Source organism: Malaclemys terrapin, chromosome 13, assembly GCF_027887155.1.
Source record: "Malaclemys terrapin pileata isolate rMalTer1 chromosome 13, rMalTer1.hap1, whole genome shotgun sequence".
NCBI lineage: Eukaryota > Metazoa > Chordata > Testudines > Emydidae > Malaclemys > Malaclemys terrapin.
Window position 1 is genome coordinate 32,608,064 of NC_071517.1, and position 71,102 is coordinate 32,679,165.

Sequence of the window (71,102 nt, forward strand, 5' to 3'; positions counted from 1 at the left end):
ACAAGCCCTGTTTGTTTTGCAGAAACATTTTACTGTTAATAAATGCACATTTATGTTCACAATCAGCTGTTATTACACAAATTTTTGTTGCCATAGCTTGAAATTATCTATTTTTCACCATGACTGTGCTCTGAATTTGGCATAATTTTACTGTGACAAAATCCTATCCATAACCATTATTACCACCCCATGTCTCAGTTACCAATCTGTCCTTACTTCACAGGGTGCATGCAAGGATAAAATTCACGGATGATTGTCAGGCGTCCAGTGTGAGGGCTGTATAAGCCCTAAGACAGTTAAGCACAGGCCCAGTTCTGCTGGCATAAACCTCATTGACTTCAGGCAGGTGCATCCTGCAGAAGACTCAGGGTATGTCTACACTAGAAACGCTACAGTGACACAGCTGCAGCGCAGTAGTGTAGACACTAAGGATGGAAGAGGTTCTTCTGTCACTGTAGTACATCCATTTCTCCGAGAGGCACTGGCTAGGTCAGTGGAAGAATTCTTCTGTCAATATAGTGCTGTCTATGCCGGGGCTTAGGTGAGCTTAACTTGGTTTCTCAGGGTGAATTTTTCACACCCTTGAGCAACGTATGTAAGTCAACCTCACTTTCTAGTGTAGACCAGCCCTCACTGAGGAATGGGTTCCTCTCCAGGACATGAACAGGCCCTGAGTGCTAATGTATGGCTCTCTTTCGTTGGGAAGTGACTCTGTCCACAGACAGCCCACCCCAAGCTCATCCTCTCCAAGGACTAGAAGACCATGTGCCGAGGAAACACAAGGCAGAGCCTGCCTGAGATCCCCAAGAGATTTGACTCATACTTGTGTTCTGGGCTCCAAGGGGAGTCGCTACCGGGAGGTGGAGGTAGGTGATTGGGATGGCTGGGCCATAGGGGTGGCCAGGGAGACAGTGAGGGGGAATGGGGAGTTCAGTTTCAAGCAAGAGGAGGGATCTGGACAGTGGGGCTGTACTGAGGGCAGTACTGGGCTCTCAGATCCCCACACACCCCTCTGGCCTTGAATGAGAGCTCAGGGGAGATCGGGGTGCATCTGGACTATGACTGAGGGGAGGTGACATTTTACAACGCAGACACCGAGGTCAGATCTTCAACTTTCAGGCTTTGTTTGCTGGGAAAATCTTCCCTTCCTTCTGGCTCACATCTCCAGGGACCGGTATCTTGTTGAGAAGAGGGGTCAGAGCTTTCCCTGATTCCACATAACAAAAACCTGCTTACTATGCAAGGCAGTTATCCCATTGGGAGTTAGGCGCCTAAAGACCTTGGAGGAGCTAGGCCTCCATCACTTGAAATCATCTCCTGTGACATAAGTGAAAAGGATCCAGGAAGAAAACAAAAGGGCCTTGTGGTTAACAGAAGGCAAGCGGCGAGATTTGATTTCAATTCCGGGCTCGGTCACAGGCACTCTGTATATAAGAACAGCCATAGTGGGTCAGACCGAAGGTCCATCTATCCCAGCATCCTGTCTTCTAACAGTGGCCAATGCCAGGTGCTTCAGAGAGAATACCTAAATGGGAAATCACCAAGTGATCCATCCCCTGTCACCCATTCCCAGCTTCTGGCAAACACAGGCTAGGGACACTATCCCTGCCCCTTCTAACTAATAGCCATTGGTGGGACTTATCCTCCATTACCTTATCTAGTTCTTTTTTGAGCCCTGTTATAGTCTTGGCCTTTACAACATTCTCTGGCAAAGAGTTCCACAGATTGACTGTGCGTTGTGAGAAGAAATACTTCCTTTTGTTTGGTTTAATCCTGCTGCCTATTAATTTCATTTGGTGACCCCTAGTTCTTGTGTTAGGAGAAGTAAATAACACTCTTATTTACTTTCTCCACACCCATCATGATTTTACAGACCTCTATCACGTCCCCTCTTGGTCATCTCTTTTCGAAGCTGAAAAGTCCCAGTCTTATTAATCTCTCCTCATACGAAAGCGGTTCCATACCCTAATCATTTTTGTTGCCCTTTTCTGTACCTTTTCCATTTCCAATATATCTTTTTTGAGAGGGGGCGACCACATCTGCATGCAGTATTCAAGGTGTGGGTGAACCATGGATTTATAGATAGGCAATATGATATTTTCTGTCTTATTATCTATCCCTTTCCTAATGCGCAATCTTTGAGCAAGTCCCCTGGGGTAAAGTTTTCAAACATGCCTAAGACTCAGACCTCAGAGGTATTTAGGCTCCTAACTCTCTTGATTTCAATGGAAATTAGGAGCCTAAATACCTTTGAGGATCTGGGTCTAAGTGACTTAGGAGACATTGATGTTCAGCAGGACAGAAGTGTTACTGAAAATCTTACCCTTAGGCCCAAATCGGGACCTAACTCCCATTGAAATCCACAGACTGTAGGAGTCTAAATACGCTTGAAGATCTGGCCCTTAATCTCTCTCTGATACGATCTCCCATGTAAAAAGAGGGGGTCAGAATCCTTATTGTCTGTTTGGTCTATTTACACTGGGAGCTCTTCAGGGTAGAGACTTTCTCACAGTGCATGCATGCAGCTCTCAGCAGAATGGGCTCACAATCTCTGTTAGGATGCCAAGGTTCTGCTCTAATACAAAGACCATGAGACTGGCAGGCTTTTCTGCAGCTGGACGGGGGGTGGCTGCTGATCCTCCAGTCACAGGAGCTGCACCAATCTGGGGCGAGTGGAGGGTAGGGTAATTTAACAGGAAAATGGTGGGAAAACAGCAGCAGGAGCTGTGGCCATTGGGATGAAGGCAGGTTCACCTATCCTCAGCCTGCCCCACCAAGGCTGGCAGAACCAGCACCGCCATGAGAGAAGACGCTCTCCCCGCCCCAGGCATTACACAAAATAATTCTTTATTGAAGATTTGTCCAAAACCCTGAAGCCAAGAGTAGTAAAACTGAGGCCTGTTCCTGGGGAGGGCGAACCTCAGGATCTTTCTTCAGAATCCCCCTGCCCCAGAGAAGGTGAGGCCCTTTGCCTGGTATCACAGTCCTCTGGGCCCACAGAGAGTCTGCGCTCTACTGACTGTGGTGTGGGGAGGCTGCGCATGGCTGCAGGGGTTTGCCTCCCTGTCCCCATACTCTCAGTGCCTGGACAGGATTTCAGATCTGCTACTACAGTCTCCCGCCACGGTTCAGTCATTATCCCAGCCCCTCTGCTAACTGCTTTATGTCCCACTCTCAGCAGACTCCAGCTGGAAGGCAGGATCCTGCTGGGATCATCTCTGCCGACATCCCCCGTGGCTCAGCCCCCAAGTGCTGGTCAGACCCGGATCCTGGTTGGTGTGGCCCATTATTCGGCAGAGGCTGCAATGGAGGACACCGGCCCTTCTGCCTTCTCCATCTTGCAAAGGCTCAGTGCAGGGATCTCCAGCTGCTCTGTGGCAAGTGGGCACGGCACATCCGGGTGGTCCTCAGTCGGTGTCTCCTCAGCGAGGGTCGGGAGCGGGGATGGCACATCCTGGTGGCCGGGTTCTGGCATTTCCGGCGTGGGCTGGGCCGGCCCGGCAGCCACCTCGGGATGGCTCTTGCTCTTATGCGCGGTGACATTGTCCTTCTTCTCAAACTTCTTGCCGCAGATGTCGCAGGAGAACTGGTAGAAGGAATCAGCGTCATGCTTCTTCATATGCCAGTTGAGGGAGGCCTTCTGACGGCAGGTGAAGCCGCAGATCTCACACCTGTGGGTGGGGAAGGGGATCAAGAGGAGAGTGTGGAGAAAGCGAGGCAGGGAATCAGAGTGAGAGAAAGCTCAGAGAGGGATGCACAGAGGATACAGGAACACAGGAATTGCCAGACTGGATCAGATTCAAGGCCCATCTGGCCCATTATCCTGTCTCTGACAGAGCTCAGCACAAGATGCTTCAGAGAAGGTGTAAGAATCTTGCAGTGGCTAATGTGGGCTAATCTGGCCCACACGTTAGGTCTGGTCCTGGGCTCTAATGGTTAGAGAACTGGCTTAAAACCTAATCTCCCTTCCAAAATTGCTATTGTTCATTATGGTCATTCTCAATATTCTTGTTTCCACATAAATGTCCAATCCATTTTGGAAAAAAGCGACAAAGAGTCCTGTGGCACCTTATAGATTAACAGAAGTATTGGAGCATAAGCTTTTGTGGGTGAATACCTACTTCGTCAGACGCACGTGGGTGAATACCCACTTCGCTTTTTACAGATTCAGACTAACATGGCTACCCCTCTGATACAATCCCTTTTTGGAATCTCACTAAATCTTTGGCCTCAGCAACTTCCTGTGGCAATGAGTTCAACAGGCTAATTCAGTACTCCCCAAACTTTTGAGGATCGTGCCCTCCCTTAGTCCTGTCCGCGCACCGCCATGTCCTCCCTGGAGCCTGGGTTGGAGTGGTGCTGTGTCTTGAGGAGGGGGGGAAGTGGCATGGACAGCAGAAGGGGGCCAAGGCTGGGGGTGGGGCTGGGAGCAGGGCTGTGGCCAAGGGTCGAGGTTGGGGACAGGTGCGGGAGCAGACCCACAGCTGAGCTGCGGTGGAGACCAGCACCCGGGCCTGCAGCCAGGTGCGGCTCTGCTCCTGGCTTCTCTCCCAGCCTTGGCCCTGAGCTGGGAACAGAGCTGCAGCGAGGGGCTGAGGCTGGGGACTGATGCGGGACGGGGAGCAGAACTGTGTTGAGGCTGGGGATGGGGCCCGACATGTGACCTGGAGCTGGGGACATGGCTCGAGACAGGACCGAAGCAGAGCTGGGGGCAGGAGTTGGGGCTGGCCTGGGCCCCACTGTGCCATCCTGGACATTTCTCCACACCTCCCTAGGGGGGCACACCCCACACTTTGGGGACCTCTGATCTACAAGTATCTAATGGGTGTATACATCAAGGAGGTGAGGGGGAGAGGCCTCGTCTTAGGTGTCGCTAGGAAGAGGGCCCGGGCAGCCCTAGGGACTGTATCCTCCAGAACTGGATCGATGGCACCTAATCAGCCATTTCCACCTTTGGCTTCTCAGTGCTGCGATTCTTAGGGACACAGAGGAAGAGACCCCAAGTCACAGAGCGAGACAGCTGGGTTTGCTACTTACTGTATGGGTTTCTCCCCCGTGTGGATGCGTCTGTGGATGATCAAGTTGCTGCTGGTGCGGAAGGGGCGGGCGCAGTACTCACAGATGTAATCCCGTTTATCTGCAGGGGGAAGGAGAGCGAGTTACTGGCTGTACTGGCTAGCGGGATGTAGGGCAGGGCATTTTACCCAGGTGGAAGCAAAGGTAGGGACGAGAGAAGGGCAGTAGGTCCAGGGGTCGAAAAGCAAGGGGGTGGTAGAGCAGATATTGATAGTGAGTCCACAGCTGGAATGACAGTGGGACCTGCAGGTTGGGATTGAGGGGCACTGGCAGAATTATGTGATTGTGGGGCTGGAATTGAGGGGCATTTGGCAGATGATTGTGTAGGAGCCCAGGGCTGGGACTGAAGGGGAGCTGTGGGGCTGGATTGACGGGCATGGCAGAGGGCTGCGTGTGTGTGTAGGAGCCTGGGGCTGGAGGGGAGCTCTTGGGCTGGATTGAGTGGCACTGGCAGGGGATCGTGAGTGTAGGAGCCATAGACTGGGACTGAAGTCCTGCAGATCCGGATTGAGGGGCCCTCGGAGAGCTTTGTGTGTGCTGAGATGAGGGGGAGCCCAGAACTGTAGAAGGCAGGTGCTTTGAGGCTTTAGCCCCTGTGCTCAGGCACACTGACCGCTGTGCAGCTTCTCATGCTCCTTCAGATGTTTCTTGAAGTTGAAGGACTTGCCGCAGCTGGGCTCGGAGCAGGTGAAGGTCTTCTGGTGCACGTGCTGGTATTTCTTGTGGTGCTGCCGTTTGGGGGTGAGAGGGAAACAGAGGGTAGGGTGAGGTGCCGCCCAGAGACCCTGCAGGCCATCCTCCCTGGTTCATACCTAACTGAGCGCCCTACCATAGAACTGGAAGTCAGAGGGAATGCTTGATTTGGCTTTGGGGCTGGACCAGCAGCTTCAAAACAGGGAGGCTCCCTGGTGCCACTCGGCTCCCTCTGCAGGATGGCAGAGGGAAGCCATATCTCTATGGCCCATTCCGCCCCCAGCCTTTCTGTGGAGGCTGCAGCAAAGGTGGCCGACTGGATCATGTTCCAAAGTCAACTGCAATCAGTGAGAATCTCACCATGGATGTCGATCGGCTCTGGGTCAGGACCTTAGCCCTGATATAGAATCTTGTCCTGCTGGGAACTGAGGACACATGGACTCGTTTCATTGAACAGCCAGTCAGATGGGAGTGACTGGGGCATATGTGACAGCTCCCATTTGGGCCAGGGATTGAAACGGGGATGTCCAGAATTAAAAGCATGAGTAGCTACAGCTTGAACTATGTAAAACCAGTGCAGACTCGTATTCTCTGTGGATCAGGCACAGAGAGGGACCTGTAACATACATTCACCGGTAGGTCACACTGAACTGATTGTCAAGCCTGCAGCTGGGCTGATACCAGGACCATAATGGTATTAGGCCATGTATCCCAATGGGGACCAGGTGGTGCCTGGGGGCGGGTCAGGTGGTGCCTGGGAGCGAGTCAGGTGCCCATCTCCCCCCCCCCAGGTCACCGTGTCACTCACGTTCAGGTACTGGCGGTTGGAGAAGATCTTGCCGCAGCCCTCGAAGTCGCACAGGAGCATCTCGCGCTTGGTTGCCTTCCTACAGAGAGGAGGGGGTGAGGATCTCGCAGGTTATTGATGGAGCCAGGATACAGTTCAGCAGCCCCTCAGTTCTCAAACCCTCCCTCGTGGACCTTCCCTCTGTCCTCTTCTCTCCATCTCCCCACTGTGGAGCCACGAGCCGTGTCCTCTGCAGCCACCTCCCTGGATCTTTCCCTGCTCACCAGCTGCCTTCGTCACCCCTCCTCTGTGGCTTGTGACGTCTGGATAAAGCCCCCTTCATCTCCCTGCCTCACCGGCTCTCCATCTCCTTTCCAACCTCTTTTCTCCCATCTGTGCCCATCTGCTCTGGTCTCTTGGTTAGCTGTGTAAAGTATTGGGGGTGGGATGGTGGACAGATTGGACAAAGCACATCACTGGCAACGGGGAAGATGTGCAGTTGAGGGTGCTAAGGGGTGGGTCGCACGCCCTGTGGAAGACGCCTACTGATGCGTGCGGTGGGGATGCAAGAAACGCCAGGGAGTATCACTAGGTTGTGAGCATATGCAGGGACAGAGAGGGGTGGTTGCAAGGGGGAATGGACATGAGACTAAATGGCAAGAGGATTGCCCATCACTGGGGCCATTGAAAAGTATGGTAGGTAACGGGCTGTGGGAAGCAGCTCCTGGTGTGTGGCTCTGGGGCTAATGGGGCTTTTCCTCCCCTCTAAGTCCAACTGGAATGGCACTGCCACCCCCACCAAGAGGCCAATCCAGACAGAGAGGGAGATCCCGCCCCTCCCCAAGTACTCCCCTTTGCAGGAGGCACCACCGGTCGCTCAGTGGAGTGGGGAGCCCAGCGGTGGGGAGCAGGGATACAAGGGACTGGTTTGCAGCCCAGCTCTGCTACCATAAGGGCTCTAGGGCAGGGCAGCCAGCAGAGTCACGGCCAGGGTTCCAGGCCAGGTTCCTACCTGATTCTCTTGGGGCCGATCTGGGCCACATCCTTGTCGCTTGGCTGTCCCCGCTTTTTGCGGCTGCGAAGGAAGAAACACACTGATTGGGTGCTCCCGGAGAGAGGCGTGTCTCTCCTCCTCCTTTCTCCCCATGCTGTCTCCCTTTCCCCTGGCCTGTGTTTTCCTTTTCTATACACCCTTCCCCATCTCCACTACGAACATCTCCCTCATCCCCTCACTGCGAGAAGGCATAGGAGATGAAGGTTGCCTGGCCTTCTCTGGGGCAGCGATCTCCCGCTACCAGCCTCCTATAGGAAGGGCTTCTGGTTCCAGGTCTCACGTAGCTGGCAGAATCCAAGGGTACCCAATAGCCCCTACTCAGGACTCATGTATGACAGGGTTTCATTCCAAGCATCTCTGAATCCAAGAGGGTAGGATGGCTCTGGTATGCCCTGGATCTCAAGGACACAAAGCAAACCCTGGTCAAAGGAGAATTCAGGGTGGTCACCCTAAGATTGCTCTGATAACTTCCTGGACCTCTAAGTCTCACTGATACCCACATGGACATAGTGACGCTCCCCAGGCACTGGGAAGAGCTCAAGTTTGGCCGAGCACTACAAATTTCATGTCTTGAAGGTCAGGTTGATGTAGAGGCCAGTGCTCAGATTCGCAAAGATTTTTAAATGCCTAAGGCCCATTGAAATCAATGGGAGATAGGCACCTAAATATCTTTGAGGATGTTTCCCTAGACCACTAGGCTTTAGTTGTAGGCTGGGTACACCCCCTCACCTATCTTTCTGATAAAGGGTACCCCTGCCGAAAGGATATGGGACATTTTCTCCAGCTCACCCCAGGCTGCTGGAGTCACTAGGGTTCAAAAGTTAAAGCTTTACACAGTAGAACCTCAAAATTACCAAAACCTCGGGAACGGAGGTTGTATGTAACTCTGAAATGTTCGTAACTCTGAACAAAATGTTATGGTTCTTTCAAAAGTTTACAAGTGAACATTGATTTAATGCAGCTTTGAAACTTTACTATGCTGAAGAAAAATGCTGCTTTCCATTTATTTTTAACAGTTTACATTTAACACAGTACTGTACTGTATTTCCTTTTTTTGGTCTCTACTGCGGCCTGATTGAGTACTTCCGGTTCCAAATGAGGTCACTGGTCAGTTCATAACTCTGGTGTTCATAATTTTGAGGTTCTACTGTAACTATAAAAACACAAAGTCAACATCATGTCACAATATATAAATGGCTTTAAATCAAACTCTAAAATGTTCTCCGGCAGCATTTTTCGTAGTTTGCCTTTCTGTAAATTTTCATTGGATTTTTTTTTGTTGGTTTGTGTGTATGTATGATGAAATGGATGTTTATTGACATTGAACAATAAAAATCTAATCTTTTCAAGCCTAAATATACAGCAGGTGTGCTAGATACAGCTGAGCTCAATGCTTTCCTGCCCATGAGGGGCTCCAAGACTCACCAGATAGCAAGCTAGCAGAGGACAACTTGCACAATGTTACAATCATTGGGTCTCTGTTATCATACTGATAGCACATTTCCGTATAAGTAACCTGTTTGTTTGGCATACAAAAACTATTACACACCACAAGATCCTACATGTGTGTGTCTAACATGTCAAGGAAAAAGGAATTGTACAACACTTTATTTTGAAATAGCATGTGTTCATACAGTTAAGAGACTACATTGGAACAAATTTGCACAAGAGGGCAGAGTTAAGGTTACATGTGCAGCCTTTAACATTTGCCTGACTTGTGAGCACTCGTGGTCATGGATTTCCAGAGGCGATGAGCACAACCTGTTCCCCTGAATTTCAACTAGAATCTCAAGTGCTTAGTGCTTCTGAAAATTAGGCCTTAGTGGTCAGTTTTTCAAGAGGATTCAGTAACTCCCGAGCCCCTGATGAACATTTTGAACATTGGCCATAACCATGCAACCAATACCATTCTCCTAATGGCTTTTTTGGTGTCAAATTTCCCAACTTTTAATTAAAGTAAAAAGATGGACAAAACAATAAGACCGAAGGAGAAAGCATCACTCTACAATTTCAAAGCTCTGATGGTTTGTAATAGAGATGTAAACAGAAAATTTAAGACCTACAATGCAGTGTGGATGTATTTGGTAAGACACCCCCTGAATGCGATCATCCTAAGATTCCAAGGGACTACGATAATACAAATAATAATGAAATGATAATAAAACTTGACTAGGTCAGTAGAACCAAGCTGCTCTTGAATAAGTCCATAGTTTGTATGATAAAAATATAGAGCATTAAAAACCTTTAGAAAAATCCACTCTGTTCATTAAATAAGAGGGAAAATGATTTTATTTCTGTACTGTTTGACAGTTATCTTAGATACCTACTCCTCACCGCGCAAAATAACTACAGGTTGCCATCATTTATAGTGTGAATAAATACAATTATTCTATGTTACAAACATGATTAAATTGTATTATTTAACAACAATAAAAAGTCTTTAAACACACTGTATTGCAAAAAGGTATAATACAGTTAAGAAAAAAGGATGCAGTCGTAATCACATTAATCTAATATTTTTAAACATAGAGAAAGCTTGGTCACATACACCTAAGTTTCAGAGTGGTAGCCATGTTAGTCTGCATCAGCAAAAAGAATGAGGAGTACTTGTGGCACCTTAGAAACTAACAAATTTATTTGAGCATAAGCTTTCGTGGGCTACATCCCACTTCATCGGATGCATGAAGTGGAAAATACAGAAGGAAGATATATATACACAGAGAACATGAAAAAATGGGTATTGCCATACTAACTATAACAAGAGTAATCAATTAAGGTGGGCTATTATCAGCAGGAGAAAAAAAAACTTTTGTAGTGAAAATCAGGATGGCCCATTTCCAACAGTTGACAAGAAGGTGTGAGTAACAGTGTGGTGGTGGTGGGGGAAATTAGCATGGGGAAATAGTTTTTACCTTGTGTAATGACCCATCCACTCCCAGGCTTTATTCAAGCCTAATATAATAGTGTCCAGTTTGCAGATTAATTCCAATTCTGCAGTTTCTCGTTGGAGTCTGTTTTTGAAGTTTTTTTGTTGGAGTATTGCGACTTTGAAGTCTGTTATTGAGTGACCAGGTAGGTTGAAGTGTTCTCCGACTGGTTTTTGGATGTTATAATTCTTTGATTTGTGTCCATTTATTCTTTTGCGTAGAGACTGTTCGGTTTGGCCAATGTACATGGCAGAGGGGCATTGTTGGCACATGATGGCATATATCACATTGGTAGATGTGCAGGTGAACGAGCCTCTGATAGTGTGGCTGATGTGATTAGGTCCTATGATGGTGTCACCATCAGCCACACTATCAGAGGCTTGTTCACCTGCACATCTACCAATGTGATATATGCCATCATGTGCCAACAATGCCCCTCTGCCACGTACATTGGCAAAACCGAACAATCTCTACGCAAAAGAATAAATGGACACAAATCAGATGTCTGTGTATTTATATCTTCCTACTGTATTTTCCACTGCATGCATCCGATGAAGTGGGTTTTAGCCCACGAAAGCTTATGCTCAAATAAATTTGTTAGTCTCTAAGGTGCCACAAGTACTCCTCGTTCTTTATACATTGAAGTTTGATCTAATTTAAAATGTTCTGTCTGCATTATCCACCTTCCAATGTAAATCTTGCAGCCACTTCACTTTTGTTGTTGTTGGTCTGTGATGGAATGTCCTGAAAAGAAAAAGAAGTTAGAAAATAGCAAAATTCCCATTTTGGTGAAGAAAATAGATGTTAAAAATCACTGACGAGCTGCCATTTCCATTATGTAAGATGTAGGCTATGCAGCTTACTTTGCAAGTGCAAGTTGAGGCTGCTCAACACTTTGCAATACTGTATATTGCACACATGTATTGTCATCAGATTGGGATGACGGTACTTACAGAAGGAGATGAGAGTCGTCTGCGAAGGAACACACACTCCGGTATGCAATGTGCTCTTGATGCTCTTTTTCTTGCTCCTCTGATTTTTTTTTCCTGTCTCCATCTCCCTAGCTATTGGTATCATAATGGCTACAGAAAAAAAACACACATCAATGTGTAACTTATTTGATCAAAACCATTACTTCCTTTAAACCTTAAAGGGACACCATCAACAAGTTCAGTCAATCTTTAAAATTAGTGAAAAGTTCAGGTGCTCTACATTTGATTTCAGTGGGAGTCTGATATCTATCCTACTTAGTTAGGCACTTTTGAAAATCACACTACACACTTACACACCTTTGAAAACCTTGCCTTAAATAACTATTAACAGAGTGCTCTAAAATGCATAAAGTAAAGAAACTGAAGGAAACAGAAAGATTTATAGGGAAATAATCTTTTTATTTCCAGTGATTTTAGAGATTACTTGTAGGTAGAAAGTTTTCAGACACAAGCATGATTTTTGAGTAGATGGTGTCCCTCTAATGGTAAAATTAAAATGCTGCAGGGAGAGGAAGGGGGAGCGCAAATTAAATATATAATTTACCATTATTTTCTGCGGTGCTTTGATTAATGCCTCCAGAACTTGTTCTCCGCTGGTAGCAAATTGTTTCTTAGTTTCAGCAGCCCCTGTAAAACAGACATTAATAGACTTTCAGTATAGAATTGAAGTCACAAAAACAACTAGAAATGAAAAAGGCAGAAGAGCCGTGACTGTGCATGTTAATACTTACTTGGTATGTGTTTGGGTGTATATTTTGTGGCTTCTTTCTCCCATAACCCCCACAAAAAAAATATCATCCTGACGAGATAGTTGAGGATGGAAGACTGTTCACACTTAATTCAGCTAATTCCAAAGGAAATGCTTTTACACCTCCCTATATAATAAAAACATTAGAAAGTCTGGAAAGACAGAGTTAGGGTCTATAATTAATTCCCTGGTGTTGAACTGCGGCCTTACATAACAAGAGACTGAAGCATATGCTTCTTTTTAAGCATATGAGTAAGCCCATTGACTTCTATTGGACTATCCATGTGTTTAAACACAGGCATCACTATCAGCCCTTGTGAATTTACTGAGAGTCTCGTGATATTTGGTGTTTTTCGTAAAGACCCAGCTCCTGGAATCAAGTGATCACAGGACAATTTTAGCTTTTATTTAGATAAAATGTAAGTTTCTAGCCCTCATGCTCGGGGGAAAAAAAACATTGAAAATGTGTCCTGAGTGTGACCTAAAGGCTCAGAAACCAGAAGACAAATTTAAAGAACCTATAATTTATTATTAGAAAAATCCAAAACAATTAAAAAAAAAAAACCCATATCAAATACTCATGATTTTTGAGATGTGACTCATTACTTCTGTACACTTGAGATCGGCAGTACTGACTTTTAAATACCTTGGTGACTTGGAGCCTAATCATTCACTAAGGACCTGACCTAACTCCCAGTGATTTATTGTGAGTCATTCCTCTCACCTCAATGAAGGTTGCATTAGGCTCAGTCACCCAAAGCAATTTCCAACACCCACCCAATCTTAACTTGGCTTCCTTGGATCTTCAGAGATTAACTCAACTATCAACATCAGAAGCTAGCATTGAAATCGACAAATCTTCTCAGCAATGAGCAAATTTTCAGCATCATTTATCTAGAAATTCAATAACAGAGGGCTCTTCAATCTAACTAACAAAATCCAAAAGCTGGAAATTAAAGCTAGACAAATTCAGATTATTAATAAAGCGAATTTTTAACAATGAGGGTAATTAATCCTTGGAACAACTTGCCAAGAGAAGTGGTGTATTCTCCATCACTGGCAATCTTTAAATCAAGATTGGATGTTTTTCTAAAAGATCTGCTCTAGTGCACACAAGAATTAATTCAGGGAAGTCCAATGGCCAGCATTATGCAAGAGGTCAGACTAGATGATCACAACGGTCCCTTCTGGTCTTATAATCTAAGAAACAATACGCTAATGCATACATCATTTTCTGCATAAAAGTATTACAGATTCACACTAGCAGCTTCAGTGCAGAGAACCAGACACTTCACTGCTGAATATTTATCATCATTCTGTGATAAAACCCTATGAAAACTACAGCATTTGTTTACTCCTGGGGGAATTCTGAGCCACTGCGCAAGTGCAGAATTAATACCCCACGCAGATATTTCCGCCCCCCGTAGAATAATTGATTATGACTGGGAGGTGAAGGGAAACTGCAATTACACCTTTCATCCATCAGGGGCTGATGTGATGCCAGAAGAGAGGGCAACTAGCTCATGGGTCAGAGCAACTAGCCACAGAGAGGGAGGGGACAGAGGCTGCCTTTCTCACAGTGCCCTGCCAGGTGAGGAGGCACAGGATATGGAGTGGGGCATAGCGGGGCACATGGTGCTGCTGGGGGGGGGGGGGGTCACACAGACTGAGGTTCTGAAGGGATAGTTGGGGGGACAGACTGGGGTGGGAACACAGGAGCTAGTGGGGTAACACTTTGAGCCCAGGGCTGAACAAGAGTGAGGGTGCAGGGTCACATGGAGATGGAGGTGGGGGGGGGGGAGAAAGGGTGCAGGGACATATGGGGACATGTGCAGAAATGTATGGCTGAATGGGGAGTGGGGATGCAGGGACATATGGGGACAGAGGCAGATGTGCCTGACTGAATGGGAGAGGCATGGGGGGAGGTGCCTCAACAATTCCGCACCCCCCAAAAAAAACTTGTTCCATACTTCTCCCACCCACATCCAGCAACCCTACAGGTTTACTCCCAGGCTCCTTCCCAGCAGTTATTTCTCTCTCCCTCAGCTCCTACCCCTGACATCCCCAAGCCTTTGGGCTGCTTCTCAATGGTGCGGGAAATACATTTCTGTATTGTAGTTTAAATGAATTATTATCAAAGTTCTGTATTAATATTCCCGGTAAAGAATGTATTTCTCAAAAAACATTTCCTGAATCTTTTTGTTGTTGTTGTCTGTATTGTTACAGACGTACTTGCCGAGAGGTATTTGAAATAAATTACCAAAATAATTGAAACTGGCGTGATTATATTGTATTATTTTTGAAAAATAAAATATACAGAATTTTAAAATATTGTGCACAGAATCTGTAATATTTTGGCGCAAAATTCCCCCAGGATTAACTACTTACACACTGAAGCCCTATTTAGCCATTCATCTCTTCCCTGGTGAGCAGGATACTGCAGTACACTATAGCCACTTTGTACCACTTGGGCAACACAAAGAGACCATGTTCTGGCCCCACATGCCAGAGGGGAAATCCCTTTGTGCCAGTGGAACTCTCTCCAGGCAGAGATGGCTCCTGTGGAACCCTCCCTGCACTCTCTGGTGCTGTGCGGGGACCTCTCATATATCAATCCTCCATTGATGTTAGGAATCTAATGCAAGTGGTCTAAATTAGAGCCGTTGAGGAGCTTCTCTAAGTTCTGCAGAGGGCAAATGGTGCAGAATCAGGGAGCTGCTACAGGTTCTCTGACAGCTCCCCCTGCACTGAATGGAGCTATGACATGGGCAAATTTCAGCTCTACTATATTTTCTCTTTCTACCCAGACTCTAGTACGCTTGTCTCCCTTGCTGTCCCCTAGTTCCATCACTGGCTCCATTGCCATTGAAGTCAATGGAAAGAATCTCTATTAATGTCAATGGGCTTTGCTCAGGTCCTCACGTGGCGCCCATCACAGTGGCTAACCATCCTCCGTGAGCAGCACTGGCTAGGTATACAGAAGCATTCTTCCATCAACCTGGCTGCATCTAATCAGGGGCTAGGTCAGCATAGCTATGGCGCTTAGAGGTGAGACATTTTTCACACCCCTGAGTGATGTAGCCATGTCGATCTACATTTTAAGTGTAGAGCAGGCCTGAGACACCCAGTGTGGTGTGGAAGACAGCTCTGCGCTGGGAATTGGCTGCGGTTTGGTCTGGCTGCTATTGCTGGGGGCTGTAGTTACAGAGCACAGGACAGCCCCATGCACACCCTCGGGCCTCTAAGTTAGCCAGCATTCGAAAGCTCTGGGGTTGGGAAATGCAGTCACTTCTCAGATGGGCCCAGAGCCACTTGGATGATCGAGCTGAGATAGACAAACTGACCTCAACCCCTTCCTTTTCACTCTCCCACTTCTCGCCTTCCTTTCTCCTCTCCCTATTTGCTCAGGCTTCCCCTCCTCACCTAGATTGGCCCTCTGCCTGTCTTCCCCTCTCACCTGGACTGCACCGCCTTCTCCTCAGAGGGGCTGCCGTTGGCTGGACTCGTCTCAGTAGGCAGCTGCGCACCCTTCATGGGTCTCTTGCAGCTCTTGGTCTGGCTTTGCTCTCTTTTCAGCTCGGAGTCACTGGATGGACAAGGTGGACGCAAGAACTGGTTACAACCTGTGAGAGGGGGCTCTCTAATGGCAGGTGAAGCTAGACATGAGAAACAGAGGGAAAGCAACCCAATGCCACCCAGGGAGAGGCATACAGACTAAAAGCATCCCTTCCAAGCCAGTGCTAAAGGAATCAATGAATTATTCCACGTTCACGTCAAGTTAGAGCTGAGAGTTTAGTCACACAACAGTCAGGGTTAGATTTGTCAGAGCAGCTTTCCCTCTGCAGAGTATGTTTAACAAATGGGTCTCTCGTTCCCAGTATCAGGATAAAGTCGCAAGGAAGCTTGGGGAGGAAGGATGGGATTGTGGTTAAGGCACAACACTGGGTGGAAGAACACCTGGGGTCTGCTCCTAGCTCTGAAACTGACTCATTGTGTGAGTGAAATAAGGGGCCTTTGTCTATCAGATCCCACCAACTTGGCTCCACCCCCGATGCTATCACACCCAACTCTGTGTTTGTCAAGTCCTTGTTACAACTTGACTTTTCCTGTCCAGATCCTCAGCAGTCTCTAGCTCCTTCAGGGTGATGGGGAGTCAGAAGTTCCATGGCTCTAGTAGGCGTTAGTCAGCCCTCGGTCTCCTGTGTTTAGAACCTTCTTCTCCATACGCCCCTGGCTGGAGTACGCAGTGGAGCCCAGGCCAGCCCAACTCACTGGGTTCAGCTCAGGGCCCGTTTGGATCAGCCAGAACCAGTCTTTGTCAGCCCCTTGCTGCTACCTCCTGCCTTTCCCCCTCTGTAGGCTTGCCCCGCTTCTCTCTCTTCGGAGTGTTAGCCATTCACTAGCCTGCTATAGAGGGCGGCTCTCTAGCAGCTGCCTTTCTTCTCAGGAACTCTCCTAACTGAGGTACTTAATTTTTTTTATCATGCCCAGGAGCTTCCCTGCCTAATTAACTGCCTCCCAGTACCCCTGGGTGAACATTCCCCATTGTGGAGCCTGTAAGAGGTGGGCTGGGCTCCTGAGCCTTCAAAGGGCCATCTACCCTCTGACAGTGCAGTGGGCAAATCCCTTCCCCTCCTCTTACCAGTAATGAAAATAAAGTCCATACCCTGGGGAATTTACAATTTCAGGGCCGGATTCTGATCTCACTCACACAACTGAGAATTAGGAGCATATGCTCTCAGCAGTGGTGTTTATGAGCATCCCAGGGTACCACAGCTGCATGTGAAATCAGAGTGAGGCTTTAATTATGCCAGCGAAGTGTTGGCAACCACAAAGTAGGGAGGGGGTGGGAAAAGGCAGGGATCCAGGAAAAGCTATGGAGAGAGAAACTTTGTTCTGTATATGCCCTGTGGGTTCCTAGGTTAATTGTTAATGTACGGAAGGCGAAGGGACAGACGAGCAGGGCTGTGGCATTACGTAAGAAAGAACCTACACAGACTCTTTATAAAGTGCCAGACTTCGGTCCAGCCTGGCAGCCCTTCAGAGAGCAGCACAGTCAGCTCCCTCCCAGCCCAGCTCTAGCTTACCCGTCCAGCGAGGGGTGGTAATTCTCATCTCGCAGGTCGTCAGTGTAAGTGAGGTCATCTTCTTCGGTGAAGTCTTCATCCTCATCCTCTTTGGGCTCAGGCACCTCCTCTGGTTTATCCTCCAATCCTGGTGTACTGCAAGAATCAAATGTCAAGAGAGCGGGTTGGAGCCATGGCTCTGAGGGGAAGTCTCTGAGGGCTCTGTGGCTCCTGATCCCACCATCTCTCCTCACAGCCTGATGGCCATCCTGCCTACCTGTCCCTGTCAGTCACTGGCCTCTCTGCTGAAGCTGTTCACAACAGGGCTGATGCGTAATAATAGGGATGGGGCAAGACTGCCCCACTGGGAACTGGCTTGAGAACTCAGCTGTTATTTTCACACCGGAGGTTGTCAGATGGGAGTGACTCTGGGTCATCGCAGTCCTGGGGATACGGGACAGCTCCTCTCTAGTCCCAGGAGCACACGCGCAGGGGATAGGTAAGCACCAGGGACAGATGAGGAGAAGAGCCACCGTCACTCACCTCTCCGGCTCTATCCCTTCCATGCCAGCCTCTGCCTCTGTAGGGAGGGGAGCTGTAGGGAGAGAAACTAGGTGCAGTCAGTTGAAGGGTGAGATGGAACCATGAAGCTGAGATCTGCAGAGAAGGGACGGGGCAGGAAGGAGCAACTGCAATGGTGGGAGAGATGGTGCAGGGAAGGTTTGGGAGGAGAGAGGAATGCAGAGTGATAAGGCCCTGAGGAAGGGAACTAAATCCTCATTCAGGGTATAAACCAGGCCTGCACAAAATGCGGCCCGCGGGCTGCATGCGGCCCGCGTGGGCCCACTGTGCGGCCTGCAGGCAAGCGGTGGGCGGCGGTTTCCGGGTTCACCCCCTGCCCGGGGGGCCCGACCTCACAGCCCCGCGCGCCGCGCTCTGACTGCCCTGACAGTCAGAAGCGCGGCTGCTGGGTTCGCCCCCTGCTGGGGGGGGGGCGGGGGGAGGCAACCTCAGGGCAGTCAGAGCACGGCGCGCGGGGCTGAGGTCGCCTTCCCCCCCACGGCAGGGGGCGAACCCGGCAGCCGCACTTCTGACTGTCAGGGCGGTCAGAGCGCAGGGCTGAGGTCGCCTTCCCCCCCACAGCAGGGGGCGAACCCGGCAGCCGCACTTCTGACTGTCAGGGCGGTCAGAGCGGGGCGCGCGGGGCTGAGGTCACCTTCCCCCCTCCCCCCCCCGGCAGGGGGCGAACCCGGCAGCCGCGCTTCTGACTGTCAGGGCGGTCAGAGCGCGGCGCGCAGACCTGAGGTCGCCTTCCCCTCGCACAAGCGTCTCCGTCTCCCGCTCCTCCTGCCTGGCGTCCAGCGTCACTTCTGGGGCTGCTGAGGCGGGAAGCGCTGGGCACGAGGCAGAGCCGGTAAGTCCGAGCGAGGGGAGAGGCACCCGGCCTGGGCTCGAGCCGCAGCTCATGGGGGCTGGGGTCAGGGGGATGTCCAGCTCAGAGGGGCTGGGCTCGGAGCTGAGGTCAGGGGTGGGGGGGAGTGGGGTCTGGGGGGTGTCTGGCTCAGAGGGGCTGGGCTCGGAGCTGGGGGTCAGGGCTGCTGGGGGATGGGGTTGGGGGGTGCTTAGCTCAGAGGGGCTGGGCTCGGAGCTAGGGGTCAGGGCTAGGGGGGTCTGGGGTCAGGGGGTGTCAGGCTCAGAGGGGCTGGCGGTCAGGGGGGTGTCCGGCTCAGAGGGGCTGGACTCGGAGCTGGGGGTCAGGGCTGCGGGGGGATGGGGTTGGGGGGGTGTCTGGCTCAGAGGGGCTGTGCTCGGAGCTAGGGGTCAGGGCTGGGTGGCGCTGGGTGGGGGGAGGGGATGGGGTTCGGCGGGGCTGGGTGGCGCTGGGGGGGGGCCTGTTTCAGCACGGCCGGGGGGTTTCGGCCCTCAGCTATTTTCTTTGGAGTAATATGGCCCTCGCCGCTTTACGAGTTGCGCAGGCCTGGTATAAACCAACCTCTAACAGGCCAGAGGAAGGGGGCTAGGAAGAAACTATAAACAAGTTGTTCCATAACTGTCCAATAGGGGGTCTCTTGCCCCTTCTATGAAGCACCTGATACCGGTTACTGAGGGATAAAGGGCTAGATGGACCCTGGTCTGATCTGTTCTGGCAGTTTCTGTGTTCCAGCCCTTGTTCCTCCACAGCTGGGGGACACCCACAACCACCCCTCTCCTAGGGACCTCCAGGCTGGACCACTGCCCCATGCCTAACATGGGGCTGCATTTGAAAGCTTCACAGAAGTCAGGATACACCAGCCAACTAGGTCAGCAGTGTGAACAGCATAGGATGCCTGCCCTGGCTCCCAATTCACTCCCAGGACAGATGTCGATCTGAAAAGTTCTCCATGGAACTTGGGCCCTCGTCACTAAAAAGACCTGTCTCTCTCCCCAGGAACAGCAGGGACACGCTGGGTGCTTTCACTAAGGCCCCGTATTCACTTCAAGCATCACCGACCCAGTGACCTGGTTGGTTACAACACAATTAAAAGACCTAGCAAAGAGGAGACCTACCCACATTCCTGGAACTTAATGAAAACCTTGCGGGGCCCTGTGACTCAGTGACCCACCCTTGTCCCTGTAACTGATTTAAATTTCTGAACCATCCAAGGCCTCAGCCTGGTTTTAGGGTAGATGCTTAGTCCTCAAGCTGCAGTTTGATGGGGCCTGGGATGCCCATGATGGGAACATTTGGGTGTTGGGGACTGGCAAGGGGGGTCCCTTCCTCTTCAACTAATTTCTCCTCTTGACTCGAAAGGGCCTGAATCTGCTGACTGACGCTCAGGGCCTGGTGTCAGGCTCCTGTACTGTCCAAGGGTGGGGGCAAATGTAGGGGGATAGGGATTAGTTAAGAGGAGGGTGATTATTATTACAGGATCCCTATCATTACTGTGAATGGAGCTAAGACTCATGGGATGCTCGTTTGCTTAACAGAGTCCAGCAGATCCCCTTCAGATAGGGAGGGGGTGGTATGGGGTGGAGGAAGGGCTATCTGAACTTGTATTTCCAATGTACAGGGGGAGCTGGCTAGCCTGTACTCTGGGCTGGGAGTGCTATGGGGGATTTGGAGTCAACAGGGGCACAAGAAATCAAGGGCCAGTGGAGAGAGGGAGGAGAAATCCCAGTTTTGGCTGGACAGGAGAAGGCTGTCTGGCCCTGGGAAAGGAAAGGCTGGTCAGTTGCATCCATCGTGCCACCCCATGCTTGCATAGGGGTCCGGGATCATGGGGGTCCTGCTCACTCCCTCACCTGCATCAGTGTCAGAGCTTCCTGCTCCTAGTTCTCCGCCGTGGTCCATGCTGCTGGTGGATGATGGAGCTGCCATTCTCTCCACCACCCCACTGTCCCCAAGGGGGTTGGGCTCCACCTTAACCATCGTCCCAGAGGAGTCCTGGGCAAGCGCTGCCCTGCGGAGTGAGCGCCTGCGGCTGGTAACTGGGGAAGGTGGTGGGCTAGGCCCTGAGCTGGCCCCTCTTTCCTTCTTGCGCCGGGAAGCACCTTTGCCAGGCTGTGAACTATCTCCCGGTGGGGAACAGCCCTGCTCTTCCGGTGGAGGGGGGCCCCAGGAGAAGGTGTGTCCAGCCATGCACTCCCACACTAGACTCCCTGGGGCCCCCTTGTCGCCTGGTGAGGGGGTCTTCACATTGGGGATAAAGCTGCATTCCTGGCTGTGAACATGAGACAGGACGACCAGGCGCTGCAGGGCATCTGTGGGGAGAGTGCTGGGATCTGAGCCACCCTGCCCTGGGTGGGGGAGAGAGGGAAACCACATGTAAACCACAGTGTGCCCCTAGCACCATATAACCTGTCCACCCCCGCCTATAACCGAAGCACCCACAGGGGACACTGCACCATCCCAACATTTACCCCAACCTCTCCATATAATCCTACCCCTCTGGAGGAGCCACAGCACCATCCCCTCCTCCCCCATTACCCAACTTCCTGGTCGTGTAACTCTAAATACCCTTGTATTCATACACTGCACACTACTGGAATAACCTTTGTACAACATATGCCTTAATAGGTATCATTTGAAAACTAATAACTCACTGATCATTAATATTCTTGCGTGATGTATGGACGCAACGTGCGTTAAGAGTTATGGATATAGACTAGAATTGTGACTAAAGTATGTTTAAATGAGACATGTTAGGGGAGTTGTAAACAGGTCTGCCCTAGACAAAGGAATGTGTTTGCTTCTCTGACCGGGCTGTCAGGGAGAGACAATGAAGGTCCATTTACATATCAAATACCCAAAGCTATCAAGCTAACAAGTGGGGGAAGAGACAGCATGGGGTCTATGCCCCAACAAGAGAGAGAAGCTTGGTCTGGGTTTTACTTTAAAAAAAAAATATTGCCAAGTTTACTGGTCTATAAAGATGGGGGTGGGGGTGTTTGAACCTCAAATGATAAGCAATTGAATCAACTAATTGTATACAATATTACTGTATTATAAAAGTGCATAGAGTGAGGTCTTTTCTGAAAGCTAGTAACACTCTGGTAAACTGGTAATATCATTGTGAAATGTATGTATAAACACAATATGAGAAAATATGGATACTTAATGATATCATGCTTTAAAGTCTGTGGTCAAACAGGGAGAAACAGGTCCCCACCCAGACAGGAGCCAAGGTAGATATCTGTTTCCAGTAAAATTAAGCAAGGTGTGACCAAAAACAATGGAAGCCCTATTTACATAGAAATCAGCAGAGGGATGGGAAGTCCACAGGACAGAAAGAACAGCATGAGGTCACTCTGCCTCTTGAGACAAAATCATTGAACTTAGGAAGATATAAGCAAAGAGAAGCCATGTCTGGCATCCATCATTAGACAGACACAAGGGCACAGACCTCTTACAAGCTGAGAAAGATGGGCCCTTCAACCAAGGGAGGGGTTGAAGTCTCTGGAAACTGAATATAGGCGAGAAACCTGCTTAGGCAAAGATCTTTCACCTAGGGAGACAAGGAAAGCCAACATCTTGTATTTCTGTGGAAGGTCCTGACCGAGGGAAAGGGCTGTGAAGAAGGAAGCTTGGTGAGAAAAAACATTTTGAACAAAGCCTGTACCTTGCTAGATTCAGTTTTAGACTTTTCAATCCGTGTTTTCACTTTTATTTGTGTGTTTCCCTTTCTAACTTTATTCCTTTCACTTGGTATCACTTAACCTATGTCCTGCTAATAAACTTCTTTGATTTTTATTATAAACCAACTCAGTGCTGTTTGCAGGGCAAGGTGTATTTATCCTGGTTAATAAACTATGATGTACTTTTGACTCTTCAAAGGAACAAGCTGACCATATTATTTCTCTGAACTGTCCAGGAGAGGGCTAGACATTGCAGAGCACGTTATTTTGGGAAAATTCGGGACTAGGAAAGTGTTGGGCTCAACTTGCTGGTTGTAACCAAGACTGGTGGAAGTCAGAGTAGGGCTGTAGACTCGCTGCTGGGGTCAGAGCTGCTGAACCCAGGCTGTCTAGCACACAGACACTCAGGGTGTAACCTGCACACTTGTAGGCTGGCTGTGAGCATCCCAGGCTGTGGGCTACAGCAGCAAAGCACTGTACAGGACCCAGGGCTGCAGGGCAAGCAGTGACACAACCCCTTACTGGTCTGGATCACACCCCAACACCCTTTGACAGTAGTGTAGTCGAAATAAGATTTATACACAGCTTGCTATTTTAACTGAGGTTTGCACTCCAAGCATTAGTAGAATAGTTTTTAAGTATTTTTCAAGTGAAAAGGCTCGGGAGAGTCAAAGAAAGGTTACAGTTTTACTGTTTTCTGTTTATTTCAGGGAAGGAAATAGAACAAAGGAAAGCATAAAGATGAGTCACAAGCAGAAAAGGCAGTAGGAGAAAAGAAGCAGATACTGAGCGCACCAAGAAGCAATCAAAAGAGCTGTACGCACAGTGAGGTCTGTCAGCAGCTGATCAGAAGCAAACGGACCTAGTCGTCATGCTGCACTCATATGCCATAAGGAAGGATGGGGCACCTGCTTCAAACCAGGGGCCAGAGGGGGTCCCTTTTTCTCCTACAGAGTATGCTTGTAGGGTGACTGCGAGCATCCCAGGCTGTGCACTGCAAAGCATAGGCACCGAGTTCTGCTGGCACTGGTGGGTGCTCAACCCCACTCTGCCCCCGGCCCCGCCCCGACCCCACCCCTTCCCCAAAGTTCCCGCCCCAACTCCGCCCCCTCCCTGCCCCTATTCTACTCCTTCCCCAAATCCCCGCCCCGGCCCCGCCTCCTTCCCTGAGCACTCCCACATTCCCGCTCCTCCCCCCTCCCTCCTGAAGCTTGTTACTCCACAAAACAGCTGTTTTGCGGCAGCAAGCACTGGGAGGTAGGCGAAGGAGTGGGGATGCGGGTGTGCTCGGGGAGAAGGCGGAGGTGAGGTGGGGTGGGGAGCTTGGCTGCCGGTGGGTGCAGAGCACCCACTAATTTTCCCCGTGGGTACTCCAGCCCCGGAGCACCCACGGAGTCAGCGCCTATGCTGCAAAGCACTGTAGGACACCCAGGGTTGCAAGGAAAGTGGGACACAACCTCTTACTGGTCTGGATTGCACTCCGAACTCCAAGACAGGAGGCCACAGCACCACTTCCATACAACCCAATACCCCCGCAGGCCACAGCAATATCCCCTTAATTAACTCTAACCCCCTGTGATGGGATGTACAAACCCTATGCTGGGGAACAGAGGGTTAAGGAGCAGCTCTGGGCCCTGGAGGCTCTGCCCAGCTTCATCTGCTGGGTGTGCTCACATTGGACGTGGAGCTTGAAAGGACACTGCGCAGCCTGGGTGGTCAGTGCAAGGGAGCAGACCTTCCCTGGTAGCTCCTGCAGGAATACAGCAGGAGTTCCATGCTGCCTGAAGCAGACCTCAATATGGAGCTGCAGGCCACCATCAGAGAGATAGCAGACACCATCAGAGTGAGGGTGAGGAACCTCTGGACCCCTTTCTGTTGAGTACGTGTTGCAAGTCAATAACCAGGCCCCTATTGGGCCTCTGGAGAGGCAGGGGATACCGTAGGAAGAAATCTAGGGAGCAGACTTAGTGATTCCGTTGAACTACCAGCCCCAGGGCCCTGGGTCAGAACCAAGTGGAGCGGTGGGCCTAGGTTCCCCCGCTGCCAACCCACAGACTTGAGCCACTAGGCGCTACTGCCAAACCACAGACTTGAGCCACAAGGGGTATAGAGAGTTAGTGCCACAAACAGAAGGCGATCCCCCCCATCATGCCCACTCATAACACAGCACCACTGGGGCTGAAGCACAGTCAACCCCCACCATGTAATCCTTCTCCCTGACATGACTGTCACTAAAGGGGGGATCCCCCCACTGCACCTCCCTTTTTAGAAGGACACTCAAAGCTGCATACCCTTCCCCCCAAGGAGAAGTGCATGCAGAGTCACAGAGACCCCATTTGGGCAGGAGAGGTGCCTACCTGCACTCAGCACGCAGCCCTGGGAAGTGTACCTGCAGCAGAGAGAGGTGGGGACAGAAGGAGAGAGACTGAGTGAACAGCGAGGGACAGGGAGGGAACCCTGAAAACACAGCTCCTGCACCCCCTGGCTGAACCCATCCACCTGGAAGAGAAAATGGAACCTGCTCCATGATCTCCATCACCCCACCCCAAAATCTCAACCACCACACGGGACAAGCATCAAGGTCAGATGCCAATTAGGGTGCAATGGGGGAAATCAGGGGAAAGGACATACTGGAGCTTATCAGGGAAATTGGGGGGGAGGGGGATGCTTGGGACAGGAGGAACCTGTGAGGATCTGGGCGGGAAATGGGGGCTGTGAGGAGGGTGGGCCCTGTTAGGGGAAGGTGTGGGGGAGGTGGGCTGTGAAAGAAATCAAGGGTCTCCTATGTCCATTCTACAGAGCCCCTGCCACTTCCCCCTCCTCCCATAGGACCTATCTCCCATACCCTGGCACTTGCTGTGGGACCAATACTCCCATTCCTCCCTCTCCAGTCACTCCTCACCTGTCGATCAGGTACTTGGCCAGCTGGGAGTGCAGGGAGAAGCCCAGCTGCTCCTTGAGCTGGCACCACTGCTCCAAGTGGCCCCCGATGCGGATGCGGCACTTGCTGCGCCGGGCGTCCAGCTCCTTGCGCTTCTGTTTGCGGATGCACTCAGAGGCCCGCTGGCGGCCCTGCCGCCTCTGCTCCATCCTCCCACCAAGGATGCTGCCTGCCTGGGAGCGGGGAGAGAGAGACTAGGGCATGAGCTGCAAACCCCTCGGGGCCACACAGAGGGAGTGGTGCTGAGATCCTGTCCGTGGTGATGTGGGAGGCACACTGAGACAGATACAGGGGGCAGTGAGCCCAACTAGGACATTACTGGGGGTGAGGAAAGCATCTGAGAACCCAACTAGTGAAGACTGTACCCACCAAAAGAAATAGTGTGTGGGGTGAGGGACCAAACAAGGTAGAGGGACGTCTCAGTAGAGATCGGTCAGTCAGGAGAAGGCAAGGGGAATATCCCAGGAAGAAATGGGTCAGGGGGGGGGGAGGGAGGAAAAGGGACTATCACATCATTAGGGTGCAAGGAGATAAGGGGTGTGGGGGACAGGCCTCCCAGAGAGATTCTCAAAGGCCTCTTCCCTCTCCTGCTGTATTAATTTGTCTAAAAGTAATCAGTTTCATCAACAACACCCAACCCCTTCCTCACCAAAGGAGTAAATCGATCTATACATTCATTGTGCAGTGCCCTTTTTCTTGCTGCTCCCCCCAATGCATCCCTGGGACCCACTGTGCCCTGCCCTTCTCACCACATAGGGACAGTGGTACCCAATGCCCCACTCCAGCCTGCCCCAGTAACATCCCCTGAACAAACTCAGGGCCAGGCCAGGCCAGTCACCACCTCGGCTACCCATACAGCCCTAGAGCTACCACCCCACACTGCCTGCCCTCCCCCAACCATGGCCCCTCAGCCCTGCCCCTCCCACCAAAGCCCCTCCTCAGCTCCGCCCCCCACCCTTGTCTCCCCCACCATAGCCCCGCCCCTACTCCTTAGACCACCTCTGCCCCTCCCATTGCAGCCCCTCCCCTTTTCCTCAACCCCACCCATCACCATAGTCCCTCCAATATTCATCAGCCCCATCCCTGCCCCTCCCCTTCTCAGAACCACCCCCGGTCCTCCCATCCTCAGCTCCACCCACCACCCCTGTCCCTACCACCATAGCTCCTCCCATTTTCCTCAACCCTGCCCCTCCCGACTCCCCCGGCCCTACCACCATAGCCCCGCCCCTTTCCCTCAGCCCCATCAGAGCCCTGCTCCTGCCCACTTCCACGAGGGGCCCTCTCCTCTATGGCACCTCCCCCACGGCCCGGATCACCCTCCCCTTCCCTCAAGCTGCGCTTCCAGCCGGGCGCCTCTGGCCAATTAGAGCGAGGCGCGCGGCAGGAGCGGCCGTTGTGCGGGGAGAGGTGGGTGCGCGCGCTAATCCCCCTTGGCTCTCCCCCTCCCCAACTGCCTCTTGCGTTTTTTCCGCCGCGGTACCTTAAAGTGGGCCCGTCGGGGCAGAGCGCGGGATGGGGGCAGCACCGGGTCCCGCTCCGTACCCCCGAGCCTGACCCGGAGCCCCCCACCCCTTTCCCCGAGCTTACCCCGAGGAGGGGAGGGCCCACCCTAGGGCCGTGTCCCCTTTAAGAGACAGACCCCTCCTCCCCCATCGCTTACACAGCGCTGGCTGAGACCGTGACAAGATGGCGGCGCACCCCGAACTCCACAAGTTCGGGAGGAGCGCGCATGCGCCGCAGATACCCTCCGGCCGATAGAGGGAGTGTGGCCCGGTGCATCACGGAAAATGGAGTCCTGCGCGCAGGGACTGACGGGATTTGGAGTCTCCGGCTAACCGCCGAAGGGCACCTCGGCTCTCACAGGGGCATCATGGGAATTACACCATTTATCTATGCTGGAGTTAGATGTTCTCGTCTTTCCCCCTACCCTGATGCATGATGGGAGCTGTAGTCACTAGCCACCCCTATGTATGATGGGAGCTGTAGTCTTGTTCCCGTGGTGCATGATGGGAATTGTAGTCCTCAGGCTCCCATTCAGCAAGGGACTTAAGCACTTGCCTGACTGGGAACACATGAGTACTCTTGATTGCATAGGTGCTGTGCATGCATTTAAGTATACTCCTGGGGGAGTTCTGCATCACTGCTGCAGAATTCATGTCTCCTGCAGATTTCTTTGCTTCGTCACAGAAAAATGACTTCTGATGGGGAAGCAAAGGGAAGCTGCAAACATGCCCTTCTGAAGAAGTGCAGGCAGGGTGGTTTGGGCACCAGGAGCAGCTGGTAGAGACATAAATCACCTCCAGGGGGCTGAGCTCTGTGTGTGTGTGTGTGTGTGTGTGTGAGAGAGAGAGAGAGAGAAAGACGCACATTGTCCCTCTCACTCGCTATTGCAGTATGCTCGATGTGCAAGGGCAGGGCTTTGGGGTGTTTCTGAGGAGGTAGGCATGGGGTAGGCTCTGTCTCCTCAGACAGAACAGAATGTAAGAGCCTGGCTGCTTAGTGAATTCTTCCCATTGTCTTTGTGAATTCCCCCAGGAGTGTAAAAACTAGGGTGACCAGATGTCCCGATTTTATATGGACAGTCCCGATTTTTGGATCTTTTTCTTATACAGGCTCCTATTACCCCCCACCCCCTGTCCCGATTTTTCACACTTGCTGTCTGGTCACCCTAGTAAAAACAGGTGTAAACATTTTAAGGCTCCTTTACTTTGCCAGAGTGGTGTAAAGGACAGTACGGCCTTATAAATACTTATGGTGCTTGAGTGATTAGAACTGGTCTAAATTTTTGGACTGAAAAAATTTCCTATCAGAATGTGCTCCATGAACTGTTTGCTACTGACCTTTCTGGAGATGGTTAGTAGCCAATATAAATTGAGTTTGATTCCTCAGCGCTCACTTGCTTTTCAGTTGCCTATGATGTAACATTGAGCATATGAACTTTATGTATTTGTTGACTAATAACTAGAAGTAAAGAGTCAAACCTACATTACTATTAGACAAAGGGGTTTGGCAATTTCCTCCAATGCTCCCCACTCCCATTCTCCATAAATTGTATTGTAGTTGAAATAAATTACCTATATTATTGAAACCAGCATGACTATACTGCATTGTTTTGACAAATAAAACATACAGAATTTTTAATTTTTTTGGCAAAGAATTCCCCCCAGGAATATTAAGTACCTTCCTGAACTAAGGCCTTAAAGAGCCCGGAAATGCAGCTCAATGGCCCCATCCTCCTCCATTTGGGGAGGATTTTCTGGTCTCAAAAAGGAAATGAAACTATAGCTTGGTCTGTATCTAAAACTTAAAGGGGCATCGCTACATCAGCCAAAAAAACAAAAACACACCCCATGCCTCACTGCTGTACTTATACCTTTCCCCATAGCTCCTCTCTTCAGTGGAGCGAGAGGCTGGTTGTGGTGCTGGCTTGTAAAGGAAAAGAGGTCAGATTGCATCTTCGTTCTGCCATGGGCTTTCTGAGTGTCCTTGGGCAAGTCGCTTAGCTTTTCTGTGTCTTGGTTTCCCATCGGAAAGTGGGGATAATAGCACATCCCTGCCTCACAGCAGTATGGTGAGAATAGGTAGATGAAAGATTGTGAAGCGCTTGGAGATTTACTGATGAAATGCCTCTCTAAGAAATAGACATTACGGTAACAAGGTCTTGGTTTCCATGTCCTTTTCAGGAGCCTGACCCTTTGACCTTCAGAGAAGCCTCAGTGAGGTCCCAGGAAGGGGTGGGGTGATGCAGAAGAGACAGCTATCCCCCACCCACTGCCACCAATCCTTCTGTACAGAGAAGGCAAGCATAAATGGCTCTCTCTGAGTATGTCTACTCTCGAATTGCAGATGTAGCTTAGGCCTTGTCTAGACTAGAAAAATTCTACTGATGTAGCAAGCAAAAGCACCATGCCAGTATAAGCTGTGTAAACTAGGAGGGTCTGCCAAGACAGTTATGTTAGCAAATCTTTTCTAGTGTAGACAAAGCCTAAGGCTCCAATCCTGTAATTGGATGATACATTTTACAGCCAGAAGGGACCATTATGATCATCTAGACTGTGAACAAGCATGTATTGTTGTCTTTTGAGGGTAGTAGGATTGGCTTGGAACCCTGGTTGTTTGAGGGAAGTTTTGAGAGGAGAAGTCAGTTCAGGATGCTCTGGTTTTGGGAGATCGGGGAGACTGAAGCTGGTGCCTCTGCTGTTTCTTTTCGGGGAAGGGAATAGTTGATGGTGGAAAGGGGCATCTTGTGCATTTCATAATTTCAAAGGCTTAAAGAAGGATCATTACTATGGGAAATTAAAATAATTTTATAATTGAGCTTCTCTAAGGGCAGCTGTGATTGGCTAAAAATCACATCTGAAAAGGACTGCCAGAGGGCATGATGTCACAGAACGGATGACATATCACACTTGGTTTTGCTGGGAAAGGATGTAGCTTTCCATTGGTTAGCATCTGATCAATCAGAAAGTGAAGTGTGTTGGTTTTTTCCCCCCTTCTGCCAAGGTTTTCAAAGGGCCAGGGGGCTGGCAAGGTTAGTTCATAGTTCCGCTTGATAAGATGAGCCAAGCCAAGGCAAGCCAGACTTCATCTGACCAGGCTAGAAAGTAACACAGGAAAAGAAAAGCCAGAAAGACCAGGCAAGCAAATTGCTTGAACACTGTCAGCTGGTGACATGAGTGAGCGTATGAATTCTGGTGAGACCTCCAAGCACTTCAAGGCCAAGGTGTCCTATTCATCCAGGACCGGGCTACTGTTCCCTGTTAGCCACATAGATAGGATGCTCTGCAGAGGAAACTTTGCAAAGGGCATTGGAGCCACAGCCTTGGTTTATGTGGCTGCAGTTCTTGAATACCTGATCTTCAACATTGTGGATAGGGCTGGCTCCATCACCAAACACCACAATAAGCATCAGATTTCCCCATGGCACCTGAAACTCGCTATCCGAAATGATTTTGAGCTCAACAAGCTGCTGGGTAGGGTCACCAATTATCAGCGTGGGGATGCAGCCAACAACAAGTCTCTGCTTTTCCAGCCCAAAAAAACCAAGGACAGGAAATCCTCCAGAAGAAGGACTGTTCCACCTCCCATCCCTGCTGAGTGAGGACTGAGCAAAAGGGAAGGAATCGACTTGATTGCTAATCACTTTTCCAACTCAACAATTGTGATTTAATAAAAGAGATTAAAATGCCCTGTCTGACTTTGTGAATTCCTTTTCTCTGTTGTTCATCTAAGGTTGTAAGGGGTAACTCAGGAATTTAGGACGCTGCACAGATACTGTGATATGAAAGCCTTGATAGATATAATATAAGCATTTAATAAAAATAGACATGCTCAGAATGGCTTAAGACTGTTCGAAGTGGTTATCGTAGATTTATTATTCTGCAGGTATTTCTCCAATTGTCTGAACATTAGGTCCATTTTTCTAGGCTGTGGAGCTGCTTTGGATCAAGTTCTTGATGAAGACCGGGAGAACAAACTCCCCAGGGGAGCAGTAAATCCAGATACAAAAATAAGAGGGAGCCTGTGAGCTAAATTTTCAAAAGGGACCAGTGTTTTTCAGTGCTGTAGGTTTTGGTTGCCCAGTTTGAGATATCCTAAATGAGCTTGAATTCCAGGAGAATGCTGAGCACCCGATTCCTGAAAATCAGGTCTCTTTACATTGTCCAAAGCTGGGCATCCAAAAATTGATGTACTCAAACTTACTGTCCATAAGAACATAAGAATGGCCATACTGGGTCAGACCAAAGGTCCATCTAACCAAGTATCTTGTCTTCTGACAGTGACCATTGCCAGGTGCTTCAGATGGATGAACAGAACAGGTAATGGTCAAGTGATCCATCCCCTGTTGCCCATTCCCAGCTTCTGAAAATTTATACCTATGGGTCTGTTTTTCTCTCACTTGTGTAAAATTTGGTATAACTCAATTTTTTTTCAAATGATTAGATAGCTGGGAGTTTGAAATAAACAATGACCACCTTTATATTAGCAAGCTGAGATGAGTAATAATCAGAGGCAACCCGTGCCTGATAGTGGGGAGGCGAGGGGTGCAGTGAGGGCAGCCAGCTTCAGTAGTGTTACTGAGCATGCCCAGTCTGTGTGAGCATGCTCAGTCCAAGTCAAGCAGCAAATCTGGGGGTGGGGGGAGCCTTGCCCCCCGCCCCCTCAAGCATCCCCTCTGGTAATAATGCTTCAAAAAAATGAAATGTATCAAGTCATGGGGCTCCAATCCTGGTTGGGATCTCTAGATGCTACTATAATAATAATGATAAATAATTTAGTTATTAAAATGCATTTAAACTCAAAGATGGTAATTACAGAAATATGATGATAAATCTACAGGATAGAATGGTTTGTGTGACAGTTAAAAAAAAAAAAATTATTCTCACAATGATCACCATGACTACCCCAAAATAAGTATAGAATAAATTATTATTAACATTATTTGTAAAGCACAGCCCTGTTGAGATGTTCAGCATACTGTGTAAGCTAATGTTGGTAGTCCAACGCTGGCAATGATGATGATAAATAACCTTATAACAATATGGAAATACATTAAAACATAATATCCCTCCTCCCAATTTAAAATTTTAATCAGTCTAGGGGTCCAGTGCTGACCCTGCAAATGCTTACTACCAAGTACTTACTCCCATGAATTAATCCCTTGGAAGTCAATGGGCCTTCTTGAAGTAGTAAGCGTGACAGTCATGGCAATATCCAGCAGTATCCTGGAAAACCTGATTGAATTAAGTTTTAAGTATTTTAGGAGTTCAGGGTATTAAGAAAGCAAATGTTTCTGTGCTATTGTGGGATTGCATGGAACTTCTTTAGAAGGAAGATCAGATTAAAGCAATCTTGGGGAAGTGGTGTGAGCTTTGAATGACGACGTTGACCAATGTAGTGGGCATAAATGATCTTTTGGGACACTACATGTGAAATGGAATTCCTGGGAAGTATATGGGAGAAGGGGATTGCAAACTTCCACCTATAGGTTCAGCCTTTGAAGCTTTGCATTCCGGAGGGGGACGAGAGACCTTATTTCTGCTGATCCCCTGTTACATGAGGACAGTCCAAAGACAAACTGTATGGCAGAGTAGCTGATTTAGGGTTATGTCTACACTTAAAATGCTACAGCAGCACAGCTGCAGTGCAGTAGTGCTTCAGTGTAGACACTCACTACAAAAATGGGAGGGGTTCTCCTGTCACTGTAGTTAACCCACTTCCCAAGAGACAGTAGCTAGGTCAATGGAAGAATTCTTCCATTGACGTAACACTGTCTAGACTTGGGGTTAGGATGGCATAGCCATATCTCTCAGGGTTTCAAACCCATACCCCTGAGAGATATTGCTGTGTTGAGGTAAATTTCCAGTGTGACCAGCCCTCGCTTATGAGGGTGCTTGTTCTGAGCTAACAGCTGTTATGAACTCGTGACCACAGAAACTCCCCTGGGTGGGTTTTGAAGGACAGTTCACTGGCCAGAACCCTTGTTGGAATTGCAGTGAGCTCGGGTAAACTTATTAGCATGTTGTAGGTTCTACTGTTGTTCTGAATAGGTTTTCTCTGTAATGCTTTTACCTTAAGAATAAATGTGCTTGGTTAGAAAGAGCTATACGGTAGCTTCACTGTGGCAATTACACTGTTTACTGTCACTGAGAAGAAAAGTAAAGCAGGTCAGCTTAGGCAGTCTGACTTTGCTGGGAGCTATGCAATCTGGAAATACCCTGGTAGGAGGGAGAGAGATGCAGGTCTCCACTCAGAGAGGGGTGATGGCTTAGGAGCCAGGAGCCTACGTGGACCACAAGGGGGAATACAGGTGCTGTTGCGCTGAACTATAACAGTAAGCACTGTGCTTAGTAGCAAGTGACTGCAGGATCCAACTTTTTAAGAGGTAAAAGGGATACAGGGGAAAGTAACGAATAGGAGGAAAACTAAAAAGGTTCTGTGAATAACACATTCAAAATGAGGTTATTTCAAAAAATTGGGAGAGGTGGATTGAGAGCTAGTTTTGCGTGTTAGGAGCCAGCACTGCAAATGGATAATCTCCAGCCAAATCAAACACTTGATGGTTAGCATCCCTGTCTAAGATCACAGGACAAGGCCCCAGGGAGGAGTTATTAAACATGGCCAGAGTGTACACCAGTTAGACCTATTAAAAATCCTAGCATCTATGGTCAATATTGAACCAGTCCATCAAAGTCACTCCATCACTTCACAGGCAGGTACTGTGAAGAAGGCAAGAAGGTGACAATTTATCTCTGTCCTTCTGTTTTGATTTGAGGATTGCTTTTTAAGGAGTGGTTTGACTTCACAGCCTGAGCATGGAAGTTTTAGTTCATTGTAGTGGTTTGTAAAATAGGTGATAAAAGAGATCCAACACAAAAGATGAGGACTCATCATATTTCCTTCCATCAGAGCAGGGCCAAGAGTTTTATCCCAAGAGACTTTTATGTATCACTCTTTTAAGTCCATTTTCTTAACACTGATTAAAAATGGTTTACCAACCAAAGCTAAGAAAATGCACTTCAAGCTACCATTGCCTCATGGGAATGGAAGTTCAGTAAAGATTCCCACACAATCCTAAGAATCTGAACTATTGAGATGAAGGGTGTGTACAGGGAGATCTTGGCGGACTAGCAAAATACGTGGACCACTGGCGATAATTGGAATATTAATGATCATGCTGATTGCCAAAAGCAGCTAAATCAGTAGGTCTTAACAGGCCTCTGCAATGGCCTTAGGATAACTAAGCAAGCAGCCAGCAGGGGTGGTGGGGGTGGAGGGCCTGACCTTCTGTCCTTCCTGTTGAGGTCTCTGTCTAAAACACATACCTCAGCAATTTCAACAGAGAGCTTATCTATATCTGCCCATTGGTGCTGACACCAGGGGACACTACTACCCCTGAAATGGATCTTTACTGACTCCAGGTGGAGCAGATTACTGTCATACCAGTGAAAAAGGTCCACAGCAATTATTTTCAATACACAGCAGTTTATTGAGAAGGAATTACACAAGGGGTAAAGGCTTATATCAAGCACATAACTCCTACGTTAGACTTTAAGAGCAATCTAATAAGAGCTTTACATTCCCCTTAACGAGCCTCTCTTTCACAAACATACACAAACAGGCCCTGCGCTAGCTTCACACAGTTCCTGCTTGGCAAACAGAGAAGGTGGTTACCAATTTTACAGACTGCTTCTTCTCTCCTGGTCTGTTCTTCTCAGCCCTCTGGTCTGTCTCGGATTCCCCCGAAGCAAGGCCTCGGTTGCCTTGAGACCCCTCTGGTTCACAGTCCTACTCGAGCCCACAGAGCAGAGTTTTGGTTACTCCATCTAGGCTAGCAGCATTGCTTCTTTATGCGTCAATTAAGGAATCCCAACAGTAATTTAATTTGCTTGATTTTTATGCTCTTTTTCCTCAAAGGAGTCATATGTCCTCAAAGGAGTCATGGCTTAAAAGCATGCCCAGTAGGTGTGTGGTTACTAATTTTTACCTAGTTAGTATTTTTAGAAGGGGCAGGAGGGATGATACCGAACGAAGGTCACCCAATGTCTACTCACTCATCAATCATTCACTCTGGCTCTCTGTGTGACGTTCCTGCTGTAAGATCACTATAACCAGGTTGACCTGTGCTCCATGCTGGAACTTTATACATGTGATATTTATTTTTGCATGGGCCCATATTTGCTGACCAATAGGTTCAATATCGATTGTAACGCAGACTTTGACAGTTTTTTATTAAATTTGCTTCTGCTTAAAGGGAGCTTGCTCCCAGGTTCCTTTGCAGCCATTCAGCCATATTTAAGTCGTGGCAAGTTATGGTCTCACCATTCATTCAGTATGGCCACGCCAATTTGGCACCATCCCAACAGTTGGGATGTGTTTGTCAGGGCCCTCAAGACATGGACTCTGCAAAAAAAAAAAATCTGTCTATTTAATGGTTTGAGGAGACCTTTTGCTTAAATTTTGAAATTGTTTGCTTAACAAGTTTTTTTTATTGACATGTTATTGTTAGAGTAACCCAAATAAATAAGGAGAGAAAGTATGGCGATTTTTCAGGAACACTTCATGGACACACCATAGGGTTCCCAAAGGCAACTGAAAGACTGGCCAATTGGACGGCTGTTGTTGTACCACTTGAAGACCACTCCAGACTTCAGTAATTATTGATTTTTGGAGTGTTTTACTAACCAGTTGCAGACGTGTGTAAATGCTTCAGACTAAATAAAGTAAAACGGCTCTTGTAGTGTACTGTTTGGGCCAATCATCTATCAGTCAGACAGACGTGGCTCCATTGATTTATTCCCTGCCACTGCCTCACCAAGAGTAATAGTTACCAAGAGCTTTGGGTTTTTAGAACCATGGTAACAGGGAGGCCATCACCCTTTTAGTATGAGTAAGAGTTATGCACCCTCTCAAGCTCCTCCTGGTGTTCCCTTCTTGTTATCAACAGCACCTGGCTTGGTTTGAGTTTAGGACGGTTGACTTTCATCCGGGAATTGCAACCCTGGATCTGACCGGAGCTCCATCTAGTCTGGGATCCTCTCCCTGACAGAGGCTAATACAAGAAATCTCAAATATCTAATTATGGTCTTTCTCGACTAGCCAATGAATCTGGGGTAAGGGTGTTAGGCACCCAACTCTCATTGAAAATCAGAGGGACCTACACACCTAACTCCTTTGAAAATCCCTGCCTGGGAAAACAAGGAGGAGTGGAGTTGAGAAACAGCTTCCTGACAGATACTGCAGCCCCAGATATCTCACAGTCTCAACATCTGAGTTTTTTTTGTTTTAGAAATATGTGTAAATGTACGCAGAGAGCAATCAGGTGGGAACATTTTCTTCATCATTCAGACATTTATAGAGTTCTCCTCCTTCTGGGCTCAATTATAAATTCATAGGGTACGTCTACACAACAAAAAAAGACCCATGGCAGTGAGTCTAGGAGCCTGGGCTAACTGACTTGAGCTCATGCTGCAGGGCTAAAAATAGCAGTGTAGACAAACCGATTCGGGTTGGAGGCCAAGGTCAGAGAGACCCTCCTTCCTTGCTGGTTTTCAGAGACTGGGCTCCAGCCCGAGCCCGAATGTCTATACTGTTATTTTTAGCCCAAGTCAGTGGATCTGGGCTCTGAGACTTGCTGCTGTGGGCTATTTTTTTTTTCTGTTATAGATGTACCAATGGATTCCAAAGCCAGAAGGGACCATTGGGATCAGCTAGTCTGACCTCCTGTATAATACAGTCCACGGAACTGCCCCCAAATAATTCACCCTCCCTATGGTTCTGTCACCCTCCCACACTGTGTCACAGCTCCAGTTTGACTGTAACACCTTTGGGGCAAGGAAAAAGTCTTTTTGTGTTTCATGTGGCATGCTGGGCTCTCTTTTAGTTAACAGCATATAACAATGTTCATAAGAATCCTAAAAAGCTGGCACAGTCCCTTAAGGGTTTGTTAAGGCAATTAGAGCCACAGAAAAAAATGTAAATGAATGATGAGTGAATCCATTGAAATAAATAATAAATGCAATGATAACATGATTAATAAACTGATAAGGGGCAGCAGGAGTCCTTTATAACCCCATAAAATCACCATGTCATTCCAATTTTCCAACTCGTTCTTCCCAAGTGTCAACAAGCAGGTGGGGTATTACGATCCCTTTCGTTTCTATGAGGGAGGGAATGGCTCACAGTCCCACATTGTGAGGCTCTGGAGTCGTTATACGCACCACTGCTATGTGACCAGCCAGGGCATTGTCCCAGCCAGCCAATCACAGGGCTCAGGTTACCCTTCATTTGAATGCTGGCAATTATATAAGGGTGCCACTGAGGGGAGGCTCATGGCATTCGCAGATGGTGAGGTGAAGAAGTGAGACGGGGAGCGGAACAACACAATGGTGGCTACTCAGAAAGGGAAGAAAAGAGGCCAGAGGAAAAGGAAGCCCCAGCGAAGGAAGGCCACGTGTAGGAAGCCACAGATAAAGCAGAAGAAGCTGCCACTCAAGGGAGGGAGGAAGGTGAGGCACAAGCCTGCAGTGAGGCAGGTGAGGCGAGGCCGGGGGCTGAAGCGCCCATATGATTTGTATGTGTCTAAGATGCTAAAGCAGCTGCATCAGGACAAGGTGCCCATGTCAGCCAAGGCCAAGGGAGCGATGATTTCCTATGTGAGGAAGGTCTACAACAAGGTGTCCTCGGCAGCAGAGTGCCACAGAAAGAACAGCGGCTGCTGCACCATCGGCTCGAAAGAGCTACAATCTGCCCTGAGGCGGGTGATGCCAAAGAAAGTGGCCAAGCATTTGGCCACTTCCATCAACAGCAATTCTCCATAGGGAAATGCCCCCTTCCCTTCCCTCCATAGGCTGGTATAAGAGAAGAGAATAATAAAGGGAGAAGGGAGAGGTACAAACTCCAGCCTGAGAGAGACCTCAAAGCCCATCTGATTAAAAATCTGACAATGCCTTAAAGATGCCTAGCAATCCTGCACTCTGATCCACACAGGGAGACCAATCTTTGATTTTTCCTACAAGAGACTCAGTTACAGAATATACCAAATGGGTAAAAATGAATTTCCATCACTAATCAGAAGAGGCCACCCTATTGCTGCCTTGAGTGAGTGAGAGACACAGACCTCTATTGAGACTATCACTTCTGGACCCGATCGAGACCTGTTTTCACTGGAAAGCAGAGGCCATCCTGCTTCAAACTGGATCAGTGACAAAGATTTGGGCAGAAGACACCCTCACGCTGATGATGAAATGAGCAAGAGACTTTCCATCATAGTAGGTTCTGAACCATAAAGACTCAGAAGAGAGATTTGCCATCATGAGGAAGTAAAGGATTGCATTAGGGATTTTCCTAAGAGGAAAAGTGGTATCTTGTGATTACAATAAAGCAGGATTTTAAGCAGCACTTTTTTATTGTAATGTATATTGGGGAATAATGAGGAGGGTGAGTTGTGCTTCAGAATATAATGTGTAGTATCATAAGCATAGGCGCCAACTCCATGGGTGCTCCGGGGCTGGAGCAGACAGAGAAAAAAAATAGTGGGTGAAAAAGCACCCACCGGTGGGCCCCGCCAATTAGCTCTTCCCCCTCCCTACCAGTGCCTCCTGCCCGCTGATGATCAGCTGTTCAGTGGTAGGCAGGAGGCGCTGGGGAGGAGGGGAAGAAGTGGGGGCAGGAAGAGGTGGAGTGAGGGTGGGGCATGCTCAGTGGAGGGGGCAGAACAGGGTGGAAAGAGGCGGAGCATGGGTGGGGACGGGACCTTGGGGAAGGGGTGGAGCGGGGACAGGGTCTGGGGCAGAGCGGGGGTCAAGCACCCCCTGGGAAATAAGAAAGTCGGTGCCTGTTATTGTGCGTTCTTACTGTCTTGAGTAGAGGAGAATTCATGCATCCCTTTCAGTCACTTTTCCTAATCCGTATCACAGATTGAAAGTAAATATCCAATCCAGGATGGTAAAAAGGCCACCACTGGGAACTGAGATAAATAAAAAATTTTATGAGATTTTAACCCATTCAGGGCTAGTCTGCACTACCGTGCTACATTGGTGCCCCTCAATCACTGTGCTGCATCTGGTCAAGATGCATTATGCCGACAGGAGAGCACTTTCCCGTTCGCATAATTACTTCACCTCAATGAGAGGTAGAAACGATGTTGGCTGGAGAGCATCTCCTGCTAATATAGTGTGGTGTGGACAGCACTTTAAGTCAATGTTACTTGTGTCACAGAGTGTGGGGGAGTCAGGACCCTGCACCCCTCTTCCTGAGATTCAACATGACTCTCAGCCAGCCAGTAAAACAGAAGGTTTATTAGATGACAGGAACACAGTACCAAGCAGAGCGTGTAGGTACAACCAGAACCCCTCAATCAAGTCCTTCTGGGGGGTTTAGGGAGCTTAGACCCCAGCTTGGGGTTCCCTGCCTTGCACTACCCAGCCCAAACTGAAACTAAACCAAAACTCCTCCAGCAGCTTTCTCCCCGTCCCCTCTGCTCCTCCTCTCCTTTGTTCAGTCTCCCGGGCAGAAGGTGTTATTTCTCCCAACCCTCCTCCTGGCTCAAACGGCAGGGTCTGGAGCAAATTGCTCCTTTTGCCCCAACTGTGAGCAGCCCTGAATACATAGTCTTGAATACCTGAATAGGTAATCATCAAGTGATCCATCCCCTGTCGCCTATTCCCAGCTTCTGGCAAACAGAGACTAGGGACACCACCCCTGCCCTTCCTGGCTAATAGCCATTGATGGACCTATCCTACATGAATTTATATAGTTCTTTTTTGAACCCTGTTATAGCCTTGGCCTTCACAACATCCTCTGGCAAAGATTCCACAGGGTGACTGTGCATTGTGTGAAGAAATACTTCCTTTTGTTTATTTTAAACCTGTGCCCATTAATTTGATTGGGTGACCCCTAGTTCTTGTGTTACGAGAAAGAGTAAATAACACTTCCTTATTTATTTTCTGCACACCTGTCATGATTTTATAATATTTTATGTATAGTTGTGTCTTCTGAAGGATATGTAGAGCCATGTGTCATCTGCATATTGCTGGCACTTGAGTCCATATGGTCTGACCAGTTCATCTACTGATTGCATATAGATATTGACTAAGACTGGAAAATTGATCTTGTGGGAGTCCACAAGTGAGGGATCTAGTTTCCAATAACTACTCATTGGATGCGTCCCTCCAGGAAGGACATAAGCCATTTTAGCTCATTCCGCCATAGCCCTGCCCCCTCTCTGCTGTGGGACAGCAGTGGTCCCAGCAGCCATCATCCACATGGTTAACAGTGGTGAGTGCTGCAGAGAGGTCAGGAAAGATGAGAATGGATATGTGCCCTCTGTCCGTTGATAGCAAAACATCATCATCCATCAGTGCCACTAAAGTTGTCTTGTGTTCAAGGTAAGTTTTGAGCAACCATCTGCAAGATGAACAGCTGCCCACCATGGTTAGTAAAAGCCAGCATTTGGATGGTTATTACTGATGGGAAATGGTAATATCTCCCTTTCTAAGAGCAATTTTTCTGACACTACTATCTCTCCAACTTTTGCTACCAAATGCAGTGCTCCCTACCAACTGTAGTCTTATCGAGTTCTGTGGAGAACTCATGGTTATAAGTACTTCCCTTGGTTGAAAGTGTTTGAAGAACAGGGTTCTAAGAGAATCAGACATAATTCAAACAGACACAAGCATTTGAGTATGTTATAATGGGGATTCTTCATCGCATTTTAAGCTGTTTCTTCACGAAGGTTCAGAAAGTGACTTGTCTTTATTTTAGAGATGGAGATTTTCTGAGATTAGCACTTGTTCTACATTTATATGTGTTTAGGGAGAGCTGAAAGGAAATATTTTATATCACAAATAAATAGATTTGCAAGGCCTAAAATGCAGCACAGTTCCTCAGGGATTTGTTAAGGCAATGGATGCCAAAAAATAAAGTAAAATATATGGCAAATTCTTCCCTTAGTTATTCTGGATTTAAACCTCCAATAACTCCAAAGACTTCAGCTAAATTACTCTGAATTGACACTAAAGTAAGAGAGAATACCTTAGCCCATCAAAAACAATGATGTTATTGTTAATAATAATGAATAACATTTAAATTGAAATATTAATGCAATAAATACTACTAAGTAATTGATAGCATAAAATACTAATAAAATAATGCAATATAGTAAAATAAAATAAAACAGCATTATTAACGTGGAAATAATATAATATCATCTCCTTAAACTTTTAAAGAGCAATTGAAGTCTGTTATAATTCTTTAAATTCAACCTATCTACCTAATTGGCTAAAACAGCCAGGCAGTAAGCAAGGAGTTTTGCGATCTACTTGTAATGGAATGCTAAACTGTATTATATGTTCAGCCATTAGGTGGGATGATATGTAAAATACCTTATTTAAACTAACCTCAGCCATACTTAGCAGAGCATTAAAGGATATTATGATGAACACATCTGGTGTGTATAAACAAGTTCTGTAGCCAGTCTATATCTGGTACTGAAGAACATGACATGGTGTCAGAAGTAAACTAAGAACAGAAACAGAAGGAAAACAGGAACAAAGGTTGCAGACAGAAGGTTGTAGGATCTCATCAACATGTCACTCTTCAATGCCCCCAGAGAATTTCAGCTTTGACAAATCTTCACAATGGACAGACTGGAAACAATATTTTGCAAGATTTGGCATTGCTGTCAAGCTGCACAAAGAAACTGGAGATATACAGGTGTCATCTTTAATTTATGCTATAAGGAAGCAAGCAGAGCATATCTTTAAATCCTTTGACTTTACTGAAGACAGTCACAAAGATGACTATGAAAGGGTTCTGGCTATGTTTAATACATACATATTTTATACTGCCAAGAAATGTGTTTTATGAAAAAGCATGTGTTCAGCAGAGAATTCAAAAACCAGGGGGAAATGTTGAATGTTTTATAAGAGCTCATCATGCATTGGCTGAAAACTGTGATTTTGAAACTGCAAAACATGAAAATATCAGAGACAGCCTGGTTATTGGGTTAACAGCTGATAGCCTTTCACAACAGCTGAAGAGAGATTTAACCCTACCAGGAGCTATACAGATAACGAAGCAGTCAGAATTAGTCAAACAATAGAACAAAAGGCAGGAGCAACTTGAAAAACCAGAAACTAATTTAGAAGCTATAAACAGACACTTGATTGTCAAAAGTCATTGTCATAAAACCCCTTAGGCAAGGAGAGAGAGCTCCCAGGCTAAGAAGGACAAATTCCAGTCGACACACACAAGGTGTAGGAAAATCATATCACAAGAGATGATGCATATCCAGCCAGATGCACATGGTGTAATAAATGCAAAAAAATGGACATTCTGCATCTGTTTGCCACACCAATGTTGTCAGGGAGTTGACTCATATTACAGACAATCAAGAGCCATTATTTCTGGGATCTATCAATTGTGATGACATAGAGCCTGTCCGGAGAGTGAAACTGAATATTCATGGCAAGACTATTGACTGTAAAATTGACTCAGAAGCTGATGTTACAGTCATGTCAGAAGGGACTTACAATCACTTTCAACCCCTCCCAGGACTGAAGTCACCTGACACAGTTCTGACTAGCCTTGGAACTATTCTGAATCATGTAACCCTTCTGCCTGTCAGAGTTGGCAGCAACAAGGGCTGGGTTCAGTATCTAGGGGTTCCATTTCAATAACATAAGGCAAAACCGTCTCGAGCCCCCACTTAGTGACCTGGGACAATTACATACCACCCCCCAGGGTGCCTCTAAGCACAGAGCACAGAGGCTAAGTGTAGCAAAAGCCTTTTAATAAAGGAGGGAAAGAATGTGGCATTATGTTAGGGAAACACCACAAACAGGACTCATAACAGCATTATGTTAGGGAAACACCACAAACAGGACTCATAACACAAACCATGAGCAAAAGACCCACCCCCAAGTAAGTTTGGCAATGTCCTTTTCCACTCAGGGAACCCAACAACCCAACCCATCAGTCCCTCACCCACAGTTTCTGTCCTTGGTCAGTGCAGCCCCCAGAGTTCAGAAGTTCATCGGCAGAGTTTACCTCCCAGCCTCGGTGGGGGGAGGTATGGAGGCATCTTACGTGCTCCACTGTCAGTCAACAGCTGATTGCCACGCCTCTCCATGGGATTCTGCTGCAGGCTTCACCGCCAGCTGCACCTCTCCACCAGCCATCCTGCTGGCCGCGCCTCTGCGCCAGCCATCCTGCTAGCCACTCTTCTTCACTAGCCACTCACAAATATGTCTTCAGCCCCCCCCCCCAGTGATTTCAGCTTTTAGTAACTTCAGCTCTTTGTGATTTTAGCTGTTAGCAGGGGAGCCTCAGTGCTGATGCACTCAGAACCACTAGTCCAATGTAGATCTAATGTTTAGACCTAGAGATCAGTGATTTCAGCTCTGCAGCATATTACAGGATTCCTAATGGAGTCAAAATTAGCTCTATTATTACATTGTGGAGCAAGGCAGGGTCAAAATGGTGTTTAAGACCCTCAGAGAGGACCCTACACTGCCAGATACACATATATATCCCCAACCTCTCTCAGTTCACTAGGTTTTGGAACCCATGTCCCTTGCCTAGTGAGTGCTACTCAGTTGAGGGTGAGTTCCTCCATCATAAAATGCCAAGTACAGTTCTAGTGTCCTCTATTCACATAACCAGGATAACAACACTTTATTACTCCTGCCCCAATAACAAAGAGACCGGGGATCCCAAAGCAGCCAAAGTGACCATTTGAGCAAGCAGTCCCATCATGCTAGGTGGGGTAGGTGAGCCCATGCAAACAAGATCAGCCCCTGAAGTCCTTTTCCACAGCTCACCACCACATGTCAGGGTAGAGCTCATTCTGACCCTGCTTACATCAACATGGGTCAGTTCACCACAGAAACAACCAAAAAAGACAAAGGCTGTGCATTCAGAGCAGTCAAAGGAACACAGACCAACAACTTCTTCAGCTGCAGCATGGCAGCCATGATGGGCCTAGTGGGAAAGGTGGAAGAACATGATGAAGGATTTGATGATACTGGACTTTTGAAAGGAGATTCAGTACAAATCAACTTAGGAGGAGATTTATACTGAACTCTTATATGACTTACGAGGAGAGGCTGAGGGAACTGGGGTTATTTGGTCTGCAGAAGAGAAGAGTGAGGGGGGATTTGATAGCTGCTTTCAACTACCTGAAAGGGGGTTCCAAAAAGGATGGATCTAGACTGTTCTCAGTGGTACCAGATGACAGAACAAGGAGTAATGGTCTCAAGTTGCAGTGGGGGAGGTTTAGATTGGATATTAGGAAAAACTTTTTCACTAGAAGGGTGGTGAAGCATTGGAATGGGTTACCTAGGGAGGTGGTGGAATCTCCTTCCTTAGAGGTTTTTAAGGTCAGGCTTGACAAAGCCCTGGCTGGGATGATTTAGTTGGGGATTAGGTCCTGCTTTGAGCAGGGGGTTGGACTAGATGACTTCCTGAGGTCCCTTCCAACCCTGATATTCTATGATTCTATGAAACACTATTTCACTAGGAGGGTGGTGAAGCACTGGAATGGGTTACCTAGGGAGGTGGTGGAATCTCCATCCTTAGAGGTTTTTAAGGCCCGGCTTGACAAAACCCTGGCTGGGATGATTTAGTTGGTGTTGGTCCTGCTTTGAGCAAGGGATTGGACTAGATGACCTCCTGATTCCAAACAGAGCACAGCCAGCTGCTGCAACAAATGGACTACCAGATGACCAAATTATTAGATGAGAAAACCAGTACAAGCCAAAGACACTTAACAGACTGATCTGTACTGAACTTCAAAGACAGTGTGATAGTGTAAATATTGTAAATGGTAGGAATGTAGAACTTAAGGGGATGGGAGATGTAATGGAATACTAAACTCTGTTGTACTGGTCAGTCACTGGGAGGCGCTGTGTGTATCATATGTTATTTAAGCCAGTGATTCTCAACCAGGGTTATGCGTACCATGAGGGTACTCAGAGGTTTTCCAGGGGGTACATCAACTCATCTAAATATTTGCCTAGTTTTACAACAGGCTACATAAAAAGCACCAGTGAAGTCAATACAAACTAAAATTTCATACAGACGATTACTTGTTTATACTACTGTATATATTATACATTGAAATGTAAGTATAATATTTGTATAACAATTGATTTTTTTTTATAATTATATGGTAAAAAAGAGAAAGGAAGCAATTTTTAAGTAATAGCGTGCGGTGATGCTTTTGTGTTTTTATGTCTGATTTTGTAAGCAAGTACTTTTTAAAGTGAGGTGAAACTTGGGGGCACGCAAGACAAATCAGACTCCTGAAAGGGGTACAGTCGTCTGGAAAGGTTGATAGCACTGTCTTAAGCTAACCTCAGCCACACCTGGCAGAGCATTAAAGGATCTGATGATGGACATATCTGGTGTATATAAACAAGTTCTGTAGCCAGCCTATATCTGGTATAGGAGCATGACATCCCTCATTTACATAAGGGATGGACTAGGTCATAGTCACAACAGTGTCACAATGGGGCCCATGCTGCACTGGTCACAATGCAGTTGCCTGGAGTGGCAGCCCAGCTACCCAATCAGCTGGCACAGTGGGAACTCCTCATTTGCGTGCAAGCTCCTTTGACTGGTCAGATCTAGGAGGAGGCCAGTGGCATTTGCAGGTGGAGAAGAGCTGAGCAGAGTGGAGCCATGGCAGCTGCCCAGGGAGGGAAGAGGAGACAGCCTCTGAGGAGACAGAAGGCCCAGCAAGATGAGCCACAGGCCGCCCCCAAGCAGGGGAAGCCCCAGCCCCAGGCGGGGCATCAGATGAGGCAGAAGCCAGTGGCAAAGCGGCTGAAGAGCTGCCAGGGGAAGAAGGGCCTGGGGAAGAACGGTGTCCCCGCCCGTTACGCCTCCCGGATGCTGCAGCAGATGAGAAAGGTGCGCATGTCGGCCAAGGCCAAGGGGCTGATGAAATCCTTCATGGCCGATCTCTACAGCCAGGTATCCACCGAGGCCGAGCACCTGAGGAAGCAGAAACGGCTCCCTGCCCTGGGCTCCTCAGAGGTGCGAGCTGCCCTGCAGCAAGTGATGCCGAGGGAAGTGGCCAAGCACTCGGCCACCCCCATCTGCAATGAGTCCTCATAGAGAAACATCCCTCCCTTCTCCTTGGGGGCAAGCCTGGCTGGGGGGAGAGAAAGAACAAGAGGGGAGAAGAGAGAGAAACAAGCACCAGCCTGAGAGACACCAACACCTGCCTGATTAGAAAGAGGACATTGCTTAAAAGATGATGAGAGAATTTTCTTTAGGTGCCAACCTCACAATTTTTTATGCAAGAGACTGAGCTATAGGAGAGACTGCATCACTGAGAGACACTTTCCATTGCTGCAAACCAGAAACCATCCTGCTGCAGCCTGAAATAACCGAGAAACTCTTCTTTGTAAAACAGAACTTTGTCAGATCTCCACACTGAGTGAGAGACAGTCCAAGATGCAACCCTTGTGCTGCATCCGGAAGCGCTGAACAAGATCCTTGTCAAGAAGAGCCTAACATCTCTGTACTGGGCCAATGAAAGGGACAGGTCTTCCTTGGGAAGAAGAGATCTCCATACTGAGGATTGAATGAGTCAGAGACTCCATCATGGTGAAACAGAAAGAAGAGACAAAATAGAGAGATTTGTCCTCACTCGAAATGAGAGGATGGTATCTGATGTGTATTATCCTAAGGCAAATAAAATATCCTCATCTTTCCATTGTAATAAAACAGGATTTTTAACAGCAGTTTTTGTTCTCTCGTATTTCCTTTTTCTCGAAGAATGATGCTGGGGTGGATTGTACTTGGTAATTTAACCTAAAACTTCAGTAAAATTGTAACTTTCTGCTGTGCTGAATAAAAAGAGGAGGAGGGTTTTATGTAACTTCTTTGGTCCTGGTTGCTTTGCATTTAGCCTCCCAAAGATGGTAAGAGTGGCCACTTAAGGGGGATTGGGGAGCAGTAAAGGTTCTAATAAGATCCCAAGTTTTAAAGCCACTCAGATCAAGTGCTGCCATACACCTCCATAGAAAGAGAAGACACAGCCCTCTCCAGTTCCTTCAGATTTATTCCTCTTCCCACCAGGATTACCTTGGCTTTGGCTTGACTGAGCTAAAGATAGGCAGGACCTCTGATGAGAAACTTCTCTACTAGCTACTGAGGCTATATTTTCACTGCCAAAACAACTGTGTTTTTTCAGCGAAATAGGTAAATTGGGTTAGGTATCTCCCTGTAGATTCAAAGTGGAGATAAAGCACGGGTAGTTTTTACCTCAGAGTAGCTAGTCGAGATCAATATTAGATTCCCCATCCTTTTAGCTCAATTAGCTACATCGAGATAAAAACTACAGTACTTTGTCTCCACTGGGATTTGTACAGGAAGATCACTAATTTGAGTTAGCTACCTCACTGTAAAAATTAAACCCTATTTTAGCAGTGAAACTATAACCTGAGAGAGGAAGGAGAAGGCAGAATTTGGGTTTGACAAAAAGACAAAGTAAACTTGATTATCATCGACATACCGAGAGTTTTTCTCACCAAAATCATCTCAGAACTGCTGCTCCCCACCACCACTACCAATCATCTTCACATATACATTAAAACTAAATGGGTTTCACGATTAACTCATGGACAGGATAGGTTAACTACAACCCTATGGGACCTTCCAGAAAGTAAAGAATGTAGCCATGGGAAAGACAATTCCATTTTATTCTGCCAAGACCCATACATGAGCCACAGCACTTCATGTTCAATCCTAATCAAGGCTGCTGAAAGATCAAATGAAGTGTCACATGGACAGCTGGTCTCTGTGTTTCCCCAGAAGGAGATGATGAACTAAAGAGATCTGTGCAGGTCTTAGGCCGTTCCTCAGTGTAAACCCAGACCTGTTAGGATCTCAAAAGTTGGAAGAATGTGAGTGCGGCTGAAGTTAGCTGACTGCAGACTTCCAAAATGGAAGGTTTGAGACACGATGAACACAGAGCAGAATGTGAATGGGTTGGTGGGGCACCATCAGCAACAGCCTAAGCTGACTGTTAGGCAAGCTGCCCTCACAGGTGACTTATTATCCATATTTCACCAGTAGTAACTCCAACACTGGTTTTCACTAGCCATGAAAGGCGGTCATTCATAAGAACATAGGAATGGCCACACTGGCTCAGACCAAAAGCCCACCTATCCCAGTATACTGTCTCCCGACAGTGGCCAATGCCAGGTGTCCCAGAGGAAATTAACAGAACAGGTAATCATGAAGTGATCCATCCCCTATTGCCCATTCCCAGCTTCTGGCAAACAGAGGCTAGAGACACCATCCCTGCCCATCCTGGCTAATAGCCACTGATGGATCTATCCTCCATGAACTTATCTAGTTCTTTTTTTAACCCTGTTATAGCCTTGGCCTTCATAACATCCTCTGGCAAGGTGTTCCACAGGTTGACTGTGTGTTGTGTGAAGAAATACTTCCTTTTGTTTGTTTTAAACCTGCTGCCTGGTAATTTCATTTGATGACCCCCTTGTTCTTGTGTTATGAGAAGGAGTAAAAAACACTTCCTTATTTATTTTCTCCACACCAGTCATGATTTTATAGACTGTTAGGATATAGATATTCAGGCCTGTCTGTAAAGGCCTGTACTTTAAGAATTTAGGTGTATTCTTACCACTTAGCTAGCTATAGCGGTATAAAAGAAAGAATCTGTGTAAGGGCCTTCTCTCACTGGGACAGTCTGAGGCCCTGTTTTTAAGCTAAGGCCTTTGGCTAAGCAGTGGGAGCAGCCATAAGCTGGGAAGTGTATGGTCACATCCTCACATTCCAAACTAGCCATATTGAAATAAGGCCATCTGGGACTGTTAGAAAGGTGATCCAATCTATCACCTTCAGATAAAGGGAAGAGCCTAGAAGATGTAAAAGGAAATTTAGTTTGATAGTTTTCTGTTTGGTAAGAACTCACTGATCAATAGACACAGCTGGGAAACCCGTATGTCTTTATAGATGTAGTTGTGAAATCCTCACTTATGTATTGTTTTGTCATTATAGTTCCCACTTTGCTACTGTTTATTTGCATGGTCTCTGTCTGGTTCTGTGATTGTTTCTGTCTGCTGTTGTCAAGGCTGCTTCCCCACTTTGAACTTTAGGGTACAAATGTGGGGGCCTGCATGAAAACTTCTAAGCTTAACTACCAGCTTAGATCTGGTCTTCTGCCACCACTCCCAAATGCTAATTCCCTTCCCTGGGTAGCCTTGAGAGACTCTTCACCAATTCCCTGGTGGATCAAGATCCAACTCCCTTGGATTTTAAAAACAAGGAAAAATCAATCAGGTTCTTGAAAAGAAGGCTTTTAATTAAAGAAAAAGGTAAAAATCATCTCTGTAAAATCAGGATGGAAAATAACTTTACAGGGTAATCAAACTTAAAGAGCCCAGAGGAATCCCCTCTAGCCTTAGGTTCAAAGTTACAGCAAACAGAGATAAACACTCTAGCAAAAGGTACATTTACAAGTTGAGAAAACAAAGATAAAAACTAACACGCCTTGCCTGGCTGTTTACTTACAAGTTTGAAATATGAGAGACTTGTTCAGAAAGATTTGGAGAGCCTGGATTGATGTCTGGTCCCTCTCAGTCCCAAGAGCGAACAACCCCCAAAACAAAGAGCACAAACAAAAGCCTTCCCCCCACCTAGATTTGAAAGTATCTTGTCCCCTTATTGGTCCTTTGGGTCAGATGTCAGCCAGGTTACCTGAGCTTCTTAACCCTTTACAGGTAAAAGGATTTTGGAGTCTCTGGCCAGGAGGGATTTTATAGTATTGTACACAGGAGGGCTGTTACCCTTCCCTTTATAGTTATGACAGCTGTATAATTAGTTTTGCTGGATGTAAACTAATTAAGGTGGTGGTGTTGCCGGCCTAAAAGGGCCCGAGGAGGCAAACAGCGCGGTTCATTGCCCGGTGTGCTTTGCACCAATGAAGACATGGAGGTGGAGAAACAAAGCAAATTTATTCGAGATCTCTGAATAGACACTAGGAGACCAGCATGTCTCAAATCAAGCGCAGCACATGCAAACAAATTTCCCTTTTTATACTTCAAGCTGTTTCTTTGTAAGCCTTTGTCTATTTCACCCCTACCACTCCCTTCCAGACAACAGTTACAACAGGTACACATTGTGCATGTTAGAAACTTTCCCTTAGCCTGCTTATCTTTTGGCCTTGCAGATTCATGCGCACGTCTTTTACCCCCCTACTTTCCCCCGCACTTATCACTACAGCGTTTGTGAGCGAGCAAAACAGTAGCTGTCTGCTAGAAAAGCTGACCATTACATATTCTGCTTTTTAGGGTGTCAGCACTCTAGGCTGAGTAATGTTCACAAGATGGAGTCACTGTGGCTCACTTAGACCCAGAGCAGAAAAGCTTCATCGGCACTTCTGGCCTTCCATTCTCCTGAGTTACCTGGTAGCTATGTCTAGTGACACCAACAATCCCTCCTTTGAGAACACTCAACAAACCTTTGTCAGAGTTTTTTCATACTCTAAAGACAAAATGTGATTACGCTCCATACAATCAGGATTATCAATGAGAGGGTATAAGGGAACTTCTGGGGTATGGGAGGTGCAAATCTTACGTATGAGCACTTCACAGCAAGCGAGCAAAAGGAAAAGACAAAACATATCACAACACCTGTGAGCAAGATGCGAACAATGCCTCCCCCTAGTCCTTCTAGACTAGGTAACCAACCCCAAAGGGAATCAAAAATAGTGGGTTCCCCTTCCTGGGCTTTCCACTGCTTCAAGGCCTGTTCGGCTGACAAGATATGCTTGTTAATATCCTGTGAAAACTCTGGGACATAGGTACAACATTCTTCTCCAATAAGGGCACAGACCCCGCCCCGTGAAGCTAACACATAATCTAGGGCCTGGCGGTTCTGCAAAGCCAGCAGTCGAAGCTGGTACAGCTCAGAACTTATGCGTTTCTCTATGGCCAGGGTATCATTGGCAAACTGAGTGAGAATTTTAGACAGCCTTCTGTAGAGTTGGGTTAGCCGTCCCACCCCATAGGAAGGGAGAAATATCATCCCAAACCTGTCTCCTTCTCCGATGGGTTCAATGGTAGCTCTCAAGGACCGATAGTACCTAAGGCGACCTGAGGGAGCCTTGGTGAGAACACGGAGGGGAGGAGCGAGATAGCCTTTGTAGCAGCTACCATACCAACCATGAGGGAGCCATTTATAGGCACTATTACCACAAACCCAGAATGCTTCACCATAACTAGCCTTTCCATTGTTACCTTGTAGGTCTCGTAGGGTGGCTTGTGGGGAAAGGGCAAAGAATGCAGCACCGGTTTGCCAACCGGTGGCATTTAGTAAAGGAACAGTGAGACTTATACCAGGACCAATATAAAATCTACACTTACTAATGCCTGCAAACCAGGTATGATTACTTGTACTGGCTTGCTGATAACATATGAGACCAGTTGGTGGAGAGCGTAGACGAATAGGCTGGGGCTTATGAGTGCTACTATAATGGGAATTCCAAGAGCCATTGTGTAGGCCATAAGGAGCTTCCGCAGTACAGTTAGATCGCAAACTCAAATTGTCAGAGGTGCTACTGCTGGTAACCATCCAACTTTGACAATAGTCTGACCAATTTTGGGGAACTACTCTCCAGGGCAATCCAGCTGAATGGTGAGGAGTCTGGACACATATCCAACAGTTGGAGAGATTGAACTCACGGGCAAAGGCAATTTACAGAGCCTCGTATGTGTTGGTAGCCACATCTGCAGGGATGGCTCCCCATCCTGCATGCGATGTGGATGAAACAGTAGGTAACAGAAGGAGTGCTTCTGTGACAAAAAGGAATGTTGTGAGAGACCCTAAACCTGAACCCATATTGTAATTACAACAACCCAAATGCCCAGAAGATAAGAAACAAATCAAAAACTAAAAGGACCAGGACCATAGGCTAGGTCGGCCTACTGTGAATAGATAAAACCAATGCTCAGGGTTCTCGCGGGGAGTGTGCTGTGGCTGTTCAGAGAGATCACAAAGCATTCCCAACGACTCTTACTGTCTTTTGAATAACAGCTTAAGTCCCAAATCGTCGTTAGCAGTCTTCTCTGCAGGCTGGACAGTCCACTGTTCAGGAGCAGGTACTGCTTTCAGTCGAGAGTGATGAATCCAGTTCTTGTGTCCTTTGACCTTTGCCGCTGTATGGGAAACAAGCAGGACGGTGTGGGGTCCCTTCCACTTCTCTTGGAGAGGTTCGTCCTTCCAGGTCCGAACGAGTACAGAATCGCCTGGCTGCAAGGAGTGGACCGGGGTATCCAGCAGAAGAGGCTGTGAATCTTTGGTGTATCTGTGAAGAGAAGAAAGAACAGCAGACAGAGAGCACATGTACTGAGACAAGAAACCACACCCCATCTCCCACTCCCCTGCCAGAACCGGTGTACCATTCAGAGGCCATGCCCTTCCAAACAGAATCTCAAAGGGACTAAGCCCTAACCTGCCCTTGGGGAGAGCACGAATGCGGAGTAACACAAGGGGCAAAGCATCAGGCCACCTAAGAGAGGCCTCCTGACAGACCTTTGAGAGATGTTGCTTGAGTGTCTGATTTGTGTATTCCACTACTCCACTGGCTTGTGGTCGCCATGGTGTGTGGAGCTTCCAGGGGATTTGCAGAGCACTTGATATCTTTTGAACAATTTGAGATGTGAAGTGTGTTCCATTATCAGATTCCATCCACTGGGGGAGGCCGAAGCGAGGAATGATCTCCTTAACAAACTTAAGAGCCACTGTTTTGGCAGTGTTGTTATGACATGGGAAGGCCTCAGGCCATCCACTGAATCGATCCACCAAGACGAGGAGGTACCTGTACCCTTGGGTCCTGGGAAACTCAGTAAAGTCTATTTGCCACACCAATCCTGGGCCTGGGGTAGGTTCCAGGGTGGCTGGTAACACTGCTACTCCTGGTTGAGGGTTGTTCTTTTGGCAGATTAAACATTCAGCTTGTACCTGTGATGCTAGGGGTTTAAGTCCAGAGGTTAGAAAATACTTATTCATAAGCTGGGTAAGAGCCTCTCTGCCTGCGTGTGTGGTTTGATGCAGTTTCTGCAACACTGGTCGAATCAGGCCCTTGGGCAGGAGGATTTTTCCCTCTGTGGAATAAAGCCATCCCTCCTTTTCCTGGAGACCGAGCCTGTCAGCCAGGTTTCTGTCCTCATGGGAGTAGTGAGGGGCTGCAAGCTCATCTACTGATGGGATGAGGGCATGCATTTGGGCATTCTCCTCAGTTGGTGATTTCAGAGTAGCAGCGCGCTTGGCTTCCCTGTCTGCTCTGGCATTGCCCTTGGTTACATCTTGATCTTCCCTTTGATGGGCTTTGCAATGTACTACTGCTACTGCTGAGGGGAGTTGTACTGCTTCTAACAGCCGGAGAATTTGAGACCCATGCTTAACCGGAGAACCTTGGGCTGTTAGCATTCCCCTTTGCATCCACAGACCAGCATGGGCATGCAATACCCCAAAAGCATACTTTGAGTCAGTAAAGATATTAACCCGTTTGTCTTTTGCCAACTCAAGTGCATGAGTCAGGGCCACTAGTTCAGCAAGCTGGGCAGATGTCCCAGCAGGTAAACTCTCAGCTTCCACGGTATCATGGAGAGACACAATAGCATAACCAGCCCTCCTTTGCCCATCCACAACAGTACTACTGCCATCAGTATACCATTCCAAGTCAGCATTTGGGAATGGCTGATTTTTTAAATCTGGGCGGCTAGAGTAGTGTACATCTATGGTTTCCAGACAGTCATGTTCCTGCTTTTCTGTCTCTGGTAGCAGGGTAGCTGGATTAAGGGAGGTAAACCAGCTTGTGTGATACAGTTCTGTTTCCCAAAGCACATTCCGCTGGGGCATATACTAGGCACTTGGTCCCTTTCCCTGTGGCACCCACCACAGTGAGGGAGCCTGCCACTGGCAGCTGTAGGGGTTTGTTTACAGCGGTCCTTGCTGCTCCAGAGTCTACTAAAAAGTCTCTGTCTGAATCTCCCACCCGCACTTTTACTCGGGGTTCCAGGGGTAGGATGGTCCATCTCCCCTGACACCCCTAATCTTGATCCTCCACTGTCATCATAGGGATACCTTCCCTTTCAGGGCATTCATTTTTCCAATGTCCCTCCTTTCGGCATATGGCACACTGGTTGCGACCCAGGCACCTTTCCTGGGGACCAGGGCGCCCACATCCACATCCTCTCACTCCCCGGCCCCTTCCACCTCTCTGTGGCCTTTCTCTGCCGCCGGCCTGCACCGCTGCTACCATTATTTTCACTTGCCTCTTTTCCTTCTCTCCCTCTCTAAGGATATAAGCCCCATTTGCAGTTTCCAAAATCTGAGCCATAGACATTCCCATTAAATCCTCCTTTTTTCTGCAATTTCCTTTTAATATCAGGGGCCGCATGGCTGGTGAAGATACCTTTTATAATTGCCTCAGTTGCCTGATCATCTGGGTTTGCATTAGTAGTTTGCCTGATGTGAAATCCCAGATACTGAACTTCAGGGAGTGCAATTTGAGCTTTACTTCGAGCTACCCTGTATCCTCGGAGTCCAATAAAGTTCAGGAGACTCACAGTAGCTTTAAGACAAGGGATTAGACCCACAGCAGGAATTAGCAAATCATCTACATATTGCAGAAGGAGGGCTTTGTCCTCATTGTCCCACTCCTCCAAGTCTCTGCCCAGAGCCTGTCCGAACAGAGTGGGGGAATTTTTAAATCCCTGGGCCAATACTGTCCAGCAAAGCTGCTTTTTAACGCTTCTGTTGTCTTCCTTATGCCTGGCAGTATTTTGCAGATCTCATAGTTGCTTGGGCACATTCAGGCCCCCTCTTCTCTTGGTTGTCAGCCAAGTCTTGGCTGTGAACAATGTCCTTGGATAGGGCCAGCATGACTGAGCTTGCTAGCTATATTTTCCCAGTTAACTTGTTCTGTTCTTTTTCCTTTTCCCTTTCTCGGCTTCTTCTAACTTACAAAGGAACCTTCCACTCTTCACTCATACACCTTTTCCCAACAATGAACCCATACACATTGCCATTATACATCCTTTCAGTAACATAACTTCTATTCAGAGCTTTGAAGCAACAAACCAGGACGAGCACACTCACTTCTGAGGATTCCACTCAGTACAACCTCTGGTGTCCAATAGCTTTCCTTTTTAAACTTTAAATGCTTTCTCTGTGCCGTCTTCTTAGCCTTGGCTATAACCTGATTCCTCTCCATTTCAGACAACAAGGTTCTCATAAGTATATTGCAATCATCCCAGTCAGGCTTATGGCTAGCCAGACACCCTTCAAAGATTGAAATAAACTTGCTTGGATTCATTGAGAACTCCCCTGCCTCTGCCTTAAAAGCAGCTAGGTGTACAGGGTTAAAAGGAACATGAGAGTACCCAGACACAACCTGGGCTGCACAATCCTGTGTTCCTGGACGGGCTACCACATTCTCAGTAATTAACGGATACAATCCCACCGAGGGGGTACTCTCTGGAGCCTGTGGGGGTGGAGGAGCCGAAGAGGACACCGATTCTGCCATTACAACAGTGGGAGGGTTCTGGGGTTTAGCAGCCGTTACTACCGAGCCTGTCGGAGTCAAATGGCCCTTGTGCAAAATATCAGTCCTATTTCTTAACACCATAAACGTATACGCATAGAGATGTTCATTCCATTTACTTGTTCTCTGACAGAACAAAAGCAACTGAAGGATCGTGTTGTAATTAAGTGATCCTTCCGGTGGCCACCTTTCTTGGCTTTTCAATTTACTTTTAATCAACTGGTCAGATCCAAACACTTTCCAGTTCCCCAGAATGCATTCTAAGGGTGTACACTGTACCCTGCTGGCTGTACTCTGTTCGTGCCTCATACTCTAGGGAGACACTGGGCGTCCCCAGGTCAAAACAGGTAGACACTGGGTGTTCCCAGGTCAAAACAGGTAAAGTCCCCACTGGACTGTTCCTACCTTATCCAAGGGTCTGGTTCTGCACCGTCGCCCTATCCACGGGACTGGTTCCTCACCGTCGCCCGCAGTTGCTTCTCCACTGTTCGAGTGCGTTGCACTGTTGTGCCCTCCGGGGTCGAGCAAACCACGTCTCTGCCGAGGCCCCCGATGAAGTCACCGGTGAGCTCTGGGCGTCGGTCGTCGTCGTAATCCGTCGGCCGCCAGGAGGGATCCGGGCAAGGCTAAATTTCAGCCTCGAGCCCCACGTTGGGCGCCAAAACTGTTGCCAGCCTAAAAGGGCCCGAGGAGGCAAACAGCGGGGTTCGTTGCCCGGTGTGCTTTGCACCAATGAAGACACCGAAGTGGAGAAACAAAGCAAATTTATTCAGAGATCTCGAATAAATTTGCTTTGTTTCTCCACCTCGGTGTCTTCATTGGTGCAAAGCATACCGGGCAACGAACCCCGCTGTTTGCCTCCTCGGGCCCTTTTAGGCCGGCAACAGTGGGATATAATTGGTTAGCTAATCATGTTACAATATGTTAGGATTAGTTAGGTAAATTTCAGTAGAATGATTGGTTAAGGGATAGCTAAGAATATTATTATATAAATTAGGGGCAAGCAGGAAGTAAATTGGGATTCAAAAATAAGGAAAAAGGAACTTGAATTTAAGCTTGCTGGAAGTTCACCCCAATAAACATCGAATTGTTTGCACCTTCGGACTTTGGGTATTGTTGCTTTCTGTTCATGTGAGAAGGACCAGGGAAGTGGGAGAGTGAAGGAATAAGCTCTCTAACATAGACCTCTGTCATATCCCCCCTATTCATGTTTCAGACAGCTGAAGAAAGCTTACCCTGAACATATGAAACATCCATCTGTGGGAAGGAGGCCCTTTTTTAAAGCATTGCGGAGCTGCTGTATTTATGTGATAGCTCTTCTAAGTCCATGTGAACTTATTTCATTTTAAACTGTATTTAATCAAGATGGGGGAGTTCAAATACACATGAAACAGAAATACTAGTGTAACTCCCTGCTTGCTCAGAATGGCGCTCTGTCCCCCTCTAGTTGTGGTTAGGCCCCCTACAGAATGATGAGCCTGCCACACCTTTGGCTAACAGACATGCGTTTTTTCACTCATGCATTTAATTCCAGATGTCCCAGGTTTGATTCATGCTGATGATGCTTGGGTGTGGGTCAGCATTATGCTTGCTTCAGCTCTTATTACCCATGACTTTGATGGGGAGCTGGTTCAGGCCATAAAGTGCTGAGTGTTTTGATGATGTATAGTATATTATAGGCTCCTGGATCCCATTGTATACCTGGCCCTTCTGCTTTCACTCTGTGTGGATCAAGCCTTTTACCCCATGGACTGGAAGTTTCTCTTTATACATAGATTCCTTCATTTATTAAGGATCCATTTTTTCAGAGATTTTTTACTAATTGTCGAGCTTCCAGCTAAGATCAGTCCTACTGAAATTCACAGGCAGTGTTCATTGAAGAAAGTGCTACAGTAAATGTTTGAAGAAATGGGCACTAATAGAGCTTGATGCAGTTAAAATTGACACATCTCCAAAAAAAACAATGATTTTTCATTAAACCTGCTGCTCTTCTCTTTGGGAGAATGGTGGGGAACATACTTGTCTTTAATCTGGAGCCATTCTAGGGTTGAGCAGTTATCTATTCATCAAGTTATTGCTTTAATGTGTGCGCAGATTGCTAGTGAGAGCTCTGATGGGAACATTTTAAATCTGACGAATACTTTTACAATCTTTGTCCTTATGAACCTCATCCCCATCTTGTTTTGTTAACTCAATGGTTGGGTCACATCTAAAGAATTACTTGTAAGATCTTTGGAGTAAGGAAAGATCTTTGATATGACTTCTATGAAATGCCAGACTCTCTTTAATAAAATAATAACGTAATAATAATAACTTATAATAAAATAATAATTAATTAATAATACAGGCTAACATTTTGAAAGCAGCCTAAAGGATTTATCTGTTCATTTCTCATTCAAATTAGTGGGAATTGGGCATCCACAGGTATCCAAAAAACTCAACCCAAAATATTAAAAAGAGAGCCCAATGTATCAGGGATTTATATTGCTAAGTGGAAGTAAAGGAGAGAAAAAGCCAACAGAAATAGTAATAACTACAATTAATAATGCAAAAACAAAATCACCATAAAAATAAACATGAATACTATTAGATTAATATTATTAATTATATCAACATTAAAAAGTGATCATTAGTACTCAGCTAAGGGACAGTCTGACGCCAATATAACCCATCAAATTGCCATATAAACTTTATTATACTATTTATCCCTCCATTGGCCAGCCAGCAGGTGAGATGTAACCATTAATTCAGGGAAGACCTATGGCCTGAGTTATACAGGAGGTCAGATCCGAAGATCACTATAGTTCCTTCTGGCTTTATCATTTATGAATCCCCTTCATTTCTGTGTGTGTGTGTGTGTGGGGGGAGTCTAATGACCCATGGTTGCCCATTATGAGGCATGTGGATCTGTACCAATATCATCACATTGTGACTAGTTGGGCATTGTTCCAACCAGCCAATCAATGGGCTCAGAGTCAGCCACTCATTTGAATGCCTGCCACTATATATGAGTACAGCAGGGTGAAGGCCAGCGGCATTTGCAGGCAAAGGGGCTGAGCTGAGCTGAGTGAAAGCAAAGCAGAGCAATGGCTGCTTCCCAGAGAGGGAGGAAGAAGACTCAGACTCGGAGGAGACAGAAGCACTATGGGAGGAAGTCCCAGGCCAAGCGGAGGAAGTCCCAGGACAAGCGAAGGAGGCAAGCAAGTCAGACACCAGCAAGGAAGCGTGGGAAGAGCAGGCCTGGGAAGAAGCGCTCTCCCACCCCGTACGACTCCAAGATGCTGAGACAGCTGCAGCGGAGCAATGGGCAAATGTCAAGCCAGGCCAAAGGGCTGATGATCTCCTTCATGAACAACATGTACAGAAAGGTGTCCTCAGAGGCCAACCGCTTGAGGAAGCAGAGCCACAACCCCACCATTGGCTCCTCCCAGATGCAAGCCGCCCTGCAGGAGGTGATGCCGACAAAACAGGCTAGGCAGCCGGCCACCTCTTTCTCAAAGAGGTCTCGGTAGAGAAATAATCCCTCCCCTTCTCCCCCTGAAGTGCATCCTGGCTGGGACAAGAGAAAAGGGAGAAGGGAGAGGAGAAAACACCAGCCTGAGACACTACCACTTGCCTGCTAAAGACCTGACATTGCCTTAAAGATGCCAAGAAAAACCTACACTCTCTGCATTATTGAGGGACCAACCATATGAGAGACTGAATCAGTGATAGACATTTTCCAGGCTTGAGAATGAGTGACCATTCTATTGCGATCTGACTCAATGAGATCATCGTGGCAGGGATGGGGGGGGGGGGGTGTAGGGCGGAGGAGAAGGGATCATCATCTCTTAACTGAGTCAGTGTGAAAGAATTTCAGCCACTGGAAAGAAGAGACCATCATGTTGGTTGTGGAGTATACATGAAAAACCCTAGAAAGAGACTAGAAAGATCTGGCATCAATTTGAACTGAAAGGACTGTATGTAAGGTGTTTTCCTAAGGGAAATGAAATAGTCATCTTGGCATTATAATAAAACAGGATTTTAGCAGCGTTTTTCAGTGTGATGTGCTTCCTTTATCTTAGGGATTAATGATGGTGGGGGTGGATTGTGTGTCAGAAAGCTTACGAGTAAGAGTTGTGTGTGTTTTTGCTTTAGTGAGAAAGGGGGTGGAATTTTGCAAACCTCTTCCAGGCCTCTTTTGTTATCAAAGATTATCCCATCTAAAACGTTAAAAGATGCTTTTGTTCCACCAGTGTCACTGGGGAATTGAGAGTTATTAAGAGTCTAAAAAACTTCAGGTTTAAAATCCCTCAAAGGGTGGGAATAGCCACTCCATAGAGAGACCAGTCTACATCTCTCTTTAGATTCTCCATATTTAGTCCAAATCTTACCAATATTACCTACATCTGTCTGGAGCTGAAGCTAGCTGGCTTTTCCCTTATGATGCTGTATATATAAGGACCATGTCCTCAGCCAGTGTAAACTGGTATAGCTCCATGAACTTCAGTGAAGTTACAGTGATTTGCAGCAGCTGGTCCTGCGAGAACAAGGGGCGGGAGCATCTGAGTTCGACGAGCTGGGTATCTTTAGCATCCTGATGATTTGTCCAACCCAAAACATCTCCCAGTTTCCACTATCTTAATCTAAAAGAGGCGTCAGACAGGATGGATCCATGCAGGAGCCCATAAGAACGGTGAGTCAGTGACCTCCCAGAGATTAAAGAACAGAGCCACTAATGTCAACAGTTCCCTCTGCCCCGTCAGATACCACAGAGCAGTTCTAACACCTCCTGATCAACCATACCAAAGGCTGCCAAAAAAAAAATGAGGGAAGTGTAAATGGACAGTTGATCTTCATGCTTCACCAGAAGGAAATTATCGGCCAAATAGATCAGATCCTAGGCCAACCCTAGGTATAAAGCCGGACTCGTTGGCATCCCAGTAACTGGAAGAATTTAGGTGTAGCTAAAATTAGTTCTATGCAGCCTTCTCAACAACCGTGTTTGTAAAGGGATTGACAGAGGGTGACACTGGCCCTTTAAGAGTTAGCAGGGCCAGTGTACCTGTGACTCATCAGCTGCCTCCCACCTGGACCCTAGAGGGATAGACCTAATGAATGTGGGTTGCCTTACAGCATGGACATAGACAGCCAGGAAAAGGACAGGTGAGAGCTTCCAGAGACCAGGGAGCTGTGGAAGGGCCTGGAAGGAGGTATAGTTAGTTCTGGGGAGAAGGCTGAAGGTAGGAGAGCGGCTGACGGATTTGCTGGCTGGCTGCCCAGCTCTTTTGGAAAAGGCTGAAGGCCAGAGAACAGCAGAGGGAGTTGCCTGCTCACATCTAAGCTGGTGATCCAAAGCTGAGGGCCAGGGAGAGCCGAAGGCAAGGGAGCCGTTTAGCAGAAAAGGAATAAAGAGGAATAAATCTGAAGGAACTGGAGAGGGCTGTGACTTCTCTTTCTATGAAGATGTATGGCAACCCTTGATCTGAGTGGCTTTAAATCTAGGGATCTTATTAGAACCTTTACTGCTCCTCAACCCCCCAAAGGCGGCTTTAAATGGCCACTCTTACCATCTTTAGGTGGCTATTGTTTTTAAACAGCAATAAGCAAACAGGACTGAAGAAGTTGCATAGAACCCTCCTCCTCTTTTTATTCAGCACAGCAGAAAGTTACAATTTTACTAACGTTTTAGATTAAATTCTCGAGTACAATCTACCCCAGCATCGGTCTTTAAGACAAAGGAAATACGTGAGACCAAAAACTGCTGTTAAAAATCCTGTTTTATTATAATGGAAAGATGATGTTTTTATTTGCTTTAGGATAATGCACATCACATATCATCCTCTCATTTTGAGTGAGGACAAATCTCTCTATTTTGTCTCTTCTTTCTGTTTCACCATGATGGAGTCTCTGGCTCATTCAGTCCTCGGTATGGAGATCTCTTCTTCCCAAGGAAGACCAGTCCCTTTTATTGGCCCAGTACAGAGATGTTAGGCTCTTTTTGTCTAGGATCTTGTTCAGCGCTTCTGGATGCAGCACAAGGGTTGCATCTTGGACTGTCTCTCACTCAGTGTGGAGATCTGACAAAGTTCTGTTTTACAAAGAAGAGTTTCTCGGTTATTTCAGGCTGCAGCAGGATGGTTTCTGGTTTGCAGCAATGGAAAGTGTCTCTCAGTGATGCAGTCTCTCCTATAGCTCAGTCTCTTGCATAAAAAATCGTGAGGTTGGCACCTAAGGAAAATTCTCTCATCATCTTTTAAGCAATGTCCTCTTTCTAATCAGGCAGGTGTTGGTGTCTCTCAGGCTGGTCCTTGTTTCTCTCTCTTCTCCCCTCTTGTTCGTTCTCTCCCCCCAGCCAGGCTTGCCCCCAAGGAGAAGGGAGGGATGTTTCTCTATGAGGACTCGTTGCCGATGGGGGTGGCCGAGTGCTTGGCCACTTCCCTCGGCATCACCTGCTGCAGGGCAGCTCGCACCTCCGAGGAGCCCAGGGCAGGGAGCCGTTTCTGCTTCCTCAGGTGCTCGGCCTCGGTGGATACCTGGCTGTAGAGATCAGCCATGAAGGATTTCATCAGCCCCTTGGCCTTGGCCGACATTCGCACCTTTCTCATCTGCTGCAGCATCTTGGAGGCGTAGCGGGTGGGGACACCATTCTTCCCCAGGCCCTTCTTCCCCTGGCAGGTCTTCAGCTGCTTCGCCACTTGCTTCTGCCTCATCTGATGCCCCGCCTGGGGCTGGGGCTTCCCCTGCTTGGGGGTGGCCTGTGGCTCATCTTGCTGGACCTTCTGTCTCCTCAGAGGCTGTCTCCTCTTCCCTCCCTGGGCAGCTGCCATGGCTCCACTCTGCTCAGCTCTTCTCCACCTGCAAATGCCACTGGCCTCCTCCCAGATCTGACCAGTCAAAGGAGCTTGCACGCAAATGAGGAGTTCCCACTGTGCCAGCTGATTGGGTAGCTGGGCTGCCACTCCAGGCAACTGCATTGTGACCAGTGCAGCATGGGCTTCATGGCAACACCCTTTGTGATCTCAACCAGTTCCCTCCCTTATGTAAATGAAGGGATCGTAAAATCTGGCAACTTGTTGACTATGGGCTGTGTGCTTTGGCCAATCAGTTTGATATGTGAATTTATAGACTTATGATCGACCCAAGGAGACTGTCGAAATAAATGAGTGGAAATGAGTGATATCGTAGTATTCTCATTTTAATACAATTTTATTTTTATTTCTTTTTATGTTATTATATTCATTTGGTTTTATTACAGGTGGAACTGGTAGTGACCCCTCTCTTTATTTTGCCTGATATTATAAAATATGCTTGTGCCCTTTCCTTTGAGGAGCTGTCATACCGCCACTGTTTGCATCCCGTCTTTGCAATTCTGTAGAGGTTATGCCCGAAGGCTAGAGAGTTGCTTCTTCTTTGTTACAGGAAACTCTCTTCAGCTATTGCAGAGATAACAATTACCATTTCCCCTCTGTTGCTTGTCTTCCTCGGGAAAATTTTGGCAGCCAGCCAGAATAATAACCCGACATACAACCATTCCTAGGCTGGAATTCTCACATGCTGTACCAGGAACACCTGGGAGCAGCTGCAATAGGGTAGGTGGGGAGAGAGGAAGAGACCTAAACATAAGAACAGCCATATTGGATGAGACCAATGGTCTATCTAACTGAGTATTCTGTCTTCTCACTGTGGCCAGAGCTAGTTGCTTCAGAGGGGAGTGAACAGAACGGGGCAATTAAGTGATCCATCCCCTGTTGTCCAATCCCAGCTTCTGGCAGTCAGAGGTTTAGGAACACTCAGAGCATGGGGTTGCGTCCCTGACAATCTTGGCTAGTAGCCATTGATGGACCTGTCCTCCATGAACTTATCTAATTCTTTTTTGAACTCAGTTACAGTTTTGGCCTTCACAAAATCCCATGACAACGATTTCCACAGTTTGACGGTGCATTGTGTGAAGTACTTCCTCTTGTTTATTTTAAACCTGCTGCCTATTAATTTCATTGAGTCACTTTCTCCGTAGCATTCATTATTTCAGATCTCTATCATATCCCTTCTTACTTCTCTCTTTTCTGAAAAGAACAGTCCCAGTCTTTTTAATCTCTCTTCGTATGGGAGCCGTTGCATACCCATAATAATTTTTGTTGCCTTTCTCTGTAACTTCCAATTCTAAAATACCTTTTTTGAGGTGGGGCCACCACATCCGCACGCAGTATTCAAGGTGTGGGGGTATCATGGAATTATATAGTGGCATTATGATATGTTCTATGTTATTCTCTATCTCTTTCCTAATCGTTCCTAACATTCTGTTAGCTTTTTGGACTGCTACTGCACATTGAGCAGATGTTTTCAGAGAACTATCCACAGTGGCTCCAAGATCTTTCTTGAGTGGTAACAGCTGATTTAAACCCCATCATATTGTGTATATATAGTTGGGATTATGTTTTCCAGTGTGCATTACTTTGCACTTATCAACATTGAATTTCATCTGCAATTTTGTCACCCAGTCACCCAGTTTAATGAGATCCCTTTGCAACTCTTCACTACCTGCTTATGTGGAGTAATTTTGTATTGTCCAATGTACAGCAGAGTCCCGGAAGAGTGATTTACCCTGCCCCTGTGGCTACTCAACATTTTGGGGGTCTTCTGGCTCATGTGTGCTTGCCTGGGGTCAGCCAGTTAGTGACAGGTGTGTGAGTACTGGCTGTGTTTTAAAGCACTGAATCAGTGTTGTCTGTGTTGCAAACAATACTGCTTCTGTAAAATGTTGCATTTAAACGTCACAGAGATATGAGAGCCCAGCCTCCCTTTTTGTTATCGGCAGCAGAATGGCTGCGCAGAATTAGAAAGTGTCCACGAAGAACTAAGGAGGACTTTCTCTGTGAGGTTATGATGCACTCCGCCGCCGAGAAACAGGAATTGAAGGACTGGTGGGACAGCGAGAAGAGGGACCGAAAGGAGAACGTGGCACACCAGAAAGAAGCCACGGAGCGGCTCTTAAACGTAATGGAGCATCAAGTGGACATGCTCCAGGTGATAGTATCTCTTCAAACTGAGCAGCTCCACGCCCGCCCCACCCTGCAGCCACTGTCGCAAAACTCTTTCCCATGTGCTCCCCACACACCACCAACACACTGTTAGCAACCTCCTGGCTCCTGGCTCCAGGCTACACCCGCAGCATTCCAATCCTCCCTCCTCACAGTCCAGCACTGTGGACTCCCACTACCCACAGCACTCAACACCCATCCCTCTGCAGTTTGGCCCTGCTGAAGTACAGCACCTGCTGTATCGTATTCCAAAGGAGAAGGTTGGGTATGATCCCTGGACATACACAAATCCTCCTCTTGAGACCTTTCCATCCCCCAACCCCCATCTCCCTCCCTGCTGATGAATTTTTTTGTTTGACTCTCTCAAGAATTGTGTTGGTTTGAAAGCAATCTTTATTTTATTAAGTGAAAGCAAAAAGAGGACTGCAAAGCAACATACAATTATATTAAGCCCCCTTGTTGCATCATGTGCACCAATCCCAGCAGGAGGATCCAGGAGTCAGAGGTGGGCACAGCCAATCTGAGGGGAGGAGGGTCCAGCCGGTGGAGGAGGAGAGCCCTCCATCAGGTTGGGAAAGGGCCCCGCAGCACCTGGCGCAGGAGGCTTCCCTGCTTGGGATGTGGGGAGGGTGATCCCAGCAGGAGGATCCAGGAGTCAGAGGTGGGCACAGCCACTCTGAGGGGAGGAGGGCCACCTCCTCTCTTCCTCTCTCTGGGGTCCTGGAATGAGCCAGTGGCCAAACGGGCCTGGGGCCCAGGGCCTGCCACCTTCCTCAGCTGCCTCCCCCACTCATGGGAGCACCAGCCTGAGCTGCTGGGCCAGGGACTAAGGAGCAGGGCCGCCAGCTCACCCCTACAGATGCAAGAGGTTGACCTGCTGGCCGCAATTCTTTCTGGCCCCGGTTTCCTCTTCAAGTGGAGCCCAGCAGGGCCCATTCTCTCCGGCAGGAGAAGCCACACAAGAAGGCTGAAGACTCCAGCTGCAGCAGAAGGTGGGGAGGTTTAAGAGTCAACATCTCAAGTTAGTGGAGAGGCTTAAAAGTTGGCCTCTTCAGTGTGAGGCCAGGGATTGCCGGACCCCATCTGCCCACTGCTAAGTGTCAGTGGCCCAACCCCCCTAAAGACAGAAGGGGGAACCCAGCTGGGGTGCAAAAAAGCACCTGCACAAAGCTTGTACCAGGCCTCAGCCACTGGGAGGGGCTTTGGTTTCCCTTTCCCATTTTTTTCTTAATTCTCTAGGGATGAAAGCATGCCTGCCTGCACCACTGAGAGGCATGCAGAGGCTTCTCCCTACTGATAGCCAGGCACACTTTTCTGGCTTTGTCTTTGCCCCACCATTTGGTCACCCTGAAGTGGCTGCCTATTGTGTAAAAGGCACAATGGCTGCCAGGGAGCAGGTAAGGGGACTCTGGGGGGATTTGAACCCATAGCTTTTGAATAACTGTTATAACCAGGCAAGGCAGTTTTTTTTAAGCAGGTGAATACGCATTCCATTGGGCCACAGAGCCCTCTACCTAGAAGCAGAGTTCCTCTCCTCTCTCTATTTTGCAACACTGCAGTTGCTGTGGTAAAAGAAGGGGAAGAGCTGATGAAAATACTGTGTTGGCTAGGAACTGACCCCAAACCAACTGCTTAGAAATCAGCCATGCTAACCACTACACGATCAACACTGCCTGGAGAGCTGTCTTAGCGATCCAAGAAGATGCATTATCTAGAACCTGCCTTCAGCTAGCGTGCAGCCAAAATGACACTGGCAGGGTTGAGTTGTCTATGCTGCTGGTTTTTTCACTTCCCTCCTGAGACCAGCGGCAAGCCCCCCTGAGGGGCTCTGATGGCTGCCTCCAAGAGTTGGGTGCTGTCAGCTGCTGCCCACTTTGGGCACAGTCTCAGATGGGGACTTTGACTGGGGCACTATACTTGCAACATCATAAGACAGCTGTCATAAGTTGAGCTCAGGGTGGACAAAACCTTCTGTGGAGCTGAAGGGCTAAAGCTGGCTTCATCTTCCTCTTCACGCTCAATAGAAAGGGGGAAAACAGATCCGGAGTGCCAAGCAGAGTAGCTCCCTTCCTGCCATCTCCTGAACATCAGCCTTTGAGACAAGCCTTTGCCTTTTCTCCCAAGATCTGTGGTCTAGGGGGGCCCTCCAGCAGGATGGGAAAGGGCCCTGCAGCACTTGGTGGAGGGGGCTGCATGCTCTGGCTCCCTATGGGAGGGTGACCCTGGCTGGAGGATCCAGGTGTCAGAGGCAGACACGGCCACTGTGTCAGGAGGAGGGTCCATCCAGCAGAGGAGGCAGGCAGTGTGAGCCTTGTGGGATCCCTGCTACCCTCGGGAGCAGTGAGTCTCAACCAGGGGTACATGTACCCTGGGGGTACTAAGAGGTCTTTCAGGAGGTACATCAACTCATCTAGATATTTGTCTAGTTTTACAACAGGCTACATCAAAATCACTAACAAAGTCAGTACAAACTAAAATTTCATACAAACCATGACTTGTTTGTACAGCTTTATATACTATACACTGAAATGTAAGTACAATATTTATATTCCAAATGATTTAGTTTATAATTTTATAATTATATGGCAAAAATGAGAAAATCAGCATTTTTTCAGTAGTCGTGTGTATTTTTATGTCTGATTTTGCAAGCAAGTCATTTTTAAATGAGGTGACACTTGGGGGGTATTCAAGACAAATCAGCCTCCTGAAAGGGGTACAGTAGTCTGGAAAGGTTGAGAGCCACTGCTCTGGAAGGTTGATGCAGCCAGGAGGTGCAGTGTCATCAGTGGGGGAGGGTGCTCTTTCAGCTGCCCTTATTAGGGCAGATCAGGGTCAGGGAGGGGGGATAGCGGGTGTACCCCTCTTAAACAATTTCAGTTCCTTGTGTACTGCAAAGCCCTGATGGCATGTAGAACTCCAAGGTGTGGGTGGGTGGGCAGTGGGAATTCACAGAGATAGTTCTCAGAGAACCACAGTTACTTATTAGAGTTAAAATTGTTGGCTGTCACTTTATATTTCAAGATGTTTTCCTGGTCCTGCTTGCAGGCCAGGTGATTCTGTAGAGAAGCATGGATCTGGGTCCAGCAGCAATGGGCAGTTCATAGTCTGCAGACAGATGCTTGCCAAGAGTAAAGTGGGATGAGTTGTGCCTCTCTGTTTTAGGGAGCAGACTGCTTTGTCTCTCTCTGTTTTGGGTTCTAGTGTGTTAAGGTTCTGTAGTCTAATAAATAAAATCATGTTACACTGCAACCTTCCAGCAAGAGTATTTTATGTTTTTATCTAACTTCTCTTGTCTGTATGCTGTGAACATAATAAATAACCTCTCCGTGTCCTCAGAGTGAATTAACTCTGTGCATTCCCAGTCCTGGGAGATCAGTGAACACTGCCACCCAGGAGGATAGTGGGTGTGCAGTTCTTAATGTAATGTGGACTCTGGCAACGCTTTCCCAAAGCAAGCACTGGAGTACAATGCTAAGTCTAAAGAGGTGTGGGCCCTGAAAGTACACACCTAACTAGGTTGCTGCTTTGCATACGTGTGCTTGAGAATGATACAGATGCTTCAGTGGCCCAAGTTGAATGGCATCTTAACCTGGCATGCACTGGTACTAGCTGTAGTAAGATGAGGCCCTGAAACATAAATCCTAGTATCAGAGGCCCATTATGAGGCCTAAGGCCTGAGCTAAAGTAATGGTCAAGACTTTGCTAACATAATGCAAAGTTAAGCTGTGAGCCAGAGGCAGGACCTGCTCACAGAAGTTGGCAAGAAGAAGGCTACTAATTGCACGTATACACATATCTAAAAGGTATCAAGTACTAATAGGATGAACAGGTGTCAGGATGGCACCAGAACATTCTGGTATGAACACATTCCACAGAGATAATGAGGAACAGTCTGACCAATCCTAAAGACGGGGTCAAAAGGATAATATGATGAATAGAGTTGTTTGTTCGAACCAACATGTACCGGGAGAGAGGCAGCACCCTAACACGTAGAGGGGTTGCACCTCAATGTGTTAGGAGTGATGGGTAACTTGTTTGTACCTGTGTATAAGTAGATGTCTTTGTCTGGCCGAGGGGGCAGTGGAGAGTCCCACCACTGACTGAGCCGGTCCATTGGCAGCGGGTACATATTCGTAGTATGTCCTGTAGAGTCTGCGGGAAACTATTACTGTGCTTCATTTGACAATAAACCTGGCCGGGTGCCTTCGTACCTTATCAGAGTCTGTGCTTATTGGGGGTTCTCTTGGGGTCTGCTGTGTCAGCTACCTGCGCAGAGCCGGGATAGCACACAGAGGGAACACATGCATGCAGCCGATTGTTATCCACAGTGGATAGAGCAGAGCACCACACTGGTGACGTATGATGACATTGGTGACCCCGACTGCTGATCTGGTGAGTATGCGAGTTGTCAGCTGTAGGAATCGCGATCTAATATGACAGAAAACCATGAGCTAGGGAACCCCCTTAACCCCTCCCTGCAAATCCCCACAGAGTTTAAAAAATATAATGGGGAAGAAATATGTAATGTAATTTGTAAGGCTAGGGCAGAGATTGTAGCCTTAAAATGTAAAATATTGCAAACTATAACCATGGTTATTAAATAGTTAAAACAGCACGCCACAAAATTGGTGGGGCAAGTAACAGTAACAAAGAAAGAGTTAAAAGAATCAAAAGAAGCTACACAGCCCTGGAATGCTCCCAGCCCCCTTCCAGGGTGGCAAGCAGCCCAGAGACAACCAGCACAGGAACAGAATAAAACATTGGAAACAGCTGCAAGGAACCTACAAAAAATACATGTGCCGTCCCCTGTTATAAATATTGGTGGCAAACAACAGGCTTCAGTTAGCTGTCCTGTGCCTGAAGAATGGGGACAGAAGTTGAAAAAGGTGGCCCTAGCAAAATTAAAAGATGAAATGGGATCCACTGCAGTGCAACCACCACCTTATGATAAAAGCCAGGTTCTGGTAAAACCTAAACTGGGTCCTAGACTGGTGCTTGTCAGAACGGGACAAGTAAAATGGAAAAAGTAGCACACAATACTTTCACTGAATTGGTAAATCAAATGAAGGAAAAGATGGAACAGTTCACAGAGCACATTACAAGACAGGAGCTGTGACTCAATTGCAGGGGAGTGAACAGAAAGGAATTTCAAAGTCAAAAACTAAAATTGATCAGGTTAACACCTAAAATCGACGCATTAACATATGGAGTTGCCCAACAACAGTTAACTGCAGGAAAAAAAGGGCACTCCTGCAATCAGTCTGGCATGCAGATCAAAACAACAGACACTGGGGGAACAAATTCAGGTTTTACAAGAGCAGATAATTACCCCCACTCTTATCTCAGAGCCAGGATAAAAACCCAGGGTGCGATTTCCCAACTGCTTTGACCCATGGAAACACACTCCGCACTCAACTAAAAATATAACCTCCTTTCTCAAATATTTTTACATACCAGTATGTTTTCTTTTATATCCTTTATCAGTTTGCTAAACTTGCTGCCTCCACCTGTGCCTTAAGAGTTAATCTCTCTTGGCTCAAGTTTCACTACCTTCTCTGTTGCTTTTTACAGATTCAGACTAACACGGCTACCCCTCTGATACCTTCCTAGGTAGCTCTTCATGCCCTCCACCCCCTTTCCCTTGCCTCTCCTCACTTCAACTCTTTCTCTGTGTTAAAAATTAAAAGTTATAGTTTTTACCGAAACCTCCAAAAGATAAAGCAATTGAAAACAGAACAAAACAAGAAACAAAAAGAAAACAAGGTAAAATCTTTACTTTAAATAAATCCAGTAAATTAATTATTTTAACCCTTCAGGAATGCTACAGCTGGAATTATTCCTAACTTTCTTGAAGATATGGTTGCCAAGCAACAGAAATGCATACTCTGCTTCTAATCCTAACCACTCACTAATATTTGAAACATGAGCTTTTTTTATTTCCATATAGCAGAGTTTTAAAATAATGTTAAATATAAAGTAATGCAAATTAATCAAATAAATTTGACAAATATTAATATTTTTATCAATTTTTGTTAAAAGTTTAAAATAAGGTAATTGTGATGGGTTGGAGCACAGAAACCCCTTGGGGCTACCAACTGATGTGCCAGGCCTACTTCTGCCCCTGCTTTCCCTGCCCTCCTAGCTTGGGACTTCAGTGCCCTGCCTGGTTTGAGCCAGACCTGCTAGCCTGCTGCAAACCCAGACTCAGGTCTGAACCACATCCCCTAACAGCTGTAGGCTTAATTATAAGCAGGTTAAGAAGTGTTCCTGTCTTTAACACTCAGATTCCCAACTCCCAATCGGGTCTAAGTCCAAATAAATCCATTTTACCCTCATAAATTGTACGCCCTCTATAACATTGATAGAGAGATATGCACAGCTGTTCCCCGCCCCCCAGGTATTAATACATGCTCTGGGTTAATTAATAAGTAAAAGATTTTATTAAATACACAAAGTAGGATTTAAGTGGTTTCAAGTAGTAACAGACAGAACAAAGTGAATTACCAAGTGAAATAAAATAAAACACGCAAGTCTGAGTCTAATACAGTAAGAAAACTGAATACAGATAAAACCTCACCCTCAGTGGTGTTCCAGT

General features: G+C 47.4%; 2 protein-coding genes and 1 long non-coding RNA gene across 6 annotated transcripts in view; 2 read left to right on the forward strand and 1 right to left on the reverse strand.

The window, feature by feature from the left end:
- Window positions 1-2,826: 2,826 nt before the first annotated feature.
- LOC128848264 (zinc finger protein 692-like) lies at window positions 2,827-28,420 on the reverse strand. 4 transcript variants are annotated; one of them, XM_054048157.1, is made up of 12 exons: window positions 27,060-28,420; window positions 25,361-25,572; window positions 24,816-24,847; window positions 20,626-21,120; window positions 17,887-17,938; window positions 17,365-17,499; window positions 15,735-15,863; window positions 7,569-7,631; window positions 6,578-6,656; window positions 5,690-5,804; window positions 5,038-5,137; window positions 2,827-3,671 (listed from the first exon to the last, which is right to left on the reverse strand). In XM_054048157.1, exons 2-12 carry the CDS (start codon window positions 25,546-25,548, stop codon window positions 3,287-3,289), a joined length of 1,773 nt encoding a protein of 590 aa, XP_053904132.1. In that variant the 5' UTR covers window positions 25,549-25,572; window positions 27,060-28,420; the 3' UTR covers window positions 2,827-3,286. The 4 variants fall into 4 exon arrangements, with proteins under 4 accessions (XP_053904132.1, XP_053904131.1, XP_053904134.1 ...); XM_054048156.1 differs by having other exon boundaries at window positions 26,880-28,420; XM_054048159.1 differs by lacking the exon at window positions 27,060-28,420 and adding an exon at window positions 26,049-26,240.
- Window positions 28,421-37,284: 8,864 nt separating this feature from the next.
- Window positions 37,285-37,719, forward strand: LOC128847922 (uncharacterized). Its single transcript, XM_054047652.1, has one exon. It carries the CDS (start codon window positions 37,285-37,287, stop codon window positions 37,717-37,719), a length of 435 nt encoding a protein of 144 aa, XP_053903627.1.
- Window positions 37,720-70,276: 32,557 nt separating this feature from the next.
- LOC128848373 (uncharacterized) overlaps window positions 70,277-71,102 on the forward strand; it is a 3,945-nt gene continuing 3,119 nt past the window's right edge. The window contains exon 1 of the long non-coding RNA XR_008447014.1: window positions 70,277-71,102. This exon is cut by the window's right edge and continues 1,102 nt beyond it. This is a non-coding gene — a long non-coding RNA (uncharacterized LOC128848373).

Excerpts from the sequence above, each read along its gene's own strand:
- LOC128848264 (XM_054048157.1), bottom strand. The coding sequence starts at position 25,548 with ATGGAGCAGAGGCGGCAGGGCCGCCAGCGGGCCTCTGAGTGCATCCGC. Across the intron at positions 7,632-15,734 it reads GAGAAGGCGGTGCAGTCCAG|CCGCAAAAAGCGGGGACAGC; the intron begins GTGAGAGGGGAA and ends CTTCCTTCGCAG. Across the intron at positions 5,805-6,577 it reads CCAACCGCCAGTACCTGAAC|CACCACAAGAAATACCAGCA; the intron begins GTGAGTGACACG and ends CCCAAACGGCAG.
- LOC128847922 (XM_054047652.1), top strand. The coding sequence starts at position 37,285 with ATGGTGGCTACTCAGAAAGGGAAGAAAAGAGGCCAGAGGAAAAGGAAG.